The sequence below is a fragment of the Marmota marmota genome, unplaced genomic scaffold, assembly GCF_001458135.2.
Source record: "Marmota marmota marmota unplaced genomic scaffold, marMar, whole genome shotgun sequence".
Lineage (NCBI taxonomy): Eukaryota > Metazoa > Chordata > Mammalia > Rodentia > Sciuridae > Marmota > Marmota marmota.
In genome coordinates, this window is record NW_026000005.1 from 50,264,597 (window position 1) to 50,334,810 (window position 70,214).

Consider the following 70,214-nt stretch of genomic DNA (forward strand, 5'->3'; position numbering starts at 1 on the left):
ACCTTGCTTTTGCTGAGGCTGGCTTTGAACTTGCGATCCTCCTGCCTCAGCCTCCCAAGCCACTGGGGTTACAGGTGTGTGCCACCGCATCCAGCTCCCCTCAAGGCTTGCTTGACCAGGTCCTGGGGTCCCTTGCTGTCATTCTGTCTGGAACCCTGTTAACACAGTCAGCGTCCTTCAGACAGAACCCAAGGTAGCGTGGGCTCTTCATCCTGCAGCAAGAGGGGCCTTCCAGGGGTCCGCCGCCTGGCATCTGTTCTGAGGGGCCACGTTGCGCTGGCGACTCGTGGTGTTCACGGCTGCTGCAGCCTCTCGGGGCGTTCAACCTGGCGTCACCCATCCGCGTCCCTGGCGCACCTGCAGTCTGATCCGTGTCACGGTGAAGTGTGGCTTCTCTGAGGAGCCCTGGGGCCCTGCAGCTCGTCAAGGGCGCATTGTCCTTGTCTAGGCAGTCGATGGCGACAGACACTGAGAACCAGGCTCTCTGGCTTGTTTCTGGAGAACCCAGGATGACAACACTTGCCGTCTTTGCTTCCTTTTCTAAAAACTCACCAGCTGCTTTAATGGTCTGGAATACTTCCTGGGATCACGTGGAGTTCCCAGAGAAAGACGTCTGTCTTTCGTGGGTCCTTGTCATTCAAACAAGGACTCTCTGCTGTGAAAGCGTTCATCACCCTGTAATGACTCTGCCGCCCAGGGGAATAGCTCCTCACCCGCACTGGAGGCTCCCCGCAGGCCTGGACTGGGGTTGGCAGACCAGGGAGCAGCTCTTCTGTCTAGACTCAGGCTGCCACAAGGTGGCGCAGAAACCACTACCCAGTGAGATTGGGGCCCCTCCCAGGGCTTCCCTGGGCTCCTGGGCCTCCTCCTCCCCAGTGAGCTCCCTCCCATTTTCTAAGAAACAACAAGAACACAACATAGCAAGAGTGGTACCACCAGAAGACTACACTTAGGCACCCACATAACCAGATCAAGGTCCGGCCTGGGGAAGGCTCTGGGCAGCCCTGCAAGGGGACTGACCTAAGAAGGTGGCACCTCCCAGAGACACAGCTGTTCCTGTCTTCCAGGGAGGACCACGTTCTGCTGCGTCCTCCCTGAGCATGCTCTGTCCTGCTGAACCCCATCTCTGAGTCCGTCCTGCAGGCCACAGTGGTATTTTGTTTTTCTTACACAAAAATACTCTTTATTTTGTTACGCTCGGCTAGATACTGGGGGCCTGATTACTTCGGATTCCCCTTTTGGATAGTTTCCTCTCAACTGAGCAGTATCTTTTCCACAGTTACTACATTTTTTCCCAAATAATTGATGTTTTATTCCACATCAACCATAATAAGACTGCCAGGTTGCTGAAAGAATCCACCTTCCCAGTCCTTTTTTCTTTTGGTACTGGGGATTGAACTCAGGGCTCTCCACCACTGAGCCACATCCCAGCCCTATTTTGTATTTTATTCAGAGACAGGGTCTCATGAGTTGCTTAGTACCTTGGTTTTGCTGAGGCTGGCTTTGAACTCAGGATCCTCCTGCCTCAGCCTCCAGAGCCACTGGCTTTACAGGTGAGTGCACTGTGCCTGGCTTCCCAGTCCTTGAAGTTAACTGGCAAATATCTATTGAAACGCCTTCTCTGCAGACCACAGCCTTGCATACAGCAACAGAAAAAGATGGCTCTGGAGGCATTTAGCCTGCAGGGCGGGCATAGGAGAGGTGATTCAATGCCACACTGCAAAGTGCTTGGGAGCTGAGTTGTGAGAGTGGCTTTGCTCTTGGGAAGTGGGAGGTCCAACGCAGCAAGCAGGATCAGAGCCAGACCAATGGGCTTTGACCTGAGGAAGCAGGAGAACATTCCAGGTGAAGGGAACAGCATGAGCAAAGGTGTCGACGCAGGACACTCAGGTGTGTTCATTTACAGCCAGGGTTTCTGTCTGAGCTGGGAGCAGGTGTGACTCTGTGGACTGGGGCCAGATGGGAGGTGAGCTCCATGGCAGGCAGGTTTTGGACTGACTGTGTGGCTGCTGCAGAACTACTGAGGCTTATGTGAGCAGGAGAATTGACACGATGAAGGCAAGTGCAGAGTGGGTAGCCAAATGTGGTCTGCACACGCCGTGGAGCAACCCGTCCGTGGAGCAACCCGCAGGCCGACCGACACAGGGAAGCACCCCAGGCCTCTGTGCCACTGGAAGAAGCCAGACACCCAGGACTGACCTTGTGTGACTCCACTCAACATGCAGCGTCCAGAACAGGCCTTCTCAGGGGGCAGAAAGTAGATCTGAGCCCACCAGGGGCTGGGGGAGGGATTGGGAAGCTATGGCTTAGTGGGCACGCAGCTTCTGCTGGGGTGGCAGAGCACTTGGGACATAGAGTGAGGATGGCTTATGGCATTGTGAAGGCAGTTACTGCCACAGAACTGTGCCCTTCTAATGGTTAAATGGTTGAAATTGGGGGAGGAGAGGGAGAAGGGGGATCAGGACAGGGACTTTCCTGAACAAGAGCCTGAGGATAGAGCAGAGGGTATCAGACCTGGGGAAAGTGTGGTTCATGGGCTGAGTGGTGTGGCTCAGGGAAAGGTCACGGGTGATGCTGGTTCCCACGTGGGGTGCCTGGAAGGAAGGGGCGGTGCTCACAGGACTGGAGGCGACGCTGGGGACTGGGCGTGGGAAGGTGCAGCAACCAGGTACAGGCTGCTCTGCGAAGCAGAGATTAGAGACGTGGCCACCAGGCCTGGCCCTTTCGTTTTCTTGAATCAACCCCAGCAGCATCTCTGAAGCCAGTTCTTTCTCTACAGTAGGAAGAGTCCCCGACTCCACCCGCCCCACCCGTCACTGGAAGTGTGTGAGGAATAGTTTCCACCCGGGCAGGGGAGGCTCCGGGGCCTTGCCCACTCATGTCAAGATGGCCACCAGACTCCCACAGTACGGCAGGGAATTCAGCCCCTGAATTGCTCCTCGGAAAACCTGGCGGCGTTGACAGGCTCCCTCTCCTCCCTCAGACCCGCGGTGAGGGAGTGAGTCTTCCCAGGACCAGCTCGCGAGCCTGCAGCGAGTCTGGGCTGCTGGAGTTGGAGGAGAGTGACTGCCGGGACCCAGCCGTCATTTGATGGTACTTCAAGGCACAGAGGAAAGGAAGGGGGAGCTTCCGGTTGACTTTGATTCAGTTCTAGCAGCTGCTCAGGTAGGCCCACAGGAAGAGAAGTGCAGTCGGCATAGATAAAAGTGGGAAGGTGGAAAGTTCATGTGGAATCTGAGGCCTCTCCTCTGCACCTGCACGTAGAAGCCCTTTCTGTGCCTCTTCGTGTAAGATGTCCTTCCACATGAGAGGAGCCTTTAGAACGTCAGCCATTAAACTGCCGTAGTAAGCCACTTTTTATGTCTGATGTTCTGTCTGCACAAAAAGAAATGGATGAGATGCTCAGCTTGCTACATTTGCATACTTAACTGGACCCGATCAGGAAGGAAAGCTTTGGCGGAACTTGACCAAGATCTCCAGATCTGGCATCTCAGTTTTGACTCTTTGTGAGTAACCCCAAGGACCATGGGTGTTATGAGTTGTAATAGGGACAGTTCTGCTTAGCTCAGAGGGTTGTTACAAGGATTAAATGAACAGCATCTGTGAAATACCGGGCACGGGTTTGAACCAACCTGGTATTGTACAGCAGGTAATCCCGTAAGCTACTGGGGGAGCCTGGGGCTCTCCTCAAAACCCTCCTCTGAGCAGTATTTCTCATTCTGGGGCTGCAGAAATCTTGAGACCTGTTCTGGTTGTCAAAGGTCGGCTCCACACAAGGTGTTCACGCAGGACTTACAAATGTGCTGAAGAAGAGTGACTGCAAGGGCTGGTCCCAGAGAGCAAGCGCTCCCGGCCGTGAACCCCGGCTTCTCTCCAGCTGTGACAATAACATCTCAAAGCATATTTTGGACTGGAAGTGATTCTGACTTAATTGTAAATTAGTAAGCTAATTTAAAAGGGATATGAGCAACGGGAACATTACATTCTGAATGGAGTTCCCAAAAGAATAGATCACACACACACCAAGCTGTTTTACGTCAAATAAACATCCAAACATCATTTCCCCTGGGAGAGGTGTGTGTGTGTGTGTGTGTGTGTGTGTGTGTGTGTGTGTGTGTTATGAGCTGCCTCTATTAACTATAAATAAAATTTCCCAGTGTGAGAAAAAAAAAAGAAGGAACTAGCGGGAGGCAGGATGTTGTCGTATTGTGACCCTGTGTTTTCACAAACAGCCGGGCAGCTCTGGCCCAGATGGAGAGGTCACCTCGCATTGTTTTAACACCTGCCATCTTTTGAAAGGAGCTCAGCTTCCAAAGGCCATTGAATGCAGCCCCAGCCCGCCCTGCCTGCCCGGCAGCCTCGGGTATTTTGATAATAGTTCTCAGTAAATAGTGGTGCCTGTCCCTCCCATTGGTTTTGTTTTCCCATGTGTCCCTTGTACCCCTCTCTGGCTCTTCCGTCCTCACAATGCTTATAAGGAAGCAATAGTTTCTGGTGCCAAGAGTAGAAAGCCAGGTACAGATAGCAGCTGCCCTGTTCGTGAAACAGAGGAGGACAAGTCATCAAGGAGACACATCGAGGGACATGAAGTGCCAGTGCCCCCAACAATTCAGCAAGACGCAGGTGAAGAGCAGAGGAGACCTCTCCTTATACTATTAACTCCTCGCAGAACACGGCCAGACCCAGGAGATCAGAGCCTTGGTCTAAAGACGCCCAGGCTGGAGGCTGGCCGAGTCTCCGTGGCTCACTCCGTCCTCCTCCCTCCAGGCCTCTGCATCCTTGTCCCTCTCTGTCCTGCAAATACAGAGCCTCCTTAGACAGGTGGGCCCTGCCCTGTGCCAGGACTGGAGGGCAGCATCTGGCACAGCCTCAGAGTCCCCAGCCTCGCCTGCTAGACCTCCCTGAGGCGCCTTAGTGGCTCTCGTAACGGGTGCAGTCATGGACGGTGTGGACCTCGTAAGTGGTGGACCCTGTGGGCCTGTGCCACCCAGGTCCCCTCAGGGAGGTGTCCGCAGAGCCTCTTCATGCTAGGAACAGCACTGCAGATCCTGAAACATGAAATGCTGACCAAAACGATCATAGCTACAACCTGTGCCCAACCTCCCCAAGCTGAGAGGAAGAAATGCTCATCTGGGGTGGGTTTGAGGGTCGTCCTGGCCGGACACTGCTAAGCCGTACAGGCCAAGAAATTGAGGGGCTCTGCATCTATGTTCAGGAAGGGTAATTAGTCTGTAACTTAATTCTTTTAATATTTATGTCATCTTTTGTCCTCAGGATTAAGTTGGCTTCATAAAGTAACTTGGGAAGTGTTCCTTTCCCTGTATCTTCTAAGAATTTGTGTAAGATTGGCATTTTGTCTTCTTAAATGTTTGATGGAAGCCATCTGAGCCTGAAATGTTCTCCAGATTAAAAAAATTATGGATTAGAAAACTCCGTGTGTTTTTTAGAGTAACATTACTCAGATTCCCCATTTCTGTTAGTTTGGGCAAGTTGTATATGTCATCAGATAATCTGTAATTCAGTACAAGGCATAGAAATTATTTTTTTAAGTCCATAGTATTCCACGTTATCTTTTCAACATCTGTAAGATCTGTGGTGATATCTCCTTCGAGATTCTGAAGTGTAATTCTGTCTCTTTTCCTCCTTGATTCATCTCCTGGGGGGTCATCATTTTTATTAATATTTTCAAAGATGCAGCCCTTGGTTTGATTGATGGTCCCCATTTTTGTCTCCTGTGTATCCAATGCTCCTAACAACTGAACCAACTCAGTGGCTTAGAACAACATACCCTATTGTCCCAGAGTGTCCCTGCTCAGGAAACCCAATGTGGTGCAGAGAGACACGCAGCCAAGGCTTCAGGATGCAGGTGAGGACTGGGGAGCTGCTGGCACCCCAGACGCAGGGAGGTGGCCAGGGGAGCCTGCTTCTCTCAGACCCGGGTGTTACCAGTGGGGTCATGTCCTGGGAGCCACTGGCTGGAGGACCCTGGTTCTTCGTTGGAGTTTGGAGGCCCCTCTTTGTTCTTTTCCCTTGAGCCTTTACACAGGGCAGCTCATGACCCAATGGTGCACTGCACAAGAGACCTGGGGGACAGGGAGCAGGGAACGCCAGGCTATCTGTTACCCTTGGAGAAAGTACCTATAAAACAGGTGATTCACAAATTAAAGCCAGTAGAAGACTGCTGATGGAGTGAGGGTGGTCCAGTGTCCGATCACCCACCAGGGCTGGCAGAATGAGTGTTGTTTGGGGAAGCGACTGCCTTCAGCTCTCAGGTGCTGGCTCCTTGCGGATCGCTTCCTTGTCCCCAGCCTTTCTTTGTGCTTTCTGTCTCACGACTGTCTTCTTCACATCTGTCCTTGGTAAGCCTTAGCGACCTCCAGACTGGGCTGTGGCCATGTCCCAGCAGCTGTTGAACATGGCTCCTTCCCTCCTCCTTCCCATGACTGTGACTTGATGGAATTTCAAAGCTGCTCACAAAAGCCCTGGCTCGTGGGATGCCGTGCTGTGGAGTCAGAACTTGATGACGTGCACTGTTAAGGGTTTTTACCCACCTCTTGCCGTCACTCCTCAGGAGCGCCCTTCCCGCTCTCCGTTGCAAAGTGCAAGTCCTGAAATGTGGGCCTCTGCTTCCCTTGTGTAGAGAGACTTGGCCTTGAATGTCCCCACAGCTTCCTTTTGGGTCTGGGGCCACCATCTGCAGTCTTTGACGAGGCCCTAAGACGAGGAAGAGGCGGAAGGGCCCTGAGGCCTGAGGACTGGACGAGGAGGACAGGAGTGCCATGCCGGTGGGGCTGCCACTGGCCACTTGTCCTGGAGGAGGATGGAAGCAGCGTCCACAGGTGGCAGTGCCCTCCCTGCGTTTGTGTCACCTGCATGTTACCTTGCTAGTGGTGCCTGCTTAGTGCTTCAGGCTCTGAGGGGGGCTCTGGGATCCTCACGGTCAGACCCTGGCAAGAAGGGACAATCATTTGCCAAACCAAGACTTTAAGTTCAATAGTTGAGAAGTACAGGGACCCGTGGCAGGGATAAAAATCCTGTTGTCCATAGAACTGAAGGCCAGGTTGAAAGAGCAGCCGACTGAGGACACAGGGGTCACCTTCCTTTTTGGTGTCTTGAAGACTCTGTTACCAGTGAAAAACTGGTGGATATAGAGCTCAGGCAGAGGCAGATGAGACCAAAAACAAACAAACAAACAAACAAACAAATAAAATAAAAAGCCAGCTTTGAAGCAAATGCCAGAGAAAACAAAGATGAAAGGTGTTAAAATCATAGAAGATGCCTTGGGTCGATTTTCTGCTGTTGCGTAACTGACAGATGAACATGGTGACTCCAGTTGGCACCTACGCGGCACCTCACAACTCGGTAGGCTGAGCGTCAAGGCACAGCTTAGCAGGGCACCCTGCTCACAGTCTCCTGGCTGAATGGTGCCTACAGGCTGCGGGCCTCCCAGAAGCCCTGGGCCTCTGGCAGGCTGTTCCAGAGGTTGGCAGTGTTCTGCTCCCTGCAGTGTGGGCTCCTCCAAGCTCCCCCTTCAGTCACGGCACCCAGAGCCTCTCTGCAGTCAGCTACAACAGACCCTTCTCAAGGGAGTGAGTTCCCACCCCTGTCCCCAGCCTGCCCACAGCTAGGGATCACACCTCTAACAGGAGAGAGGGCCATCATAGAACTCTGTGTCCATGCTATAAAATCAAGTGGTTTAAAATGCGCACTTTGACTAATAGAAGAACAATTACAGGCATTATTTGGGAATGGGAGTCCTCAGGGCCCGCCTCTGTCACATGGAGATGTCGCTTGACATCTGGCTGACCCATGGGCTGCGGCCAGCCTGACAGTTCACACATCGGAAATGCCTCTGTAAGACAGGCTCTGCTAGGGCATGCGTGCAGGTGTGTGTGTGCAGACCTGTGTGGGTGCATGTGCACAGGTGTGTGTCTGCTTGTGTGTGTGCACACGTGTGTGTGTGGCAAAATCTCCGCCTCAGACGCCCTGCTCTGCAGGCCTCACCTCCCCACCACCCCAGCTCCCCCAGGACGGCAAGGGAATTGATGTGGCACAGGGACCCGTGTGAATGCACAGCGAGTTGGGGACATGGGGTCCGCTCTTCTTGTGCCCCAGGCTCAGGCATAGCCTTCACTGAAAGGCACCACCCCAGCTTGGACTAGAAACGTGCCCAGGGGTCTCGATGCTGCACTGAGGGCTTGACTGGCCCCGGGCTCTGATGACCTGGGATTCTCAGACTCTCTGGCTGTCCATCCCGCTGGGTCTTATCTTCCCTGTGAAAGGTCAACCAAAACATGCCCAGAACTGCCGTGGGCACTCTCCTGTCATGGACGTCTTCCTGGAGGATGAAACTCCTGTCCATCTCTTCTTGGCTCAGCTGAGACCTTACACTCAATGACAGGTTTCTGGTGAGGGTCTCCAGCGAGCTGCGTCTGTTTCCCAGCTGAGAGCAGCTGCCCCGGTCTCCTGCCCGCCTGTCTTCACCCTCCTCACTCTTACATGACCTTCAAAGGCCACATGAATCCCACATTTGCCATGGGCTCCCCCGAGCCCTGCCCAAGGCCAGTTCTCCCTCATTCAAACTCCTGTGTGGTTGTTTATGTTTGGGGATGTGAATATCAGGGGAGAAGTAACCTCACCTTGTCTTGGCCCAGAGCTGGCCGGTTCACAAGCCCAAGGCCCGGGATGCCTCCTCCTGCAGAGCTGGGCCCAGGGCTGTTCTCTTTCTTGCCTCTGGTGGAATCTCATTCTCTGTGATAGGATTTGCAGCCCCTGCTGGGTGGCCCAGGTAGACTTTCTCTAACTGGTCTGCAGTGAGACATTTGCTGCCCGAATCTGATCACTCAGGGAGTTACAGGGTCACGCACTTATTAACCAGTTAATCTCTGTAGACGAGCAGATCTTGCCCTGCATGTGCTCAGGTCTGAGGACTGCGGCAGGTCTTGGTTCCTCGGGGCCCTGGGAGGTGTGCTGATGATGAACAGGACCACGAGGGAAGGCTGGACCTGCCGGTGGATGACCAGCACTTCCTTTTCTACTACTTACGACAGATCAAAGCGTGTGCTTCACAACGGTGGCGCCCCTTCCTTGTGGCCTCTGTCCTCTCCTCTGCAGGGCGAGTCAGCATGGCCCCTGCACTGCCTCCAGACATGTGCAGTGCTCTCAGCAAACCAGCGTGGTGACAGCAGGGCCACAGTCCAGGGAGGAACCTCCCCCCGCCCCCAGGCCCCAACACACAAACCCAGCCTGTGCCTGGGTCCGCTCAAAGCCTGCAGGGCGGATGTGTCCAGGCACTGCCGCTGGAGCCGCCCACATGTGCTGCCAATTGTCTGTCAGGAGGGAATAGTCCATTTTGCTGAATTTCTAGAAATATGTAGTTTGATGAAATGAGATCAAGACTCAAAGCACTTACCAAAACAAGATTTTCCCTGTGACCAGAAACAAGCCACAGCTATAACGGAAACTCATAAAAACGCTCTTTTTAGTAAGCAGAAAAAAATGCATCTTTAACTTTGCCAAATGAACTCAAAAGACGAACGGTTGCTGTTCTGTGTCTTCCCTGAGGCCTGGAGAGCAGGTGGAGCCCCGGCCATGGCGTCCCCCTGCGTGAGGCCTGGCCACCTTCATAGGCCCCATGCTGGAGCCCGTTCTGCTGCGCGTCTCCCCAACAAGGCGGAGGGAGCCCAGAGGGCGGAGGAAGCAGAAGCAAGGGCATGGGGACCGCTCCCTGGGAGGGAGGAGGGCCTGAGGTCCCATGAGCTCTCGGGGCTCCGCCTGGCCTGGTCTGGTGAGGGCACCCAGAGCCGGCCTGCAGTCCCTGCCTTGAGTTGTGTTTTCTCCAGAAAGAAAGAGCCCTGGAACACCTCAGGTGTAGCCACCACCCAGGTGACCCTTCTGTGGCCTGGACCAGACTCAGCGGGTTCCACCCTGAGTCTGCAGCCCAAGGAGGGCCAGCCCTCCAGGCCTGGACTCTGCTTCTCATGGCCCTGGGAAGCAGCTGCCTGCGTGGTATTTTCCTCACATGGCTCACAGCGTTGTTTGGGGAAAAAATAGTAACAAACTGGCATAGGCAGTGTTTTATCATTTATGAAGTGTTTTTGTAAGTATCTTGCTTAGTCCTCACACCAGCGAAGCGAGCAAACAAAAGTCATCTGATGTTTTCAAAATCACACCGCGAGCCGAGAGCAGAGCCAGGACTTACCCCAAGACTCTCCTGGTCTAGAATCCCTCATGACAAGAGACAGACTTGACAGATCTTGGAAAGTGCATTACCACGGAAACCACATGGTAAAGGAGAAGAAACTCAGGCATCACTAAGCCGCGCCCGCGCCCTCTTCCTAGAAGACCTCTTCCCTCCTTCCCTCTCCTGGGTCAGACCCCAAACCTCAAACCAGCCTCCTCTGCCCATCACGTCCCATAATAGAAAACACATTCCAGATGAAATCCAGCATGCGTCCTAACACCGTGGGACATGGAAGGAAAACTCAAGGCCGCAGGAAAGAGAGGCATCCTGTGTCAAGTTTACACCACTGATCATTTTTAAGCGAGATGAAATTATTTTTATTCATTACTTCATACCAAATTTCCTATGCACACTGCATCTGCTACTACTCAAAAAATTTCAGCTCATTCAATTTTTCTAATAGAATCTTCTCTATAGGAATCCTGTTATGTGGAATATCGAGATCAACCCACAAATGGGTGGATCATGTTTTTTATAAGAGAAAATGAAGTTAGTAAATGAAAACTAAGCTATAAAACAATAATGATAGTGTAGAAAGTTCCAAGGTGTTCCTCTGAGAAGATGGTGGGCCAGAGAGCAGTACCACCTCCACGTCTGAGATTTCTCTACTGCATTTGGAGGATTTGAACTCATTCATGGCACCACAAGACAGACTTGCCTGAAGCCCAGAAGATGTTCTTCTGCAATGTACCCATGGAGTAGGAGCCAAAAGCCCCCAAATCCAGCTTCTTCACTTAAACCAGGGGACAGACCACAGGAAGCACAGCACATGTTCACACTCCACACACACCCAGAGAGAGGAATAGGAAGCATTCCACAAGAAGAGCTACAATTAATAAATGCAGGGGAGATGTCCTCTCCCACAGGTAACCACAGGCCAAATTTCCTCCCCCTCCAGTGGAAGCGACTTAGAATATTATGACCTGTCTACTTACTCCTGGGATTTTCTCCTAAGGACAGTGAATCTATTTGTACAAATTTATTTTCAGTAAAGAAGCTGCATTCGGTATGAAGCGGGGAGCTGAATGGTCTGGGCGCAGCGACATCCCCAGCCTTCCACAGGCGTTAGGAAGAGCCGCGCATCAGATCGGGTTTGTCTGTCTCGGCTCTCCACGCAGACCCTGGAGGTGACATAGATCTGGCTTCTTTGCTGAGGGGGACGATGAAAAATGGATGAGAAGAGACATGACTCAGGAGACCCTGAGAGACTGTGGAGGGCTGGAGTCACCTGACGCACTCCCTTCTGCCGTCTTCCAACACACAGGTGTGGCGTAGATCCACAGCCCACGGGATGCGCTCCGCCCTGCGTGCGGGTCTGTGCCTGGCTCCAGCTGCCTAGTGCAGGGCGAGGGTAAGCAGCGCCCGCTGCTCCCCAGGCTGAGCTCATGACGTCCCCCAGCCCTCCAGTCACAGGTGGCTTCTTATTGTGGCTCCTCAGCATTGCTGTCCCCTTCTCTGAAGTTGGAGAGCTCTTTTCCCCACCACCCCACTCTCCTTTCCTGGCCCTCCCCAGCTGTGCGCTGCATCCACCTGCTCCTCCTCCCAAGCACAAATAGGAAAGAAGAGGAAATCTGCAGGTGGGCGCTACCTGGGTCTCTTGGAAGCTGATTTCCTAGGTCTGCTGATGGCCTTCCCTTTCACAGTCACTATGGTCACTGGTCAACACCTTCATTGGCCAAGTGCCCAGAAGCATTGTGTCTGAGACCAACAGATAGATGTCTGCAGCTGGGCCTTTTGATACACTCCAAAAGCAAGGTCATGCGCTGACGGCCCCAATCCAGGTGCTAAGAGTCCCCAGATTCTGTTGGCTGGTTCACAAGCCTACCTTGGCTTCCTGTGGTGTATTAATCCATGAGCTCTTCTTCTATCACCAGCTCAAGGGAGGCACTGGACAGGCAAGGGTGAACCCAGGGTTAACCTGCACCAAAGGGCAAGTCATAAAATAAATAAAAATGAAAGCAATTTTTATTGTTTTCGGTAGTAATTTCAAGTGTCAAGTGTTAATGATTGAGAAGAATGACAGCACCCAGGAAATGGTAAGGATTCTAAGAATCACTCAGATACGCCCTGGTCAGATCATAAACCAAAGTGAATTCGAAAGCTTTTTGGCAATATGTATTTCTGAGTGGTTCTCATTCACAAAGGGAATCTGGCTATATCAGTTCTTGTCAACCTTAAGTTTCCAGTACAAAATAGAAAAATATTGAGGACTACTGGTTTGCTCTGTACGTAGGGGAGTAGAGTCACTTAAAAAAGCAGAGACTGACAACCCCCTATTTAATAATTCCACTGCCCATTAACCTTCCCTAATATCTTTCTTATAACAATTATCACCACCAAAATTATGTCATCTCTGTTTTTTGAAATAGTAAGGTCTGCTTCCTTGTGATGCTGTAATTCCAAGATGGTAGGGATTTGCCTTCCTTATAGTTGCCTGGACTTGTGCCTGCATCATACTCAATCCATACCTGGTAAGTGAACAAATGTTGAGTTTGTAGATGGAGGTGGATGGATGGTGGAGCATGGAGGATGGATGGATGGATAGATAGGTGGTTGGATGGCTGATCGATAGATGGATAGATAGGTAGTTGGATGGAGGTGGATGGATGGTGGAGGATGGAGGATGGATGGAGGTGGATGGATGGTGGAGGTGGATGATGGATGGAGGATAGATGGATGCTCACAGTTTTTCTGGTTCTTATCTAAAGAAGAAGAGGAAGGTGAAGGTAGGCTGGGCTCTGAATTTGGTAAAGCAGAGCTGAGTCATCTGTTGGCCATCTCAGCCAGTCTCATTTTCCCCAACAAACCTTCCACTCATCCTCCTCCCAGGATGACTTGACCGAGAACCCACCTGACACCTGACATTTACCTGGTCACACAGCCTGTTTCGAGAGATCCAAACCTTGTCCACAAAAAATACCACCACATACCCCATGTCCTCATGTAGGAATGTCATTTCCTCAGCTGTGTCAGTAAACATGGCACATGCCCTGGCAGACAGCCTAGAGGAGGCAGCCAAAGGCTCTGTCCATCCTGGAGCATTTGCTGGTCATGTGGCATCTCCTTCTACCCCTGGGCAAGCAGAGACAAGGGCAGTGGATACAGCACTGGCTCTGGGGACACTTGACCATAGGAACAACTGCCCCTGCCCCTGCCCTGCTGCTTCCTGACATCATGTGCTGCCAGCCGGGATGTTCTCCTGGCGTGTCGTCCATGGGCACCCAATGTAAGGACACTGAGCTTGGGACAGCTGGGTAGTGGCTGTTCACACTGTCTGCCTGAGTTGCTCTGACTTTAGGAAAAGCATTCTCTGCTGTTCATTCCTCAAAGCCCTTTGCTTTCCCGGACATGTGATAAAGTAAACTTGGTGGAAGTGGCTATGGTGACCCTGGCTAAAACAGTATCAGAGAATCTATTCTGTGTAGAGCATTTGCTAAGAGTCTTATCAAAATAAACTTGTCTATAAATGTGGCATTAACCAAGCAGACCTTGCAGTCTGCATTTCTTGGTGTGAGCCTGTCAGGGTCCACTGTGCTGCTCCATCGAGGTCTGGCCTCATTCACAGGCTGCGGAGGTGAACAGCAGGAGTCGCCAGGCAGTGAGTGGGTGGCCTAGGGTCACTGCTGCTGCCAGGCTCTTCCTCCTCTGCACTGTCCTCAGCTCCTACAGTGCCCTGGCTCTGTGATGCCTTGGGACAGAAGTCCTATTGGCAGTGTGGACTTTGCTCTGGTTTCAGGCATTTAGGGCCTCTGAGTGCAGACTCTGCAAGCTCCTGTACCTCCTGTATGGTTTTAATCTGCTCAGTCCCCCAGCCTTGGGGTCTCACTCGGGACCACGTGGGACCCCTTGGAGGTGGGTTGTTTGAACTGCATCCCCATCACTGAGCACAGTGGCTGGCGGAGAGGAGATTCTTAGTCAGTGTTTGATGAGTGGCGTTCCTGCAAGGGCTGGGCCTTTGGGTCTCCGGTTCTCTCTCTGGATGTGGATGATGAGCTTCATTTCCCAGGAGTCACCTCGCAAGGGCCCAGCGAGTCAGGCAGCCTTGGACCTGTTTGGATGGCATATCTGCTGCAACCCTCCCGGTTTTCTCTTCCACTGGTTAGAACGGGGAGAGAACACGAGGCGTGTTCTTGAATTTCAGCCTCGTTTTCACCTCTACTGGGGCTTGAGGCTCAGAGAAAGCAGCAGCCAGGGCTGCAGAGGGGTTTCCGGCGAGGATAAGGCCGTCCCAGAGCCTTCTTCTGTGACTCTCCTGGAGCTCTCTCCACCTTCCAGGCCGGGCTCAGGAGTCTCCTGCTCAGACACAGGACAGAGCTGAGCTTCGGCAGTGGGCCTCCCCCTCATAGAGCATGGCAGCCCTCACCTGGGCGAAGAACCTGGCTGGGGTTGGACAGGGGACGGTTGGGTTGGGAAGTGTCACCCAGGTGGCTCCTTCCTCAGGGACCCGCCAAGGCATCTTTCAAGGGGTTCCCTGTCACTATTACTCAGGGAATTTCATCCCCTCGGGGGAGAATTGTCCATTTCTGGTTATTCTGAATTTTCTGAGATTCTAAGCACTTCTGGATCTAGAGGAGTCTTTCCAGGGAACACAGGTGCGTGTTCAAGTCCTGTGGTTCCCTGGTGACATTGGAGGGGTCAGGGTCCAGGATGAGACATCGTTTTCCGAGCTGTGCCAGCAGAACCTCAGTTGTCATTCTCTGCATCGATGAGGGTTCAAAGACAGAGCCTGGAGCGGGCAGTGACATAGTCCACTGGTCGGGTGACATCGGCCTTGGTGGGGGAACCTGTGGGGCTTGTGTGTGGAGCCACCGAATGCTGGGGCTCTCTCTGTCTCCAAGGCTCCAGCCATCTCTGGTCTGATTCCGGGTGAGAGTTGGTACTGGGGTGTCCTGTCTGGGGTGTCAGGACACCCCATGAATGGTCAGGTCCAGGAGGGCATCCAGTAGGCGCTCACAAAGGCTGCTGGCTTCTCTGGTGTCTCTTTTGGTGGAAAGACTGAAGACCCTGGGGTGGAGGTTCAAGGCAGGGCAGAGCTGGCCTGGCCATGAACAAGGAGGACCCAGGTCTCATTCTGGGGCCTCATGGGGAGGGGTGGGCCGACAGCTCCGCTCAGCCAGCCAGGCATGGGACCTGGGTATGGAGGCCCAGGCCCTTCAGAGGACGACCCTCGGAGTCCCGAGGCATTGCAGGTCTTATAGAAGCAGGTTTGCTCCGTGGCCAGGAGGCTCCGTGGCTGGGGTGGATGCAGAGGAAGTGGGGAGGGCAGTAGCAGGAGTGGAGCTGCCAAGGGCAGGGGTCCTGTGGTAGCCCTGGTTTCTGGACAGCCGGCTGAAACAGGGCTAGAATGACCTGGTTTACCTAGGTGGCTCATCTGAGGCCACGGGGCGTCCTGTGGTGGGTGGAAGGGGAGGGGACAAAGACCCTTAAGCTGCTCCCTTGTGCTGTGGGCCGTGGGTCCCAGTCACTGGGGCCTGGGAGCAGCCTGTGGGGCCTGCCTCTCAGGATGGCCTGCTGGGGACAGGAGGAGCAGGCATCCAGGGCCCTCCCCTCTGGTCAGGGCTGCGTCTGCCTCATAGTGTCATCCCCTTGCCCTTCACACCACGTGTGTGTGTGCGTGTGTGAGTGTGTGTGTGTGTGTGTGTGTGTGTGTGTGTGAGTACACATGCAAGGCACATATCATAGGAAAGGGCCCCCAGATGCCCCAGCAGGAGGCTGAGTGTGAAGAGATGTGGACGGGAGGTGGAGCTCAGGAGGACCTTTGACCTGCCTGGGTCTGGCCCCCACCTGACACCTCTGGTGTGTCCTGGGTGTCCAGGTGAGGAGCCTCCTTGGATGCTCATGGACTTGTGGGAGGGACACTGGGGCCTGCACTTCCTGGCTTCTGCCAGGGGACCCCGCTCTGGAAGCAGGCTCCAGGTTTGGGAATAAGAAGAGCAGCTCAGCGGGCACATTTGAGACCCAGTCGTCTCTCCAGCCCCTGCTGCAGGGGTGACGGATCGCCAGGAGTGGTCCCCAGTGGGAATGCCTCGTGATCTGTGGACCCTGTGGAGTGTGACGTATGCTCCCGGTGAAGGCAGCCCATGCATCGGGATTATTTGGATGGTCACCTCACTTCTGCCCCTAAGGTGGTCACTATGGTTACACTCCCTTTCAGATGAGGATGTGGACTCAGAGGACAAGGGCGCCCCTGGGCCACTCCACTGGTAGCACAGCTGGGCTCCACTCTGCCTCTGCGTCCCAGGGGCTCAGCCTGTCTCTGGCCACAAACCTCTCACCAAGGTGGGGGTCCAGCGTGGTGCTACCTGGCCATGCAACACCAAGGCCAGTTCAGATTCTAGGAACACCAGAAACAGGGCACCCAAAGTGCTACCTGCTGACGACAAAGCCCAGCCTGCCTCACTCGCTGCCAAGCGCCAGAGGCCCTGAGAGAGTGGCTGGAGGAGATCAGCTCTAGGAGCAGGAACTGTCACAGGTGTTGGATTTCTCCAGCACAGGTGGTTGGGCTGAATGGAGAGATGCAGGCAGCGTCTGGACCTCCATGGAGGGTCCGTGGCCGTCCATGCTCACTCCCGGGTCGCAGGTCCAGAATTTTCATCTTAATTGTGCGTGACCCAGGGCCTCAGCATCACCTCTCCAGCTGGGCTGTCCTGACGCCAGTGCAGCAGGCGCAGCACATCCCTGGGCGCGGCGAGACCTGCACAGCCTGTCCTCCCGATGACTCACTTTTGATGTGGCCTGATTTCAATCTTACGTTCTCATCTTTGTGCTACTATGACTTATGATTTTTTCTGCAGCGAACTGAAGGAGGGAAGCACATCATGATCCATGACCTCAGGGCTCCCCACCTTTCCTGTTTCTGCACCTTCCCCAAAAGGTCTGATTTCCTCATCAGGTTTCATTTCTTTTCTAATTCATATTCATGCCCTTTCAAGCAAGTGAATGTGCTTCTCTGAAGCGATCGGCTCTTACAGATAGTAACTTTTTAAGTTGCCAGGCTAGGAAAATAAAAATAACCTATTAAGAAAGTGTTTACATTGGAAGCAGGTGCTCTGAAAATGATCGTTTTAAAAATGATTCCCAAAATAACTCCCAGCAGGTTTTGATCCAAGGGCTCTTTTTCTCTTCTTTCGTTTCCTCCTGTGAAACGTAGTGTGCCCCTCTCCTTGTGCAGGGTGGTTTACATCAGCCCCTCCATACCCCATATCTTTCTAAGTAGCTGCAGTCCCCGCCTTGATTAACCAGGACAGGCATGTTCTGCAAACAGGAGCTTTAGATGTCTCCCAAAAAGAGAATCAGAGTAGGCACACGTTACCAAAATGAAAAGCAGCACGGTGTTGACATATTTTCATAATTTAAAATAGCAAACAAACGCTTGGACACAGGTCCTTCTCAAACGCTTTCTCCTGGTCTCCGTTGGCCCTTCCATTTTATGGGAATCTTTTGAAAATGAGCAGGTTTTACTTTTGGTAAACAGCAGTTTATCCATTTTTCAGTTAATGGTCAGTGTTTTCAATGCTCTAAGAGATCTCCGCCTACCTCAAGGGGACAAAACGTTTTCTTCCTTAGAAATTGTATAGTTCAATCACAAGCTTCTGGGGCCAGGCTCACCCTTCCCATGACATTCTGCTCTCATGAGGCCAACTGGGTCCCTTGAGCACAACATTGCTTCCTTCTGAGGTCAGTGTCACTAGGGACACTAACACCTCCCATTGGGCCCGACCTCTTAGCCATTCCCCTACCTCCTCACTGCCACACTGGGGACCACGCCTCCCACCTGTGCACTGTGGGGTGGAGGGAGTGTCGCACTCAAACCACACCAAGCCATAGTGAGTTTCCTTCTCTCCAACACCATTCTCCAAAGTTTTCCGGTTCTGCTTGCTGAAGAGGCCGCCCTTTCCCCACGGACAGCGCTGGGGCCACAGCTAACCGTCCTGTGGGCGCGCCTGCTTCCTGAGCCCACCCTGTGCTTGAAGTCAGCCTTTGCCTGGCGCCACGCTGTCGGGATGGCTGCAGTTTTACAGTAAGTGGTTAGATCAGTGGTGGCACCGTGCCACTGCAGATGCCAGCCTTCTGGTAGAGTCCAGGCTAGACAACTGGGTGCACCAGTGCACATTTCTTCACCGGCTTCTCTCTGTGGACGCACATCTGTCTTCCCTGGGCACCTCTCTGTACGTCAGTGTCTTTATTGACCTGGGTCTTTTATCGCACAGGTCTCTGTGACGACATGTAGAAAGCATTGGCCGTCATCATGTGGCCACACTGGAAAACATATATTTCCCCCTTTCCCTCTGCAATAATTTTTTTCTCTTTATGGGGCATGATGTTTGTTGAAATGCAAAGTTTACTTTGCATTTTTTAACTTTTAGCTTTCAGTCTTTTTTCTACTTTTGCTGCAAAAAGTGTTCCTCTGACAGACGAATGCCAGTCTCGTGTTAATCCCAGCAGTTTTCGGCCATTTTTCTTCCCACAAAGCACGTGGGGAGTGAGGTGTCACTTGTGTGGCAGGCCTAGTGGCCCCTCTGGGGCTCTGAAGGGCTCAGCTCAACAGCTGGATTCCACCCTTCCCTGCTCGGGAACATGCATCTAAACCAGAACCGCAGAGTCACCTGATTATAGGGAAAACCTGTGTCTACTTCCAATAGTCAGAACTCTCATGCTGGGTACTCTGCCGTGAGGAACAGGTCGCGTGTCCCAGCACCCAGGAGAGAGCGCTGCTCGGTGCTTTGTGTGACTCAGGGGCACCACGTACGCAACAGGGCTTCACTGCTCATAGGATGGATGTAAAAATAAGCCATAAGATAATCTTGGTGCCACTTAGTGAAGAAAACTTAGGGCCCAACAGTGGCATGCCAGAGCCAGGGGGAGTGGAAGACAGTGTCCACTTGCCACTACAGGCTGCACTGTCACTCTGGGGCTGGTGGTCAGCGTGAGGCCGTGTTTACACGGGGGGGGGCAGTTGGCCAGAGCTGTGAAGGAGGCCTCCCCCAGGAGGAGCAGTTACTGGACACTCAGAAGGGTGCCCTGGGCACATGGCTGGCACAGTCTTCCTGCTGGTGGGGAGAGAGGGTGGCCACTGAGTTTGGATCCGGTGCTGCGTGGTGGAAAGCACACGTGCCACGGGGGGCAGTTAGGCGGGGACTGACATCTTACGCCATAGCCAGACTTGCCTGAGCACGATGTGTTGGGATCCAAAGAACAACCTTGTGGCCAGTCTGCAGAGAGGACCCCTGTGGTGGTGCCTAATGGGCAGGAGGCCGCTCTGGGACTGTGCCCCCCTAGCCACAGCTCCCTGTGTGCCACCAACTTCTACCGCAATTGCAGGACAAGGATGCCCTGTTTTTAAACTGCCACGCATCTTTATGGAGAGGCACATCAGCTGAAAAGAAGGTTGGACAATTTCCCAACTAGCCTTAGGTTGAGAATTACCCTAGAGCGTTTGGGTCACCTCGGGTCTCCTACACCATCAGACCAAACTGGCAACGAGAAACTCACAATCCTGGTTCCATGTGTTTGGGGTTAGAGAGGAGCAGTGCAGGTTTTGTTGTGAATGGCGTGATGGAATTTCTGGAGAAGATGAACTTCAGTTTGAATTAAGTTTACACGTGACTGAAGAAGTAGACGGCATTTCTTTTTTTTTTTTTAATATTTATTTTTTAGTTCTCGGCGGACACAACATCTTTCTTTGTATGTGGTGCTGAGGATCGAACCCGGGCCGCACGCATGCCAGGCGAGCCCGCTACCGCTTGAGCCACATCCCCAGCCCCAGGCATTTCTTATAAACAGGGTGAACCTTAAAGGAAGGCAGCATCTTCCCCCTTCCCTTTGGGAGTGGCTTGCCGAGCCTCAGAGCCCGAGTCCATTGTTTCCCTCCCTTGGGGCCATTCACTACTGCAGAGTAACTCCCCACTGTGCGCTGGCCCTAGGGTAAGCACCGGATGTCCCTGGGTGGGCTCTCGCCCTCCAGTAGTACAGAGAAATGACAGATCCCTGGTCGTGCAATAAATGCCCTCCTCAACCTGAGAGGAACCAGGAACCCTCCAGGACAAGGTGCATGGGAGCGCGAATGCCCAGTGAGAGGGCACCAGCTGCTGCCCACCAAGGAAGGAGACCACACGGGGCACTCTCGGGCCTCAGGGACTTGCTGGAGAAAGGAGTGGCTCTTGGCACAGAGGGCCCAGGATCCAGGGCGGTCTTGCCCCTGCTGCGGAAAGGGGAGGACACTCAACAGGATACGGATCGTCGCACCACTGGCTTTGCAGGGTCCATGGCTTCCTTGGGGGGGCGGGTGGCTCATCTGGGGGAATGGTCATTGTCTGGAGGTGGGGAGGCCCATAAGGAGGCTGCCCACTACTCTGTAACAGTGAGTCTCGTGACTGTACATATAGACCTGAGAGCAGATTTGAGAGGTGCTTCAAAGACCAAATGAGTGGGAATAGGGATGAGCAGAAGTCAAACACGAAGCAGGAGGAGTGTGAAGATTCCCAGAGTCCTGGACTAAAACCAGGGCGGATCTTAACCGAGCTGTGGAAATACAGGAGGAGCCGAGTCCACAGGGAAGATGACAGCCCGGTCCTGCGCACATTGAGGAAGGAGCCAATATAGGTTAGATCCTTGGGGCTTGATTTGGGAGAAAGTAGGGACTTGGAGAGTACACAATTACTTTAAGAAGCTGAAATATAGAAGATGACATAATATGGAATTTGTTTATAATTGGAGACACTTGGACATATTCATAGGGGACTTGGGCCACTAGTGTTTACCTCAAAGAAGAGAAATCTGGCTCCCAGATGGTGGCAGACAGGCAGAGCAGAGCACGGCAGAGGCAGACCATGGCCTCCAGGAGCCAGCTCCACACAGACTGGCATCCCTGCTCCCTGTGTCCCTCAGGACGGCCACCTGTGCTTCCTTGGTCTTCTTGGACAGTCTGGGCCCTTTCTGTACATCTTGGTGTTTAGCAGCTTCCATGTGGTTGAGAGGCTTCCGTTTCTAGCAACTGAGGGACGTGAGACCAACACCATGACTTCTGGGGCTCTGTCACTGGCAGACCTAAAAATGCATGGCCCATGGTGTCACCCACTTTCTGACAGCCCCACTCTACAGGAGCCCAGCTCCTCCTCGGTCACCGTGCCTAAGAACATGAGGCCCACGCTTGCGCTGAATTCAGTCTCAAGTCACAGCAGCACCCATGTCCCTGTCTGGTGTTCACAGAGCATCTGGGCAGAGGTCTGTGGTCCTTGGTCCCCTCTACCAGCACAGCACTGAGGAGGGAAGAAGGTTGCCACGTGTCACACCCTGTGGTCAGGTAAGAGACACCCTTCACAGAGGCCAGTTTTGTGCCCAGGCTGCCTGCCCAGGTGTCTGTGTCCTTACACAAACACGGGGCCAGCTGTCTGGGTCTCCTTCGTTGTCTTCTTTGTGGCAGATCACGATTGTTCCTAGTGTCAGGTAGTCAGCGTGGGGTCAGCACATAATGAACGCTGAGATGCTGCTGCTCAAGGTCCAGCAGGAAGAGTGGACACAGCATTAGGCCTCTGGGAGGAAGGAGGTGGTGTGGGCACCTGTCGATGAAACCGCGACAGACAGGCTCCACCTCTTGAGAGTCGCTCACCTCGCTGACGGCCAGGAGGCTCGCTGGGTGGCCTCATGCTCTACTTCCTCTTCCCCGTGATGCTTTCCTGCTTCACAGTGAGGGGGCAGGACTGGGGAGTCCCTGCACCTGCTAATCGCTGTGCGAACTTGAAGGCTGCACTTGACAGTGTGGTGAAGAAACCAGGACTTCATGGCATGGAACCTGGGCTCGCGTCGCTATGGAGACGCCAAATGAAACCCCTGGGAATGTGCTTTACAGGTATATGGAAGAGTTCCTTGTATTGCACAAGTAGGAAGAGAAGCCGGGTTTGTTGATTAAGTTATTTGCATGGCTTGGTCTGTCGTTGAATTTCACATGCCTAAAATACACGGCAGCGTGGTGAGAACTGAAGACACCCAGGTTTCTAGGCTGTGAGAAAGGAAGCGAGGCTCTGGAGCAGCTGTTCTCTGGTTATTTTGCAGCCTGACTGAGGAGAGGGGTGTGCTCTGACCACAGTGAGTTCTGCTTCCTTTTCAGAGATTCAGGTCGTGTCTTATTGGAGAAAACAGAGGGCTGTGTTTTGTGGATTGTGAAGTACGTTGTATCATTATAAGAGAATTCTGCTTCTGGCTATTCTTGGTCTCATGAGTAACAGTTAGCTGTTGAGTTTGTGATATAAATATTGTTCTTTTACTTACTTGTAGGCAAAGTGGGTACTTTGATGACTGGCATGCCCTCGAGGAATCAGCCTCTTTCAGGGCTCCTGGACGGGTGACTTCTCAGGACTGGCCGCTGAGGCGTCTCCATGTCATTGGTCAATGGGGCTCCCTTGCTGGTGCTCTCTGTCCATCTCTCTATGAGCAAGCCCATAATTATCTTACCGCATAGACATTTCTCCACTTAGAATTAAGTACAACATGTCAGTTTGGGGTGGTTATAGTGACAAACTAGATTCAAGGACATCAGAGTGTCCTCTGAGAGTCGAATGATAAAATCAGTGGGCCAGCAGAAGTCCAGCCACTGTGGCCAGGGCCTCAGGCCTGCCAGAAGACCCTCCTGCCTGAAGTTTTACTCACCAGATGACAGGGTTGGGTGCCTGGGTGGTGGGGCCTCACAGAGCTGCAGGGCCAGGGTTGGTGCCTGAGCCAGGAGATCGGGGACCCGGCCCAGGGCCAGAAGGACCGGCAGGCTGTGCCTTCCTGGGGAGCTGGCTTAAGTCCACTCCCTTGCTCTGAACCCAGGCAGTGAGGCCACCTTCTCACCTGGCTCCTCCCAGGGACCTCTACAGTGGGAGGAGGGGGATGGCCCTGGAGGCTATTGTCCTACAGTCTCTGTCCACTGGCCTCCTCCATAGGGGTCTGTCCCTAAAAGGGTTCCCTCTTGGTGGTCCAGAGTCTCTGGCTCTTGGTTCAGAGAACTAGAGGTTGGGGGAGAGTCTTGTTCTGCATTACCAGATGGCACCCCTCACCCTGGCCACACCCGCCCACTGTCACGACGGACCGTGGCAAAGCTGAGTCTAGAAAATGCAGAAAACCTATGAAACTGTACAGAGGAAATATAGATTGCCCTGAGCCTTGCTATGCAGAGATCAAGACCATGTGAAAACACTACTCTTTTTTTCTTTTTAATATATTTCAAATTGTACCGGGTAAAAGCGTAAGCACAGTTATTGAAGTCCAGGTCCTAAGTAAGAGACACCCTTTACAGAGGCCAGTTTTGTGCCCAGGCTGCCTGCACAGGTGTCTGTGTCCTTACACAAACACGGGGCCAGCTGTCTGGGTCTCCTTTTCTTGTCTTCTTTGTGGCAGATCAAGATTGTTCCTAGTGTCATTTTATTTCTTCCGAAGCCAAAGCTTCCAAGAAGTCCCCTTTAGGGAGGCTGGTGCTGATACCTGAAAAGGCCTTCACTGTGCACTCCGTCTTCACAGATAGCCGCGCCGGATTTGCGGTTCCAGGTGGACAGCATGGGACAGGCACTGCTGCCCACGTCGAGCGGGGGCCAGGTCTCCTTGCCAGTCCTCGTAGTGTCTACCTTCTCTCCAGGGCTGCTTCCCGGCTCTCGTCTCTGCCCTCGGGGCTCTGGAGTGTCTCCATGGTGCGTCCAGTGTTGTGCTTCTTGAGTGTTTGTGCTTTTTATTGGTTCTGGAAAACTCTGAGCCATTTCCCCCCAGCCTCTCAGGCCCTCTCTCTTCAGTCTTCCCATCTGGAATTGCACCTGGACACGGGCTAGGTGGTCCCACGGGCCTTTCCACTTTCCACCCTGTGTGGCGTTCTGGTCCTAATGCCTGTGTCTCCAGGTGTGGCTTGTAGTTTCCGCCCAGTCCTCTTGGCGCTGGGTTTCTCCCTGTGTTGTGGGTTTTAAGAACTTTCCATTGTGACTCCAAACCTGTCAGCAGAGTCCAGGGAGCCCCCTGCTGTGGGCCAGGCTCTTCTCCCTGCAGAGCAATGTTTGCCCCCATGGGGAGCCCGCAGGAAGGTCTGCCCCAATCAGGTTCTCAGCCAAGATTCCCCGGGACCTCAGTGGTGTTTGAAATCAGGCCTTAAACCCACACGAGGGCTGGTCTGTTATTCTGAATTCTCAGGGATGATTTTTCCAGCCAGAAACAAAGTAGAGATGGTAAGATGTGCACTCTCCTTAGCTCATCTTCCCTGGAGAGTGTGGCCCTGGACATGGTGGACTCCCGGCAGAGCCCTGGCCTTGTTCCGTCTTTCCTGGACAAATCCATCCAGGGAGAGCACGGCAGAGAGAGCACACCAAGCTGCAGGAGCTGGAGAGATTATTCAGCCTGGAAAGAGCGAAGAGAGCTCCGTGCTACTCGTCAGTGGTGGGGACCGTGCAGGACTGTTGGAGGACAGTCAGGTGGAGATGGGGCGCTGCCTGCTTCCCGGGATCCCCAGTTGGTGTTTTCTGACGTAACAGCCAATGAAGGTCCACGCCGACCCACTTGGTGCTTATTTAATTGTGAGTGATTCTCAGCGGATGAGTTTCTTGCCAACTTGCTTGCTAAAAGCTCATTCACATCAATCCAAAAAGGCCATCTTACCATTTGGAATATAATTTATGGTGACAAGAAGGGCGTACATAATTAATGCTGTTCTTAAAACTTTAATTTGAGCATCTTTGGGTAAAAAATTGGAGCAGTCTAATTAAAATCTTAATCACCTTCGTTCAACTTTGGAAGAAACCTGAGGGCTTTATTGTGCTGCTGAAAACCTGTGATTGACTTTCTTTCTCTGAAGGTGATGAGCAGCTCCTCTTTTCCCCAGTAAAATGGAGCTGAGGTGCTCTCCAGGGCCATCCACTCGTCAGATGGAGATGGGGCGCTGCCTGCTTCCCGGGATCCCCAGCTCCCGATCAAGAACCCTGCCCCCAGCTCCAGCCGAGCAGGCTCCATGCAGTCAGCCTGTCCTTCCAGCTGGGAGCAGAGTGGGGTTAGGAAGGGGATGCCCACCCCAGACCCATGTGGCCTAAGCCTGCCCATGGCCCTTGCCTGGGAGCCCTTGGTCACCCTTTCTGGGTGCTCCACCTGTTGCTGCCCAGCTAGCGGGGTGACCCCAGATGTCCTGGGTTCCTTAGTGCGCCGAGCTCGCGTCCTCTGGGCCCTGCATTCTGTGCTTCCAAAGAGCTCCTTCCATGAGGTGTCTTGACCAAGGGTGGGCTGGGCCACTGGGAGGGAGGTTGCCAGTACATCTCAAACCAGTAACTTCTTGCTAAGTTCCAGCACAGTGAGGTGTTCATCGTGGCTGCACCCTCCTCCCTTGGCTGCCCTTCTGGGTGTGACAACAGGAGAAGGGTCATGGCTCGTGGGAGGTTTGTCCTGCCCCACAGGCCACCAACCCCTCCACAGCTGGAAGGGGGCTGTGCTAGTAGGCTTTCCACTGCTGTGACCAAAACACCTAGAAGGAGCACTGTTTATTTTGGACTCACAGTTTCAGAGGTTCAGTCCGAGGTGGCCAACTCCATAGCTCTGGGCCCAAAGTGAGGCAGAGCATCTTGGAGGAAGGGCCCAGCAGGGGAAAGTGTCTGCTCATGGCAGCCAAAGCCGAGAGCAAGATGACAGGGACAAAATCAGAACTCCAAAGGCATGCTCCAGTGACTGACCACCTCTGCCACACCTACCCACCTGCAGATATCACCTGTACCGTAACGATAGTCCTTTCAGATTCCCAACCCATCAAGTGGATTAATCCACTGGGTAGGCTTCAGCTTTTATAATATAATCATTTCAAGATGACACCTCACATCCAAACCATAAGGAGCAGTGACCACCAGTGGTGTCCCTTCCATGGCTGTGGCAGGTACAGGTGATCACAGTGCCTGGCATCCCCTGGGCAGTGCATTTGTGATGTGTGCACCGTCTAATTGGCTGTGGACTGTGTCTCAATCCACTTACTTCTACAGGACTAGTGGGTGAGCTGGGTTTTCAAATCATTGAATGCTCTAAATGACAAGGAAGTGTCCACCTCTCTAGTTTTCCTAATATCACTCATATAGTGACTGCTGGCTAAGGCTGGCTGCTGTGGACGGGGCACCTTCTGCCCAGGGTGCCCACTGGCCTTTGGACAGGAGCTCCTTAGATGCGGGTTAACAGAGGGCTCCAGCTCTGCTGTCTGTGGCCAAATGATAGCACCCCACACCTTTTGTCCCTGCGGTCTTGAGAGAGGCTGGCTGTCCCAGGCCAATCTGCGCAGTAAAGGTGGAAAGTGAGAAGAGGATGGCAAGCCCTTTCCTTCCTGTATCTGGGGTGGGGTGGGCCTCTAATGCTGGAACATAATGAAGATGCCCAGGGTCAGGTGGGGTCCCCTGCTGCCCACACACCAGCCAGGCCAGGGTGCTGTCTGTGAAGCTGGGCTGAGGAAAGTCCTTCAGCCTTCAGGGGTGCACTTAGGACTGGTGCGTGAATATTCTTAATGCCACAGGGCAGTGAAACGTGCTCACCGATGGCACCACCTTCCTGGAAGCCAGTGCTTGGGACACTGATCCACTTCACACCTGCTGAGTGCTCCATGCCACCAGAGAGGCTGAGGGGAACAGGTAGCCTGAGCCCCGGCTGCTGGCCGTGTGGGTTTCCTGGGAGCAGGGAGCAGGTGCATCTGGGGCCTGAAGCTGACTTTGCACTGAAGAGCGAGTGACTCCCGGGCCTGGCCTCCTACCTGTGGCACAGCTGCAGTAATCCTCGGAGCTGTTACTGGGAGCTCTGGGGTGAGAGTGGATAAGCGATGCATCTGTATTATCGCTCTCCTCGCTTTATTGTTAAGGAACCCATTCCCTGTTGCCCACACACCTTGCAGCGAACTCTGGAAGCATGGCTCGTCCTTTCACTGACCACAGCCGGGAAGCCGGGCCTCTTCCTGGTTGCTTATTTCAAAGCGTCTACTTGAGTGCACATCCTTGATCCTGGGACAGTTCTCTTCCTAGGGGAGGATCTGCCTGTTTTTCTGCCTCAGTTGCCCCCTCCCTCAGCACTGCAGGGCCTCTGACGTCCCCATCCACATGTGGGCAGGGCCAACACAGCAGGGCAGTGGCCTCTCAGCACTCAGGTGCTACACAGAGGCCTCAGCCAAGAAGTTGACTTCCTGTGCCTTGAGTCTTAGACCCGCCTGGCCACCTCAAGTCCCTTGCTTGGGCCTTAGGGAATCACAGGGAGACTCTGAGCTGCAGGTGGCCGTCCCAGACCAGCCTTTCACTACAGGAAGGATAGTGTTCCTGATGCACCAGGAAGAACTTGGAAAGCATTTCCCAGTGACACTTGAGGCACGCGGTGCTGCGATGCATGCAGAGTACTGAGGGTAACCTGGCGCCATGGAGCCATGCTGAGAGCCCAACCCCAAATGTGCACGGTCTCTGTGGGAAATGGGACCCAGGGAACAGCTGCTCGGACACTAGCTGACTCCATTGTACAAAAGGGCTGGTCTGGGCTCCTCACCTGCCTCCACCCCCTGCAGCAGAATGTAAGTTTCAGAGAGAGGTGGAGTGCAAGAGGCGCCCACAGCGAATGAGCTTGCTCTGCTGAGAATAATGTCAACCAGCATTGATTTATATTTGAGCCAAGACCTCCAAGACCTTGATCTCCTTGGTTTTCTGTTTCCTTAGTTCTCTGATCTTGCAGCTGGGACCCCTTACAAAGGACCTGGAGGGGCTGAGCCCCATCCTGCTCTGAGACAGCCCCGCCCTGGTCCAGGCAGATCAAGGGGCCCAGGGCCTCGGCTCACAGGCTCAGTCTGGTCCGGCTGCTGGTCCCACCCTGCCTCCTGACACGGAACCTTGTCCCTGCTCTGGCCTTGATGCCTCCCATTTTCACATCTGCATGTTAGTGAAGAAATGTGGCCTCTCCTTCAGAGCAGCCTTCTGCCTGGCTTTCCTGACTAATACCCGGATTCAGAGTTTTGACACTTTTGAAAGGAAGACTGGGCACTTCCCAGGGCAGACCAGGGCCGATCTTTTCGGATGCAAATGTGTATTGTGAGATCCTGAAAAGAGATGTGAAAAGGGAGGAGACCTCCCTGCAAGGTCACTGGCCTGGGACTTGCCAGTGTGTCCTTAGCATCATGTGTGAGGGTGACTGGAGGGGACAAATCCTGGAAACAGAGAATGATCTGTCATCGGTCTAAAGCTCATCTCCTTAGTTTTGCATGTAAGAAATTTTGAAAAAATTAGTAAAATAACAGCTAAGGAAAACCATCAGCATAGTCCCCACCCCCAAGGAAAATCACCTTTGAGAGTTTGGCGGATGGTTTCCTCCTACTCTTTCCTCACTGTTTTAGTTTTTACAAGTTTTTATTAGATGCTGCAGTAAACAAGACAATTTCCCTTTTTCTTTTGTGGGGAGAATAATATTATTTGGAAAAGACAGTGAAAACTTGCAATTGTTAACATTTAGAAAATATTGATGGACCTCAACAACCCAATCAGAATCATGTGAGGAGTGTCTGCGAACAGAGGGTGTGTTCACAGAGACGTGTGTGAAGGAAACCAGGCAGAGGAGGAGCAGCACGTGGCCACAGAAGGGACCCAGGAAGGGTGGCAACCGGAGCCCAGAAGCAGCAGAGTTCGCAGTGGCCACATCTAAAGCAAGCCACCGCGACGTGTGGCTCGCCTGTGCTCACAGTCCTTCACGAGACTCCTCCACTTTGCTTGAGGCAGAAAAGAACGAGACACGGAGCTGCCAACAAAGAGCCAGAGAGAGAAAACGGTGCCGAGCTCAGCGCCCTCGGCCACAGCTGAGTTGGAAAAGGACCTGGCCTGGCCGCTGCTGGAAACAGACCCACACGTTCGCTGCCCGAGTCGCCGGCAGAGAAGCACAAAAGGAAACTCGCGTCCTCTGGAGGTTTGGGGCAGTTGCCTGGACCATGCGCAGCACCACTGAGGGTCAGAGGATGCAGGGCAGGGCCGAGTGGGCCCACAGGGCCTGTGGCCTGGAGTAGCTTGGTTTGCGAGTGTTGGAAGCAGTAAGGGAGGGGAGGTAAAGAGGGCAGAAAGCCATCCCATCACTGCCTGTGGGTCGTCTGGGGAACATTCCCTCCTCAGGGGCCTTGCTCAGAAAGGCTTTCCCACCTGCTGTCTGCACTGCGGTGGGCTCGGTGCAGGACACGGCTCACAAGCACGCGGCACCGTGGGGACCATGGTGGCCCTGGCTCAGCACCTTGCCTGGAACTGCACCTTCCTCTGTCCTGGGAAAGCAAGAGCAAGACTCAGTCCCTCAGCGGGGAGGGGTACCAACCCTCTGGACAGTTCACACGAATCACTGTCATGAAGCATGACTGAGCCAGCGCATCTAGACACTGGTCTCCAGATCAGGGGGGCGCGGGTAGGCCTGAGGAGGGAGGACCATCCGAGAAGGCACCAGGAGACTGTGCCATTGAGACTGAGCTCGAGCACATCAGGTAGGAGAGACAGGCAGACAGCCACGTGAACAGGGGTGTTCGATCCCAGGAATTAGAGGGTTGGGCCTCTTTCCCCATGTGGTGGCTAAGTCCCCTCAGGAACAGGCTCCAAATGTGGTCTGGAGTGTGAATGGAGCAGGACCATTTTCAACATATTTTGCCTCAATAAAAAAAAAAAGCGAGTTGTAGAATACTCACAGCAAGTGACACTGTTTACGTAAACCTTTGAGTGTTCAAAGCCTAGCATATGCAGTTTGTAGATCTCTGTAAAAGAGTCTCCCCAGCATCCAGAGGACAGTGGCTACCTCTGCAGGGGAGAGATGGGCAGGGTGAGGTGCTCTGACGGGTGCTCACCTCCTCTCTCAGAGTTTTTATTTCTGTAAGCAAAATATTCACGTGTTAAACTTTCTCGGTGGACACTCGGGGATACTTTATACGATTTGCTGTTCCTTGGGTTCAACATTTTTCATTCTTAGCTTTTAGTTTTTTAAGAAAAGGGGGAACGATCTTGAATAGGAAGTTCTGAGTGAAGCCTGGCTTTCTCTACTTTCCCTTCATTGTGAAGTCTGACAGAAAAGAATATTTTCTGATCTCTGACGGAGGCCGGGAAACTTCTGCCGGGAGAATGTACCAAAGCACACGGACCTAAAGAGACATCAGGGGTCAGAGCCAAGTCTCATTTCTCTGAAACTTTACCAACAGTCCTAAACTTCAATATAGAGGTTTCAGCTTCAAAACCAAAAAAAAAAAAAAAAAAGATTCAGCTCAAAAATACCTAGATCCCGAAGACAAAGAATCAATGTCCGAGGATCTCTAATAAAGTCACTTCTGCTGATAGGGGCTGGGGATTTCAGGTTTACGGATCTGGTGGAGGCAGACATTCTATTTTCACTTGTGTGTGAAAGACCTCTAAAGAGCCTGAGTCGACAACGTGTGAGGTGAACTTAATGCGGGGCCCTCCTCCACTCCTTCTCCCTGTCCTTCCTGCTTTCTTACCTCCCTTTTTGTTTTGAAATAACCATAAACATATACAATTTCAAGTGAAGAAAAGAGACTTTTCCCTGAACCAGGGGACAGTGGTGGCCCACCTGATGCCCTCCCCAGCCCACGTCCTGGGCAGCTCTCACAAACACGCAGCCACCCAGACTGGGAAGGTTCCCAGCCCCACCCCAGCTTTGCCGCCTGTCTCTGTGCTGCCGTCTGCGGAGAAGGGCCCTGGGAGTCACAGGCTGCATCCAGGGGCCCTGTCTCCTCAGTGCCTTTCTGCCTGGCGCAGGCTCTCGGCCATCCCTTGACTTTCACGACCTGGACACATCTGAGCGTGACAGTCGGTGTGAGTGTGTCTGATGGTTCTCGTGATGAGATTTGAACCTCACACCTGTGGCATGTGTTACAGAGGTGAGGGTGTGGACAGCGACCGTGCATACATCCCTCCTGGTGGTCATGCAATCCCTTGATGAAAGGACTCTCAGATTCCTCCACTCTCTTCTCCTACACGGTCAACTGTTATTTTGAGGGGAGATATTTTGAATCTTCAGAAATATTTCATTCTTACTCAAAATTTAGTTTACTCTTATTCATGTGTTCTTGTGGCTTCCTGATTTGTTCAGTAAATTTTAATACAGTTCTCTCATTATTGGTTTTTGCAGCTCATATTGCTCTTGATTTCACCAGGGGAGCTGGCTTGTTGGGATTGAGATATGAGGTGTCCCCCAAAACTTAAGTGTGAGACAATGAAAGACTGTCAGGGTAAAATGGTTAGATTTCAAGTGGATTAATCTACAGATGAGGATTAACTGGATGGTGACTGCAGGCAGGTGGGGTGTGGCTGGAAGAAGTGGGTCACTGACTGTGCCTTTGGGTATACATTCTGTTCCTGCTCCCTGGTTGCCATGTTCTGAGCTGCCCCCCTCCTCCAGGCCCTTCTGCCATGATGCTCTGCCTCACTGTGGGCACTTGGCTGACCGTGGACTGAACCTCTGAAATCATGAGGCCCAAATAAACTTTTCCTCCTCTCAGTTGTTCTTCTCAGGTCTTTTGATCACGGTGAGTAAAGCAAAACCATAGCTTCTGGGTCCTTCCGATCCATCCCCATCATTCTTGGAACACTTCCTTGTTTTCTGGTTCAGGAAGTTGGTCCAGGCTCAGTTTTCTCTTTCCCTAACCCATCTTAGAATCTGCCTCTCTGAGGAGCACGGTGGAAAAACGGTATGTGGATGCCGCGAGGTAGGTGCAAATTGTGCCCAATGCTATTGAGGTCCTGCGATTCCCAGGTTGTCCATTAGTCAGCTCCAGGACATGCGTATGAATGAATATACACACATGGACATTAAGATATCTGTTCATAGGTCTGCATGAAGTACAGGGGGTTGGCACTAATCCCTTGAACTCCAATCCCATGGATGGGGACGCGTTTCCTCCCTTTCCGTGTTGGTGGCTCTGTTCTCCACAGTGAGAGCCCTGGCCTCCGTTGACTTTATTGTAGCTGTGTTTTTAGTTCGCTGTTGCCATGGTATCACTGGGGACAAAGAGGCAGGCCTTCTCTCTCCCTGCTCAGAGGAAGCCACTGTCCTGGGGCTGCTTGGAGACTTGCTTCACCGGGGGTATTGCATAGTTCTACAAACCACAGATACTTGTTTTTGAGTACTTTCAAGTTTCACCTAAACGGTATTACTTTAGATGAACATTCTGCAACCAGCTTTTTAAAAATCAAGGCAAAAGTTTATTGAAAAGCTGTGTCTTAAGCCTACATTTCAACAGGCTCGCCCATGTCACCACCACCCTAGGGGACATGACATGTTCCCAACACTCCCAGAAATTCCTCTTCCACTCAGTCCCCATCCCCACAGATGACTGATTTCTCTTTTTTAAAATTATGTTATTTTTAAATGGTACATAAAATTAAAAACTACACACATCAATGAGGTACGACGTGATGGTTACAGTAGTGTTTAAATCAGGGTCAACTTATCTCTCTCCTCAAACATTTGTCATTTATTTGAGGTGAAAACATTCAAAATCCTTTCTTCAGACTTTTCCAAACCTACAGGACATAACTTCTATCTCCTCTCTAACTGGGACTTGTTGCCCATCCATCAAACTTTACCGCCCTCCTCCAGGGCCCCAGCCTCTGGGACCACCCTTCTGCTCTCAACTTCCATGTGACCAGCTTTTAATATTCCACATAAAATAAAGTAAAATATAGAGGTTAAATATAGAAAAACACAACCCCACAGACTGATAATAGTACTGAGTGCCTTGAGCCACAAGCACGATTGATACCTCTCCATTTATCCTGGGCTGTCGTAGTCTCTGTTTTCAGTGTCTTTGGTGAAATTTATTTCCGTGTGTTTTCTGTTTTGTAGCCTATTGTAAAGGAGTTTTAAACTCATTTTCTGATCATTTGCTGCTGACACAGAAACACAAGGGCCTTTTCACATACTGACTCTGCATTCCGTTGCCTTTCCAAATCCACTCATTAGCTCTTGAAGGAGTTTTGTAGATCCATCAGGATTTTCTGCATAAATCACCAGTCAGCCGCTAACAGCAGTGGTTTTGCCTCTTTCTCTCCGGTTTATGCACATCTCCTTGTGCGAGCGGGAGTCTCCGGCACCATGAGAGGAGTGGTGAGAACAGGGGGTCTCGCTGCTCTCCAGGGTACAAGTCCAGCCTTCCCTTTCTACCATCAGGCATGCCATCAGCCATGAGAGTCCTGATCTGGCTTGAGTCAAATTCACACATCCCATATCAAATCCGGGAAAATTAATCAAATAGAAATGATTGTATTCTTAGTGCACAGGGATTTCTCATTAGTTAACTTTGTATTTTTATCAAGTGCTTTATTAATTTTAGCAACATTGATTTTCAGATGTTGAAGCAAACTTGCATTTCCTTTAGTGTGTTGTGTAGATTGTTGCATTTGTTTTACTTTTTTTTTTAAGAGGACTCTTATGTCTATGTTCATGAAGAATACTGTCTGTAACGTTCTTTCCTAGTGATGTTGGTTTATTTTCAGTTGGCGCTCCTGCAGTCCTGCTGTAAAGGAGCTTGAGTGTTTCGATGCAGCGTGTACACTTTCTGGTTGAGTGTGTGTATTGCAGTGACGTTGGGTTGCAGGGTGTGTGTGTGCTGGACTTGAGTACATCCTGACAAAGTGGTCCTGCCAATGTGTACACACCACCTGGTGAAGCGGTGCTGTTCCAAGTGTGGTCCATGAGCTATAGGTTCATATGCAAGGAGGCAGGTCCGGAAGTTGTGTGTGCACATTTAGAGCCCTTTATAGAAATGTGAACTTGCTGTGACACAGAGCAGTGGTCAGGCGGCCGGCTGGGCCTCCAGTGTGCAGGCTGGTTCAGAAGCTGTCACACTTGCACAAGGAGGCACACGTGGAATGTGCATCATGCTGGGCGAGCTCAGTGAATGGACATTTAAAAAGAAAAGGAGAAAGCTGGCCTCTGACCACATGGAGTTTGAGAAGCACTAGTGTGTGAAAATTCTGGTCGTTCACGTCCCTGTGGACAGTTTTCACTTCAGCTTTGCTGTTGGTACTGAGTCCCCAGGGACTAAGGAAGTTGTGGTCTCTGCCGCCTGAGTAGACTGTCTGAATATCCCTTTGTGTGAAGCACTTATCCAATCTTTACCCATTTCCAAAGTGTGTGTTTTAAGTTGTCCTGAGATATTTTGCTGCCAGCTCAATTCTAGGAGGAAGACAGTGGGTGAAATATGTAGAGCGGGGACAAACCCTGATTCCACGGTGAGATTCTGAGTCTGTTCACTGAGATGGCATTCACAAGCATCCAGCATATGCCAAGAACAGTGTGGTGGGGACATGGCATTAAGTAGACAGCAGTGTTCCTGCCTGAAGGGATTTATGCTCTAGCAGTGGTAAACTGGTAACCTGGGGTGGTGATAAGTGCTGAGAAGAAATCAGACTAGTAAGACAGGACAGGCCGGCAGGGCACTGCAGCCAGTGTTAAAGGTTTTCCTAAAGCAATTACATTCAGGCCTGCATCAGAAGAATGAGAAGAACGCTGCCTGCAGCCGTCCCTGGGAGGAGCCTCCCAGGAGCCGAGGGTCTGGGTGTTGAAGAGCTCACCCTCACTTTGGCCATAACTGAGGCCTTAGGGGCGCAGAGGCTCCGAGACGCTGGCAGGCTGCTGCGAGCGCCCTCCACCCTGCTGTTTCTGTCCACCCCTCCTGCACTTTTCATGTGGGTGGGCGGCCTGCGCTTGGGTCAGTCACTAACTGTTGGGAGCCTGACCTCAGGTCACGGGAGCTGCCTGGCCCACATGGGTAGAGAGCGGAAAGTATCTAAGAGCCCAATTTCTCCAGTTTCTACCAGCAGCCCTCATGCAGTGGATGAAGGACCTAGGAGAAGGTACCCTCATCTCCCCGGCCTGGGCTGCAGAGAGCCATGGCATCACAGGCCGTGGAGACACTGAGCCAGAACGCGAGCCCTGAGAGTCTTTCTCTCCCTTTCTTGCTAACTTCTAAGGGATTTCCTTCATAAATTAGACGGAACCCAGCCTTGGGCATGCTCAGTGCAGGCCTCCACTGAGCAACACCCTCAGCCCCTGATACATGCTGAACGATTTTTATCTTTGTTCCCCGGTGGTATCAGCAGCATGTGCGATGACCAGCCAACTCAGGTGTGCACGGCCACTCTCTGAGTCACCCTCGGGCAGCTCACTGCTCTCTTTGGGCCTTCATTTCCTTGTCACAAAAGTGCCACTATTTTTGTGAGGAGTAAATGAAAGACTGTGGGCTACACCCTTGGCAGAGACACGGCTTAGCTGTGCTTTGAAGCCTCTCGAAGTCACCAGAGGCCATGAGCCTTGGGTCACGTTCTATTGCATTCCTTAAAAGTGTTCGGTGCCACTAGAGTCTGGGGATGACAGAGGTGGGAGGAGGGGAAAACCAGCCCTTCTGGTACCTTGGAGTTGCCGACCCTTGTTTAATCTTGACAAGCTCCTGCAAGAACAGAATTCATCATTATTTAACTGTTAAAGAAGGGACCTAACCCTCTATGAGGCTGAGCAGCCTGAGGGGACATGCCGGTCAGCCAGGAGTCAGATCTGTCTGGACTGGGAACATGGGCCCCTGGAGGCTAGGGCTCTGACCTTACTTCTAAGTCCTCCTGCAGAAGGAGCTTGGTGTCACGGCTTCAGGGGCTGGGGCGGGGGGAGATGTCCAGTCTGGCTGGAAGGACCACCATGCTTCATGTCTGGACAGTGAAGCTTCTTCCCAGGGTCAGCATTTCAGGCCTGGTTGATGCTGGTCCCTAGGTCAGGGCACAGTTGAGCATCTATCTCTGGGGCCACATGTGCTGCCCATCATAACTGGGTGCGTCCAGCCTGTACCTTGCATGTCACAGCCCTGGGGCTCCAGGATACAGTCCTTTTAAGTGATCCAGATTCAGGCAGAAGGCTGGTGGTATCTCAGCTGCAGACCAAAGGACCCCTGATAGCAGCAAACCCAGGTGCACTTAATAGGCAGGGAAGGAGGCGGAGCTTAGCTGGGAACTCTGTCCCAGCAGGCACTCAGGAGAAGTGAGCACTGAGTGTTAGGTGCACTAGGACAACTCTGGGGACAATGTCTTCTTCCTGCCTTCTCAGTTTCCTGTGGTTGGTGACCAGACACATTCCTACCAAAACCAGGCATTAAATAGGACCTTACACTTGAGGTTACCAAAAGGCCCAGTAGCCATAAAACCAGAGTAAATACACCCAGTCCTGCCAAGGCTGGGACAGGATTTGGAAATCCAAAAACACACTTGAGGTCCCAGGGCAGGGAGGTCTTGGCTTTTCCCCAAGCATCATGGCTTGCTCACCTCTGATCTTCCCCCAGGACTTGTTCTGGGAAAGAGGCAGGCTCAGGGTGCCAGCTTCCAGCCCAGTGCCTAGCCCCTCCTCACAGGGAGGGAGCCGGGTGCAGGACCAGCCTACCGGGCTTTCTGAAAGACTCCTGGGTCCTGGCCCGGACTTGGGGCGGGTGGAGCAGCTGGGTGGTGACTTGGAGGGCCTAATGCTCTCCAGTACTGCGACTAAGTGAGGGCCAGGGCTGGAGCTGGGTGAGGGACGAGACTGGAGCGGAGCGAGGCTGTGGCTGGAGCTGGTGCGGGGCGGGGCGGGGCTGCCGCTGGCTGTTGGGCGCTGGGTGCTGCGCGGTGCTGTGCGGTGCGGAAGCCTGCATTCTCATCCTGCGCGAGGGTGGGCCCAGACACCGGCATAAGTGAAGTGGGTTCACCATTTTTTAAGAACTATTTGCATTTTCCTTCCTCCTTGTTAGCAATGGCATGCATCCTGTCCTAGGTTTGTCGTCAGTGCAGCTGTTCTTTTGGCGAGAGCGCCTGGGTTCAGCGGATTCAAACCCTATCCTAGCGGTGCGCGCAGGCTGTCCAACCCCAAACGCTTTCCCTGAAGGACAGTCCGCAGTTAGAGCCAAGCCGCGCAGTCCCGGGAGGTCTGTGCGTTCCCACCAGGCTCAGAGCAGAATGTTAGGAGCATTTCCCGGGGCGGGCCCAGGTCTAGCCTAAGCCCTGGATGTGAGTGGGCAGCTTTGCTACATCTCGGGAGCTGGGAGCAGCTGCGCTGGTCACGGCCCGCGTGGACGCGGCAGGGCGGGATTCCGTGGCCTCAGCCTGGCGCTGGCCTCCCGAAAGCAGGTGTGCGCTCCGCCCCCGCTGAGCCGGTCTGCCGCAGGTCAGGGGAAAAATGCAAAGCTTTTATCTAAACAAAATATTGCTTTTGTTAAGAGCTTTCTGCACACAGAAGCTTTCCAGCCACGTGACACTGACCTTCCACTCCCCCAGATTCAGCACTTTGCAGTCTGTTGTTATTTTTAGTAGATACATAAAAGAATCTCGAAAACTTTTAGCTCCGAAGAAAGCGTGCTTACAGATGGTGCCTCCACATACCGGTCCTCAACTGTTCTTAAAGGACTCCCGGAGAATCAGACAGCAGAGCGAAGGCCAGTACTGCACAGAACTGGCAGGAACAAGGGCCGTGAAGAGCGAGGTCTTGGAAAGTCCAGCAGTGGGGGCGGGGAGGGCGGTGGCCCAAGCCTGTAATTCCAGAGATTTGGGAGGTTGAGGCAGGAAGATCATAAGTTCAAAGCCAGTCTCAGCAACTTAGGGAGGCCCCGTAGCAAAAATTAAGAGAAAAAAAAAAAGCCGACTGGAGAGGCAGTTCAATGGTGAAGTACCCCTGGGTTCAGTCCCTAGGACCCGAAGAAAAAGTAGAAGTTTGGGTCATAGACTTACAGGATCATGGATGGTTTTACTAAGTGGGGGTGTTAGAATTATGACATTGGAACACATTTTTAGGTTCCTCCGTGGACAGGACTTTAGCAATCTGTTTCTAGATAAGAATGTAGATTTTAATGATGATGATGATGATGATAATGAAGTGTTTGCTGGACTCACCAGAGAGAAGAAATTATCAAAGCCATGGATTAGTCCTTAATGTGTGTCTGGCACGGGGCAGACTGTGCAGAGCACTCTGGGAGAGTCTCAAGGATTTTACACCTAAAGAGCTTTACAAGTAAATGTATAAAATATATTAAGATCTGTTATAAAAGTGCTTTCTTTCCCCCACTTTGAGTCATATGGTGCAGTACCAATTAGTTGCTCACATCAAAACTGAGACTTCTGTTTTGGAGGAATTAACAAAAGACAACACAGCCTTAATAAATCAACACCAAAGTTCATAAGTTCAGGGTGATTTGTCTTGGGAACAAAGTCTTCCCTAGAGCTAGAGGCATTCAAAGGAACTCTTGGCGTTAATGGGATTATTAAATATCTACCTGAGACCAGATAAATATTTGATGATTTTGCAAAGCCCTAGGATTCCTTTCAGTTTTTCTTCTGCTGACACTTCCCCCCATGGGGTCTAGACCTTGTGGTTCATTAGATTTTGCAAATGAAGGAAGGCTGGGGTTTCCCAAGAGTGTGCATGTGCAGGAAACGACACGGCAGAGGTTCACCAGAGGGGTGTGTGTGCTGTGTGTGTGTGTGCCTGCTTGCATGCCTGTGCGAGGGGGGCAGGGAGACGCAGGGGAAGCCGATGAGGGCTACAAAGCTGCCACCTAGAGGCGCCTTTCTGCAGCTTATATAACACAAGTCTGCAGCTCCTGAGCTCACAGTTCCTCAAAACTGCTCAACGCTGAGAGCAAGCTCACAGCCAGGAAGGCAACCCGGAGCCCAACCAGCCCCGAGGTAAGGAAGCCTGCTGAGAAAGGAAGAGGGACAGGCAGAGCTCTCGCCCTTAAGCTAAGAGGGCTTGTTGGGAGGACCCTTTCTGATTGCTGAGATGGGTGCCTGGGAGCCTGGTTTCTGGAAGTGCAGGCTGCACGTTGTTAACTGTGTGTTCAAAGTGCCTCTGCTGATTCGGGCTTCACCTCTAGCTATAAAAAGCGCAGGGCACTGGCGCCTGGCGATTTCTATGTGTATTTGTTGAATTGAGGAATCTGGTGTTTATTTGGTGCTGTGGGTACTTAAGCTCCAGTAGGAAGGGACCTTTGGGAGAAGGCATACCGTCCGTTCTGCTTGCCCAGAGTTGGCATAGGGTTTACTTTGCACCACCGTTACCTGCTTTGCTTCTGATATATTGAGTGGGAACTAGAATTGGCTGTAATTTCGTAATTCCGGCAAGACAAACACTTTAAGGGGCAGCCTTAAGTGAACCAGAGGGCTGGGTTGAGAATCTCTGTGAATCCAGAATGTATTTGAACTCAACTCTTTGGGGGATTACCAGATCCTGAAGTCCGGAAGCTATAAATGGGAATGTTAAATACAACCCTGGTCTTCTTGTCTCTCAATTATATCCTTGCTAATCTAATTTAAGTATTTATTGTTCTCTTAGAAAGTGTTAAGTCCGACTTTGATGGGAAAAGAAAGCATCACACAAAAGTGTAGTGTTCGATAATTTACAGATATTCTTAAGGCAGAAGTGAATTTTGTTCCATTTTGTTAAGATGCATGTGAATTCCAGGGGTGGCTGAGGTCAGGAATGGGTGGTTAGCCAAGACTTGTAACTTCCAGGGAGAAGGAGAAGTTGTAAAAGTCAGACTGGCTGTCTCTCCCTGTCTCTCTCTCTCTCTCTCTCTCTCTTTCTTGCCATTCATTTGCTTACAACAGGATTAATTAGTTTCTCCAAAGTGGGAGTGGGCCTCCGTAAATGGTTTACAGCCCTTTGAAGGTATCTGGGGCAGTGACATCCCCTAAAACTTCAGCCTGCAGTCTGGCTGTGGCAACTTTCTTCTTTTCTTCTAAAACGCTGATGCCGCCTTTGTGTCCCTTTATTTATTCCAGGAAAATGTGGAGATCAAATAGGCATGCCCAGCCCGGGCAGGGAGGCTGTGGTTTCTGATTTCGGTGCTTGCACTTTCTGTGGATTTTCAGGGATGAGCTGCTGGTCTTCCTCCCTTCAGAACAGGAGCTTAGCCCAGATGCATGGGCTCTCTCTAGGGCGGAGCTGCACATGGGAGCTCTAGCTTGGAAACAATTTGCTCTTTTTTCCCTGTCTCTGCCATAAACACTTGAATCTGCGTACAACTGCTGAGCTTCAGCATAGCCTCCAGGAGCCCTGGTGGGGGAGGGGATGCAAAAGCCAGGGAAATTGAGGAACGGCCATGTGTTGCTGCTAGTCTTTTTTTTTTTTTTTAAGAGCATGCATTGCGGTTGTAATTTTTAAAAAGCTCCAGAAAATTCCAAGGCAGCAGCTTCTGCTTAACTAGGTGAGGACTTTGGAGGTGAGTTTGCCCCATTTAACAGCAAGCATTTAACAGCAAGTCCTTGGAGAGTCGAGAAAGTATTATGATTTCTAATGAGGCCCAGAACAGGCCAAGTATAGGCTTTCTGGATGAAAGAAAGAAAGGGGAAAAAAAAAAAAAACCACCCTGCCCAGAACACCCTACTTCATCAGAACAGTGGCTTTTTGTGTGATGGTTTTGGGCAGAGCGCTCCTGTTTTCACGTCAACAGGAGGGAAGTGGTTGAAGTCACTCCGACCGGGGGCTAGAGGGCAGTCACTTTATAAACCGTAAGAGGAGAGAGCAGAGGGCTTCAAAGATTGCAGATCTTTAGGTTTTTTCTCAGTGATTTTGTGGAACATGAATGGAATTTGGGGCCTGAAGGCATTTGCACTTTTAAACCAGGCAACTAGGGGGCTTAGCTTACTCCTAGCAACCAGAATAGTATTAAAATGCTGTGCGGCTGGATCACGTGCATGCAGGTATAATAGAATGAAACCAAAACTCTGTCAGGTCTAGTGTTTTTTAATGTCCACTCACACACACACACACACACACACACACACACGGCGAGCTCCAGGACATATATTCTCTATTATAAGGAAAGCAAAGAAAAGAGCAAGAGAGAGACCAGGATGTGCCTTAGAGGGTGTCCCTGATTTTAGTACTCGAGGGCTTTCTGCTGGGCATGCTCCATCTGATGAAGGTCCTTACAGAGAATCTACTAGTTTGGAATTACAAACCCTCCACCCCAACCCCCACCCAAAGACAAGAACAAAACAACCATTATTGCTTTGTTATAAAGTGACGGGGATGGCATAACTTCACGGTGACAGTTTTGTGGAACTTCAAGTGGGTTTGGAAGCAGATCTTATTTTGTCCCAGGATCTTAGAGGGTGGAGGGGCTGTGGCTATCACGGGTGGCCTTGAGCCACTGCTGGCGGGGGAACAGATAAGGCATGGGCAGGGTGGACTGCGTTTCCAGGGCTGTGTCAGGCAGATGGCTTCCTGTGTCACGGAGGCCTTTGAGGACGTCTTCCTTCGGTGTTACAGGAAGAGCCTGAGATTTCCCAGCGTCGCCCAGGGAAGCTCCTTGTGTCTCCTGAGAGCCCTCCTAGCCTTGCTGACCTCCCACTTGGTCCTAAGCTGGGTGGGAAGGAGATCTCTGATCACACTCGGCCAGCCCAGACGGCTGCCTTTGTCACCGGAGCCTCGGATCTGCTCTGCTGGGCACAGCTTTGCTCCCTGGGCAGCTGAGCACAATAGAGCAGATCGGGTTTCTGGATGTGGCATTCATTTTATCTCCCAGTTACTTACAGTGGGTCGGGTGTCCCACATGTTGATGTGAGTTTGCCGAGCACCCGGTGAACAGGCGGCCTGTGTCAGGATGGGCGTGGAGTCTTCCCTCTGCATTCAGTGTTCTTCCTTTCCTCATATTTACTATGTTTTGAGTTCACAAATAAATCAAAGCAGTTCCCTACTTGCATAAAATAAGGTCACTCGGGGTCGTGATGAAGGTGTCATAGGACCACACTGTCTTCCATGGAGTGGCCCTGGTGCAGACCGCTTCCCCTGCTGCCTGCCCTCAGGCCCAGCCACAGAGGCTGCAGGGCAGAGGCCTGCGGGTAGGAGGCCTGCAGGTTGGCGGTCAGTGTCCAGTGTCCCCTAGATTTAACCGGTTAAACAGTTAAACACAACAGCGCCAGTCGGCCGTGCAGAGAGATCTGATCCCAGTCCCTGGGTGTCTGTGACCGCCTTGCCCTCAGTTTCCAGGTGCACACATGGCGGTGACAGGGACTGAAGGCCATGGTCAGCTCTTATGTTAGTACAACAATGAATTCCTCCAGGAAGTGCCCTTGCAGGGCACAGGTCATGAGTCACAGACAGATGCTACCGAGGCGACCTGGAGGCTCAGGTCCAGACAGGCTCCACCTTATATGATCTCCCTCCTGCAGAGCTGCAGGGCCCTCCTCCCAGGTGCGTGCAGTGGCTGCTCTGCACCCAGCCACCAGGGTGCCCCTGCCAGGCCTGGGTATGAGTGTCACCTTCATCCTCTAAGCTTCTTCTGCCCCAAGCTGTGGCCTTGCTCAAGACCTTCTTGTGGCTGCTGAAGAGTCAGGCCAGCCTGACCTCCTGCCCACCCTCAAAGACCACTCTCACCTCCTTCTCTCCTTTATGGGGAGTCTGCCTCAGCCAGGCTGGGCGACTCCCCTGAAGTTCAGAACCCGCCTGGGGCCCCCTGGGCGGCCACTCTGGAAGCCCCCCATGGGTCACTAGAGTGGGAGCACCTCCCCTGCTGCAGGAGGTACCTGCCACCTTGCTTGGGCCTGGGGGTACAGTGCTGGTTTTGCACCTTCCTGACCTCCTCAGCTCTTGGCGGAGCGTGGCGGGGACGGGGGGGATGATCCCAGTTCCTCACCTTCACCTGCCCCAGAGCAGTGCCCTGCAGAGGCCTGCAGACCTCAGCGAGGCGAGGATTCAGAAGAGGCCTTCGGGAAACCTAGTCCCAGTGCCGGCTGAGGTCACCAGCCTCGGGGGCATGATGACCACTGATCCACTTTGCTTGTGTGGCCATAGGATGACAAAGGAGGCACAGTGGGAGGCACCAGGCTTGAGCAGGAACGCGGTGGGGTGGGGCATGGACTCCTGCGGGGTCCAGTGGGGAGAAGGTGGAGGAGCAGCGGCCAGGGCGTGGCCTCGGGGGATCCCCCCAGGCTGCGAGGGCCAGGGTGAGCTGTTGAAGGCATCCTGGGGAACATTAGCCAGACACCTGAACACTTGGCAGGCTCTTGAAGGAGCTAACCAGGGTGAGGACACGCGGGCCTCAGAGCAAACCGCCACCCCGCGGGACTCTAAACTTGGAGACTTCTAATTCTGGCCTTGCCCAGAGTGCTGGGGTGAGCTCAGGCGAACCCTGTGGATGCAGCTAAATCCCTCAGGCTGCCCGCCGTGGCTGGGGCGGTGCCAGGGATGTGCGGTCATGATAACAAACCTCGGAAACCAGAGGCGAGTCTCCCAGGAGCGTCCTCCTCCCAACACGGAGGACCTCGCGCACCACTTGGGACTGGGAGTGGTGGGTGGATAGTCCCTTTCCAGGCCCAGGGCCAGTGAGGAGGGGCAGGGGATGCCATGTCCAGCGCTGGCCCCCTCCTGTCATGGTGGACGTTAGGGTTAGGGTTAGGGTTAGGGTTCCACGGGTCATTCCTCCCTCTGTTTAAATTTCAAATAACACAGATGTTTATAGAGTAAAAACTACAGTCTTCCTTTGTCCCCTTTTTCTACCCTTCCTGCCAGGGTCACACTTAGTGAAGACTCCTGTGCCCTTGATGACATTTGCATTTGAAAATACACTTGAGTTTTGCTTTTTCTCCTACATCAAAGGGATAATGTTCACACTTTGCCTTTCACTAACAGCATGTTGTAACTCTCCCTGCTCATGAAAAACACTGTCCCTCCCTTTTTATAGCTGTCTTATATTCCAGAGACTATGCCATAGTTTATTGAACGGTTCCTCTGTTGATAGAGATTTATGTGGTCTGCAATTTTTGCTAGTAAAAAAATTACTGCTTCAATAAACATTTTGTATGCACATTTGGGGAAATGTATTTCAAGATAAGAAATATGGTTCACATATAAAATTATAAAATCCTAGAATGGGAAACATCCTTTACTCTGAGCCCTTCGTCTCTTCTGGAACCTCTGTGCAGATGCTGTACAGCCGAAGCCCGTGAGGTGGGTCTCGCGCCTCCTTCACAGGCGCGGGCACGGAGCCCAGACAGAGGCAACACACAGATTTGTATCCAAAATTTCTCTTGCTCTCTGGCCTTGAGCTGGCAGGAATGAGCTGTGGTTGGTCAGCAGCAGGCCAGTGCCTCGTCTGAGTGGGGTGGGGTCTCCTTCGGGCCTCCTGGTTGTCAGCGGACCCTGCTGCCAGCATAAATGGACCCATGGCTCCGTGAGGTCTGCGTGCGAGGAGCGCAGTGGCCCGTGGATCCGGGTGGCCTGCAGTGGCTCTTTCCCTAGGACCAGGCAGACCCTTGGCTTTGTGCAGGGCACTCCAGGAGTCGCAGCCCCTCTCCCTCCTGCCTCCGTGCTCTGGTCCCCTGGAGCTTTGTCCCAGGCTGTGGGAAAGCAGGGCCTGGCTGAGGCTCCTTTGCCTTCCATCTTCTGTTCCTGGCGAGGACTGACAGTGGCCCTGCTGAGGCCGCCCTAGGCAGGCAACTCTCTGCTCCAGGGGTGGACAGACTGACCGGGAGCGGCACTGGACAGAGTGTCCCCCCACCCCAGGCGCCCACAGTGGTCCCCATGATGCAGCAGGTCCTGTTCTGGACAAGGGACTGTCGTGAGGTTTGGTTTTTGACTCTTTGTTGTCGTTAGTTCCCACCTGAACCTGTGGAGGGTCTGATCCTGCCACGCTACTTGGTCGCCTTCTCCTGGGCTGGAGCCTTCTGCGGTGGGGAGGAGGGGTCCTCTCGGGCCCCAGGAGAAGGGGGTGGCCAGGGTGTGGGCCTCCGGCTCCTATGGCAGTTGGGTGCGTGTTGCTGCTCCTCAGGCCAGTTGGTGCCCAGTGACTGGTGGCTGGTCACCTGTGCTCAGGGCCAGTGGGAGCCTCCCTGTCTGCTCCTTGCCCCACCTTGGACGGCAGCCGTCTCTCGTGCCACCCCACTTCTCCCACGTGGTGCCGCCCCACCCCTGAGGGGGGAGAGGGTGTGGCTGGAGGGCGGCATGCCTGTCCCAGGAAACTCCAGGCCGGAGGGCAGAGGCAGGAGCCAAAGGCTGGATCAGAGCCCCGAGCCTTCCCAGTGCCCGCCTCTGCTCTGGCCTGGAGGATACGGGGTTGGCAGCTGCCAGGTGCAGGGGGTGAGTTGGAGATGATTTGGGGGAGACTGGAGGGGCCTAGACGGACACTGCTCAGCCCCAGGAGGAGGCTCCTCTCGTCTGGGCCCCTGCCTGGGGCCGTTCTCCCTGGACTGTACCAGGGCCCAGTGTGGGTGCTCTGGAGGGCAAGGGAGGCCAGGCCAGAGAAGCATCCAGGTGTGAGAGTGGGGTCAGACCCAAGGGCAGGCTGTGAAGGGCTCAGGGCCCTTCCTTTCTTTGGGCTCTAGGATTTAAGGCTGTCCCTGCCAAGGCCCTGGGCTGTGCCAGTGGGGACAGAGAACGGGCTGAAGCCACTCCAGCAGAGCGCTCTCAGGTCCGGATGGCGGTGGGGCTCTTCTGCTTCCAGTGCGATGAGGACAGATGAGATTCGGGGGAGAAAATGCCTTAAACTCAGCTGCGCTGCAGATGCTCCGTTGTACGGACATGGGAATGAGGGGCAGGGCGCTGCCCAGGGTGGGCGCTCTGCCTGGAGCCACGAGGAAGAGCAGAGGTAGCGTCCATCTGGAGTCACAGGTGCAGGCTGGCAGGGTGAGGGCAGCCCAGGACACTTGGTGGCCAATGGAAGGTGGCAGGAGTAGCTTCGAGGAGTCTGGGGCTGGCTGGATGCTCTGAGGCCAGTCTGGGAGGCCAGGGCCCAACTTCTGGCAGCACCTCTGCAGCCCCATTGGGTCAGCGTCCTTTTGGAGTCCTTGAAGCTGTGTCTTAGGACAAGACAACGTCTCCTTGTTTGGGTTTGTGTGTCCTGACTCCATCTTGCCCTCTGTGGGTGCCCTCCTGTGCCTGGGGGTCACTGGGCTGTGGGGTCCTTCCTGGCTGCAGGGCCAGTGACCCACTCCATGGTGGAGCAGAGGGGAAGTGGCTGCCACAGAATGCCCAGACCTAACAACAGCACAGAGGACACAGAGGCTGGGTTGGGAGGCCAGGTGGGGAGCGCACAACCACCTACGTCCCCTGCACCCACACGGGAGCCGCGGGGCCTGCCAGTCTCCCTGGGTGGCATTCAGGAGTGGGCTGCCTGCTGAGTTTGGAGGCTGTGGAGGGGCTTCTGGCAGGCAGCAGGTGTCCTCCATCCTTCAGGAACTGTCCACGCTTTCCTGAGGAGCGCCTAATCTAGGTGCGTGTTCTCTGCCGGCTCCTGGACCCTCTGGGGGGGGGGGTTGTTAGGCAGCCAGTGAGAACCAGTTTCCCAGGTGGAGAAGAGCCGGGCGAGGTTTCGCCTTTCTGCTAAAGGGCAGAAGCTGATGGCTTCCCCTGGGCCAGTGGCAGGTGGCGGGTCATTGAGCATCTGCTACCTAGAGATTCCGGGTTAGGCCCTTTGTCCCTAAGGAAACGCTGAGGTGGGTGCTGCTGTCCTAGGGCAGCAGACACAGGCAGGGTAACCACGAGTTTTAAGTTGGACACTGCTGGGTGGAGGAGCCAGAATTCCCACCTGGAATGTCCCTGCCCTGGTTCTCAGACAGTTGGCAAGGCCACCCGACACGCACTGACCCTCTTCTAGGAGTTGCTATGGGTAACCCAGAGTCACTTTGTGAGCCTGACTCTTGGCCAGACAGCCCCTGTGGCAGGTGACAGAACTGCCACCCACCTAGAAGGGACGAGTCAGGGCTGGTGTCCCTGGCTTATACTCCCCACCCACCTAGGACCACAGCCTTGACTTCAGGGCTGTCAAGGGACAGAAGGTCACTCAAAGACAGCTCCTGGCCACTCTCACGGTATCTGTGGAGTGTCACCCCGGAACCGGGGCTACCTGTGGCCGAGCCCTCGCTGGCTGAGAAGTGCTGACCGTGGCGCTTGCTGGCCTCAGGTCGGGTTATAGCAGGAGAAGCTGGCAGATCGTCGGCTCTGCAGAAAGGCAGCAGGTGGTGGCCTCTGTGCCTCGAGTCTTGGCACACATTGCTCCTGAAGCAGTTGAACAAATAAAGGGAAACTACGCCAAGGCCAGGGCCTGAGGCAGCTGGTTGGTTGCCCTCAGCTGACATGGCATGGCCAGCCCCGAGCCTGTGGTTTTGGGGTGCATTTGGGCTGTGGGCATTGCACACATGCTGGCCAAGCTCCAAGTGGCCTCATGGCTGAAGCAAAGGGCCCAAGATCTAGGTTTGCATATGAATTTTGCAAAAAGGTAATAAGCGCTAAGTCATGTTTTAAATGCAAATTGGGTTGAGGATTTGAAATGCTTTCACCCAGACACCAAAGCGGGACGCTTGCAATTCAACATGGCAGGGGCAGACCCACCCTGCCATTCTTGGGGGACCTAGATAAAATAGCTCCACCGTCCCCCGCTGAGAAGGAGCAGGCCTCCAGCACTGCAGTGGCCAGGCTCAGCAGCCTGACGTTTCTTTGGCCCTGAACCGTGTTGATTTCACACCCTGGGCACAGCCAGGCTGATGGTGTCTTGAGAACACAGCTGTGAAAAGATAGAAAACAAACACTGTGTCCGTCTTTGGGCACCGTGTGGACGAGACTCTGGGTGTTTGTTTATGTGACACAGTTCTCGTGCGGTTGTTTTCTTTTCTCCTTTCTTTGTGGGATACCTCAGAACTTGAGCAGAACTGCTGGGCCTTATCAGGACCCTGGAGCAGTGTTGGGACTGGAAGTGAGATTCTCTGATGAGTGATTTCTCCCTCCCATCTCTCCGGCTTGCTGTAGGTCCCTCTCACTCCCCCCACCATGGATCTGCATCTCTTTGACTACACGGAGCCAGGGAACTTCTCTGACATCAGCTGGCCATGCAACAGCAGCGACTGCATCCTGGTCGATACGGTGCAGTGCCCCGCCATGTCCCACAAAAGCATCCTGCTCTACACGCTCTCCTTCATTTACATTTTCATCTTCGTGACAGGCATGATTGCCAACTCTGTGGTGGTCTGGGTGAACATCCAGGCCAAGACCACAGGCTACGACACCCACTGCTACATCTTGAACCTGGCCATCGCGGACCTGTGGGTGGTCATCACCATCCCCGTCTGGGTGGTCAGCCTGGTGCAGCACAACCAGTGGCCCATGGGCGAGCTCACCTGCAAGGTCACGCACCTCATCTTCTCTATCAACCTGTTTGGCAGCATCTTCTTCCTCACGTGCATGAGCGTCGACCGCTACCTCTCCATCACCTACTTCACCAGCACCTCCAGCCGCAGGAAGAAGATGGTGCGCCGCATCGTGTGCGTCCTGGTGTGGCTGCTGGCCTTCTGCGTGTCTCTGCCCGACACCTACTACCTGAAGACCGTCACTTCTGCCTCCAACAACGAGACCTACTGCCGGTCCTTCTACCCCGAGCACAGCATCAAGGAGTGGCTGATCGGCATGGAGCTGGTCTCTGTGGTCTTGGGCTTTGCCGTCCCCTTCTCCATCATCGCTGTCTTCTACTTCCTGCTTGCCAGGGCCATCTCGGCGTCCGGTGACCAGGAGAAGCACAGTAGCCGGAAGATCATCTTCTCCTACGTGGTGGTCTTCCTCGTGTGCTGGCTCCCCTACCACGTGGTGGTGCTGCTGGACATCTTCTCCATCCTGCACTACCTCCCCTTCACCTGCCAGCTGGAGAACGCGCTCTTCACGGCGCTGCACGTCACGCAGTGCCTGTCCCTGGTGCACTGCTGCGTCAACCCCGTGCTCTACAGCTTCGTCAACCGCAACTACAGGTACGAGCTCATGAAGGCCTTCATTTTCAAGTACTCCGCCAAGACAGGCCTCACCAAGCTCATCGACGCCTCCAGAGCGTCAGACACAGAGTACTCTGCGCTGGAGCAAAGCACCAAATGACCCACCATGCAGAGCCTGGGACAGGGAGCTTGTGAACATGGCCTTGGGCCGCATGGTTTCCATAGGAGAGCAAGGGAGCTTTGGGTCTGGATGCCCAAGTGACATGAAGAGGAGAAGGCGCGACATTGTGCATCTTCCTCTGTCCACGCCAGTGCAGTTGTCGCCTGGCTGTGCACTCTGATGCTTTGGCAAAGGCAGAACTGAGCCGTGTAGCCAGCGCTGTGTGCCAGCCAGCTTCAGGACAGGCTTGCCTGGACGTCTGTACATAGAACCTCCTGGGCTTCCTGAAATTTTTATATGGTGATTTGTATTTAAGTTTTGAGACTTTATTTTCTCACTATTGGCGTACTTTATAAATGTATTTGAAAGTTAAAATATATTTTAAATATTGTATGGGAGGTATAATGTTGACATACTCAGATTGACGTAGTATTAAGATTTAGTTTGACTTCAGTTGTGACTAAGGATGACATTAATTGTTAGCTGATTTAAAATTTTATATATATATATAAATATATATGAATATATAAAAATATATGCCAGTCTTGGCCAAAATGTTTTATTTACAATAGTTTTATTTCTGTGTGGTGTGTTGTACCAGCACAGGATATGGAACAGAAACTGCTCCGTAAGGCAGTTTGGACGTTAATACTATTGCAGAGTTACATTTAAAACAAAAGAAGACCGTTCCAGGCTGCAAAACCTGTGCACAAAATGAACAGAGTTCTCTTAATTTGTAAGTTATTTTTTTTAATAAAGAATTTTGTTTCCTAAAAGTGCCTCTGAACCTCATTTGTGAAAGCGTGCTTGCATTAGGTAGCATTCATGGTGATGCTCTGTGGACGCACGTGGCACATGCAGGCCCGCCGAGTAAGTATAAAGAGAACTGCCACTGAGCCAACCCGAGGGTTAGTGGGTGCATGACATGAAAGGCACAGATTCAAGGTGCTGAGTATTTTAGAAGCTCTTCAGCGGATGGTGTGTTGGGGAGGGAGGTGGCAGGCTGTGCAGCGAGAGGTCTGCGGAGGCAGAAGGGGTGCAGCCAACGTGCGGCCTGCATCAGCCAGGACTCCTGTGCCACCAGGGCCACCCGTCACAGTCCTCATGCCATCTCTGCTGAGGGTTGAAGGCACAAGGGCTGCTTTCCCTCTCCTTCTTAGGAGACCTCTGACTGACACTTCCTGTGCAGATTCTCTCTACCATAGACCAGCTAATTATAGTGGTCCCCTGTCGTCTGCACCAGATGCATCCCAAGATCCCCTGACACCTGGAAGGTCCCCAACCCTTATGTATACTACGTATATTTACTATGTCTTCTCCTAGACATACACACCTATGGCAAAGTTTAATTTATAAATTAGCACAGAGATCAACAACAATTACTGAAAATAAAATAGAATAATTATGGCAACATTCTGTAATAAAAGTCATAAAACTTGGGAATCGTGTATTTCTAGAATTTCCCATGGAGCATTTTTTGGGCTGTGAATAACTGAAACTGCAGAAGTGAGACTGAGGCTAAGGGAAGGCTTTTGACTGCTCTTGAGACAAGGAGCAAGCTCCCGGCTCGTGCATTTCCACAGGAACCTGCGCTGGGAGAAGCCCTTGGAGGAGCACTCTTGGAACGGCCCACCTCCACACACAGCCACAGAAGCCGCAGACTTCTGCAGGCCTGGCTTCTGGGTGGGAGCTCAGAGAAGGGCCCTTCCCACCCCAGTGCCATCCACGGAGGTGGATTCTTTTGAGAGCTGGGGCTGGTGCCCTATTGGATAGACTCTGCTCATATGGGCTCACCCATACTCACAGTCCAGGGTCCCTGGGGGCCACAGATGGCACCATCTGCAGGTGGGCACCTATTTCCTGCGAAGGTCGCACAGCCTGAGTTTCGAGGCCAGGAAGTGGCTTGCTAACTCCAATATGCTTGACACACCATGTCGCAGGTGCACACCCACTGTCATGAGTGCTCCCCGCTCCTTCTAGAAATCCCCTTTGCAGTCCTGCCTGGGACTCCAAGACTTCCTAATGGATCCCAGGTTATTGGGACCCTGAAGCTTTACTTCGATTGAATTGGGCTTCAACACTCTTCCCTGGAGCGATGTCAAGACTGGACACACAGGTCAGCGGGTGCAGAAGGTACCACAGGGAGAGTGCTCATCCTCTAAGATGGAAAGGGACCTCTGTCCCACCCTACAGATGTGGACATGGAGGAGGTAGAAGGAATCGTGTCTTGGGTGGACCTTGGGCAGAAGGCTTCTGGCCTCCTGGGGATCCAGAGACCAGAGGGTCTGAAATTCTTTGGTTTCAGGGTCATCCTTCTTGGTGGCCAGTGTTTAAAAACACCTGTCTCCTGAGGTGGCAAGAAAGCTATTACCCCTTAGCAACTGATGACCTCTGGAGCCCTGCCATTGTTGCCTGGGCGCTGCTGGCCGGGACTCTCACCCGCCCCGAGAGAGGGGACACGCTCCATGCCCACCATTCCCTCCTTGGCCGTGAGATGCCAGAGGTCCCCAGTGCGGCCTGTTCTTGTGAATCAGCGTCAGATGCTCCATCTGGTTCCACGAGGAAGCAACGTGCTTTGATCACACCTAGGTTTCCTGCAAGTGAAGAAGGAAAGCTAGGCCACTGAGAATGCTGGATGTGGAATTCCTTGGGCACCAAGGAGCAAATGCTTGTCTGTTCTAGGACTACTGGTCCCTCGAGGTCTCCTATGAGTGCTCATCCCAGCAACCAGGGACGAGAGCCCTTGGACATTTGTGTTCAGCTCTGGCAGAGCATCGAGACATATGGTCACTACACCTGGAGGCTTCTTGGGTCTCTGGAGGGCAGCAGTTCAGGGGCATGGTATGTCTACTAGACACAGGGCTTCTGCCCTGAGGACACTGACTGTAATTAATGGGTGCAGGTGGGATTTGCCAAGGCTTATTTGCTTTTGTGATGGGTGAAGAGGGCTGGCTCCTGGGTCAACCCTTCTAGTAGAGGTTGCTTACCTCAGGCCAGTTTTTATGCACACACACGAGCACATGCAGACACGGCACCTGCTACAGCCCACATAGCTAACACACACACACACACACAAAACGATCCCCATGGTCATGTCTGGGACAGTCTGACCAGGGCCTGGGCTCTACGGTTGGGGTCCACCTTCTGTAAGGCCTGGGACTCTGTCATAGGCAGCCAGAGGTGCAGCCCACAGTCATCACCGCCTACTGTCCTGGGGGACGCGGAAGGATTTACTTTGCTAGACCTGAGTTTCCTTGCTTCTAGAGTCAGGTGAAGATGGTCTTGTTCATAGGGTTGTTGTACTGACCAAGTGACAGTTGCTGCAAAGGGTTTGTCACAGTGCCCGGGGCATACACCATCCTTGCTCAGGGGCCGCATGGTCCATCTGCATTCTCTGGGCACAGTCTGCATTTTTCCTCAGAACAGTGCATTCCAGAGCCACAGGGAGGGGTAGTGTCCGCCTGTGGGCAGTGACCAAAAAGGTGAGGCCCGTCTACCTCAAACTGTGACTTTGCCCTCCAGGAGGCACGTGGCAATGTCTGCAGATATTTTGACTGTCACAACTTGGGCAGGGCATGCGACTGGCCCTCAGGGGTTGAGGCCAGGGGTGCTGTTTCAAACTCAGGTGCTCAGGAGCACCCCCATGACGCAGAATACCAGACCTCAGACATCCATAGAACTGGGGTGGAGAGCCTGGCCCAAGACTCCAGCTACAGGCAAGGGAGACACGTGTGTGGGACTCAGGCCAGGGTTCTCATTGTGGCCAAGTGGACTTTGATGAAATGAATTCAGTGCATTAGGGTTTATATAAAAGATGTGCTCATGGGAAACATACACACACATTAAGCATTAGTCAATCTTTTAAGTGCATTTGGGAGGTTTCAAATTTCATTTTAATATTGAAAATATTTAGTTTAAGAGGCCCCAGAAAGAACAGGGATAGTGGACAGAGTGGCCGACGGGACGGCACCAGGCCAGGGAGGAAGCTTCTTGCTAGCACGGTGGTGTTGGCAACATTCCCCTGAACCTTGCCCACAGAATCACTTCTTCACCTTCATCAGAGGTGATTGCAGAGATCGAGACCACACGCCTGCCAATCGATGTAGTTGAATGAACAGGTAAAGCAATGAATGTTGTGCTCCAAACCGGCACAGGGCCACCCAGGTGTTCTTAGAAACCGGTCAAGCCGTGTTGGGACGTTCCCTTCTCTGCTCCTAGGGTGCTTCCCTCGCATGCTCTTTGGCTGGGTCGCCTGTCAGCGTTGAGATGGCGCGTTCCTCTGTGCACCTCATGCCCTGGCTTGGCCCCTGCTCGGAGCGGGTCTTGCCCACCTGGCTACGGCTGCAGCACCAGCACATGACGCTGCTGTGTTCCCAGGGCCATGCTTCTCGGGCCCTGAGAGTCGTGGCCGCAGGACAGGACACTGAATGAAGGAGGATATGGCTATCTGTGTGGAATATGAGGAGCGAGGCCCGATTTTGGGGCTTTTTCTCATTTTCACAAGCTTCATTTCTGCGAGCTTTTCATATGCTTATGCACTCTGGCCCTGCCATGTGGGATTTGGAACGGCTGCCAATCACAGCGTCTCACCCGCGGGCTGGGGGGAAAGCAGAAGCTTCATTAGCCATTTGTTGCCATCTCCAGAAGCAGCAGAATGGAAACATCTGAATTCCCATAGTTATTTCCGGAACGAAACTGATTAAAATAATTTCCTAGGTAGGTCAGAATCTTCCTTTTAACAATCTCACAAGAAAAGGCAAAGAGAAAGTCTTCGTGGCGATGACATTAAATCTGCTTGGGTGACTCAGAATGTATGTTGGCACGGCAACACGCCATGTGGTGGGCAGCAGACATGTCTTGGTGGTGGCGGTGGCGTGACTGAAAGGGCCGGCTTCAGCAGGCCGCGCAGGGCTGCCTTCCTCTTCGCCTTTCACAGTCAAAGCGTTTGAAGCCCATCTTTTCATTCCCTTTTGCAGGGTCCTAATCAATAGGAAGGACGTGATCACGTTTCCCCACCGTCCCATTCTGTGGGTCGTCGTTCAAAGTGCCGCTTGTGTTCTGTGCCGCGCTGTAATGAGAATTTGAATTTCGAGCGGATCCTGAAGCATAAATGAAAAATCGCCCGTCGCCCAGCTGTGCGCCCGATGAAGGCCTTCCCCCCCAGTTGATTCCGCACTTGTTCCCATTAACTTATTCATCCATCCGCGCATTCGCCACTCGGTCACTGGACGGGCAAGCTGTATTGAGCGCCCACTGTGTGCTGTGCTCCCTGCTTGTCTTTAAATGGCAGCGATGCCTGGGCCTTCGTGTATGCCTCTGACATGCTTGAACAGGGACAGGCAATGAGACGGGGAGAGACCGCCACGGGCAGCCTGGAGAGATGGTCCTGGAAATCAGAGCCAGAGGAAATGGTCCTTCAGATGGGAAAAGGCAGAAGGCTCCCAGGAGACCAAGCATAGCACACAGGCCTTATCTCCTAGGATGACGCCACCTTTAGAAGGGATGCTTTAGGCATAGAGGGCATCCAGAGGTTAGAACACTGATGCCGTTAATTATTACACAGGGAAGTAAGTCTCTGGGTGGGACTCACAGGTTATGGTGACCACCCTGCTCTGAGGATGGATAGTGAGACTCAGGACGAGGAAGTCAGGGAGTGGTCAGAGCCGTCTTGGGCTTTCTGGGTTGATGGTGGCAGCCTCCTTTGGCTTCCCTGTTCCTTGTCCCCCCTCCGTACAATGAATGCAGCCACCTGGAGTCTGGGACTGCCTGGGCAGCCTGCTCATGCACAGGTGACATGTGCAGTTGGTCTTCCTTTCTCCCTAGGGTTTGAGGAAGAGCTGGTTGTTCATGAGGACCACTTGACACTAGCCAGACCCTGGGCCACAGCCCTGCTGCAGGCAGCGGCCATGCAGGACTTCTATAGGGAGGTCCTCGGGCTGGGACCAGGGGCCAGGCAGTCTCCACCCAGCACCACAGGCAGGGACACGATGGTGATATCGGTAGATTAATGTGAATGGGTCTCACAGGAGTGGAAAACTTTAACTACACACGTTCTCCGCTCTCACTGGCTGCGAATGTACTGGTCCCACTAAACACAGGTTTCTAAAAGGCACAGGTGGTCTTTGTGAGGCTGACCTCTCCTGGCTCTGCTCATGGGCACATGCTGCAGGCTGACCCGGCCTGCCAGACTCTGCAGTTGAGAGAGGCGGAGGCCACACGCTCCAGGCTGGGCTCTCGTGGCCACACCTGGCCATCCCACACCCAGTATCTCCTTATATCCTCCTCTTCTCCTCAACCCAGCTTTTACGGGAGTTTTGAATCACCTACCACATACCAAACGCGGCTCCCGGCTGCCCCTGCCCAGCCTGCTTCTCCCCACCTGGCTGTACACTTGCTACTACAGCCTTGACTCACACCCTCCAGCTGCTGCCCTGGAGCACTGGGTTCCTTGCCTAGGAAGACTCTAGAAATGCCCTCGGCCCCTGTGGTCAGACCTGGAGGTTCAGTGGTGGACGAGCCCTGTTCCCGTGCCTCACAGCAGGGCCGACTCGAGGGCATGAGACCCGCTCTTCCCCTGGTTGGACCTCACCCTCCCTCACTCCCCCTCCCTCTCCGGCCTCCCACACTCTCTGATGGAGGTGAGAGAACTGACCTGTGCCAGCCTAGCAGTCCGTCTGGGCTGCCGTGACTACATGACACAGGCTGGGTGGCATGACCATCAGAAATGCTTTCCCACAGTCCTTGAGGCTGAGAAGTCCATGGTCTCCTGGCAAGGCCAGCCTGACCCCAGGCCTCCTGTGCTGGCCTGCAGGTGGCCACCAGCTCTGTGCGTGCTCTCGTGGCCCCTGTGTTGGCTGAGAGCGAGCGAGCTCTGTGAGCCTCTTCTTCAACGACACTGATCCTGCTGGATCCGGGCCCTGTCCGTGACTGCACTTGACCTTACTCACTCCCTTAGTCCTTGAGTCTCTACTTCTAGGTCCGCCATGCTGCTGGGATCCTGGAGGTGAGCCATTTATCCCCCTATGGTTCATGACCTTTAACTGGGCTTCCTGCTTTGTTTCCGTCTCCTGTGGGGACCCTCTTGACACAGTGGGGGTGGGGGACAGGGACAAGCCAGTGAGTCCATCAGTGTCTACCGGGAGGCTTCCCTGCTTGGTCCAGCACGGTCCCCATGGCCTACCCCCGGGCTCTCCCACATCTCCTCCTGAGCCTCCTGAACGTCTCTGTCCCTGACTCACCCGTCCCTCAGTGTCAGGTGCTCTCCCAGGACACGGCCCTCTCACTGGGCCAGTGCTGCCCAGTGCTTGGTGTACAGAGTCAGACCCGGACAGCCTGCAGGTCTCACGGCCACGGCTCTAGCATGGAGCTCATCTCCTGGCCACGGAGGAAGACACAGGAAAAAGTACAGAGGGAGCTGCCCAGGGATGATGAAAACCCACGCCTGCATGTGTGTGCATGTGTGCTGAGTGTGTGCAGTGAGCACACGCCTGTGTCGCGTGAATGATGTGTGTGGTGTGTGTGTGGCGTGGCACATGTAGTGTGTGCTCACATGTACATGGGTGTGATACACACAGTACATGCTCTGGGTGGTGTGTGGCATGTGTGTGGTGACTTGTGTGTAGTGTATATGGCACATGTGTTTGCGTCATATATGGTATGCATTATGCACATGTGGTGTTATATGTGTAGTAAGTACGTGGTGTACTGTTCACATGTAGTGTGTATGGTGTGCAATGTGTGTGTGGTATGTGTGTAGTGTGTATGGCATGTGTTGTGTTTTTTATGTCAAATCTGATGTGTGTGGCAAGTGATTTGTATAGCCTGTGTTCTATGTATTTTGTGTGTAGCATGTTGTGTGTAGTGTGAATGGTGTGAGTTGTGCATTGTTTGTCGTATGTGATATGCATATGTGTTTGTGGTGTGATATGTGTGTTGCGTGTGTGCTGTGTGTGAGATGTGTTACCTGGTGGGTGTGTTTGTATTATTTGTGTTGTATGTGGTGTGTTACATGTGCACTGTGTGTGTATACGGTGTGTGGTATATTGTATATGTGTAGTACTATGATGTGTGTTCTTTGTGTTATAGGTGGTATGTATAGTGTGTTTGTGGTGTGTTGTGTGTGTGTCATGCATGTGGCATATTGTATACATGTGGTGTGAATGGTGTGAGTTGTGTGTTGTCCGTGTGGTGTGTGTTGTGTTGTGTGTTGTGTCTGACGGGTGCTGCTCTGTGCACTTGTCCTGGCTTGGAGGCCGGGGCCTCTTGGTAGCCCCTCAGCTCACACCACTTCCTCTGACACCAGAGCTGGGTGCCTCCTGGCAGGTCCGGCAGGGTTGGGGTCAGGCTGTCGTCCGCCTCCTTCCCTTCCGCAGCTTGTGATAACAGGATGTGCAACCCCTAGAAATGTGCTCCTGAACCACCTTTCCCTGGCCCGATGAAACATGCTGTGTCCAGATTCAACTGTGTGACAGTGGCCCTGCAGCCTGCTGACAGGGTGGGGACGAGGCCCCCTCTCCCCACTGTGGGAGGTGCCGTTCTCCCAGGAGGGCTGCGCCTCAGGGGTGCTCCAGAGTGCAGACCTCCAGGTCCCCACCCTGTGACAGTTCAGAGCCCTGGTTCTCAACTTGACCGTGCCCTCTGGAGCACATGGCAGTGTCCCCGAGACACTGGGTGTTGCTCCGGCACCTGGTGGGCGGAGGCTGGGATGCTCTGGACACCCTGCGTGCTCTGGACAGTCTCCTCTGTAGGCTTTGTCAGGCACAAACGCAGGACCGCTGAGGCTGCGAAGCCCCTACCAGGTGTACCAGGGTACAGGTGTGGCTGTCTGTGGGCGTCCACAGGCCTGTATAGGGCTGGCCTCCTGCTGCCACTGGGCACAGTGTCCTGGAGGAAGGCTGGTCTCACTTCTTGCCGTCTGTCTCTGTTGGGCGAGAGTAGCTCCTGCCACCCTCCCTGTCACCATGGACACTTTCCGGCCCACTTCTGGCCTTGCCCTGACGGGAAGAGGTGACTTTGCCAGTGTACTTCCTGGGCTCCCCGTCGCTGCCTTCTGCCTCCGAGGGTCTTCCTTTCTGCCTCCTTGCTGGGGCCAGTGTCTGCACAGGGGTCACCAGCTCCTGGGGCCCAGTGCCCGTGGCAGTGCCTGGCGGGGTTCGTCTCAGCCTCTCGGCCTTGCTGGGGGCTAGGCTAACTCCTTCCCCCAGTCCTGCCAGCCTTGGAGGACGCTTCCTTCCCCTGAAGCTGTGGCCTCCTTGTCCTCCAGTGGCTCCTCGGGACTCCCAGCACCCTCGCCAAGGTCGCCATGCTGCATCACTCTTCTTAACGTCTGGCCTGGGCTCTCTGCTGCTGACTGGACCCTGACTTGATGGACGAACTGCACGGACACCGCCTCCAGCAGGCTCATTCCCGCCTGTCCCTCCCACGCTCCAGCAGTTGCTGATTTGTCTTTGTCCCTCTCTCCACTGCATTTGTAGCGCTGCCCAAGTACGGTCCTGCACCCCGTGTGTCTCCTCCTGGCACCCAGAGGAGGAGACACACCCAAGCAGCTGGCAGGGGGAGTGACTCACAGATGTGCAATCTCGGTCAGGCCTCAAGTGGTCAATGAGTAATTAGGTGTGGCCGCTGGTCGCCTGCCTCGGCCTGGCTCCATGGATGCCTCATTTCTGCCTCATGTGAGCCCCACTTACTGTGTGGACCCTGCACCCTCACCTTCCTGCTCAGAGCCTGTGTGGGGAAGTCACCATCCCCGGCCCAGCCAGGTCCTTCCCTTCCTTCATGACAACCCTGAAAGCCCAGATCATCTCTCCCGGGTTCCTGTGACAGACGCTCCCTTCCCAGGTGTCAGACGGACGGTACAGGCCTGTGCTCATTTTTCAGGGCCAGTGAGAGGGTTGGTTGGTTCTTAGGCTTAGGGGCTTCAGCAGGAGTTGGCTCCAGCGGTGCTCCTTGGAAAAGTGTGCTCGTAGTCAGAGGGTTTAATCAGTGCTCATTGCATTGTGGGAAATTCCCAGTGCATCCCGGGCACATTCCAGGCTGTGGGAAGTCCTAGAGGACCCTTTCCCTGCAGCCAGGCATTCCCAGCGGGTGGAGCCAGTTCAACCTGCAGGGCTAACGCTGAACGCTCAGAGCTTCCCCGCAAGGAGACTCAACAAAAGTGATCCTGGGGCACCCACGGGCATCGCGGCTCAGCAGCACAGGGCGGGCCCCACAATCCATGCTTCTTGACATTCTCCAGGCGACTCTGATTGTCACTCAGGTTGGAATGTGTGCTCACCGGCCAAGAGCCCAAGAGTCAGCTGCTTCTTCCTTTGTTCAGCGAGAGCTCAGTGGTGGGGCAAATCCACCTCAGACCCACCCTGTGGGTGAGCATCTTGGGAACAGACCTCCTACGGTGATGGTCCCTTCCAGGGCTGGGAAAGAAGGCCAGAGGGGAGGGCCTTCACAAAGGGGTCCTGCGTGGAGACAGAGAGAGTCCTTCCTGTGTTGCTCACCAGCAGCCCTGCCCTGGGGGAAAAGAGGAGAAAGTTTCCTCTGTGGATTTTATTTATCCCCAGTTTGGGCAGGATCCAGGCAAGTGCTTTTAGTGCAATTTCCACTGATCCCTAGAAATGTGTTCAAGCTAACATGGATCAACCAAGTCATCAAAGAAGACTGGGGTGTGTGTGGACCCCTACCATCACCTATGGAGGAGCCCAAGTCAGGGGCTAGCACTGAGCCCCAGGTGCCTGTTAGGGACAGCAGGCCATCAGCCTTGTGCACACGGCTCCATGAAAGTATGCTGGGCAGGAGGGCATGCAGCGCCCAGCACTTGGCCCAGTAGGACAGAGGGACCCTCAAAAAGTAAGGGCATCGACCTTTATGGAAGCTGGTCACGAGTGGCCATCATTAGCAGTTTGCAGGGTCCTGCAGACATGATCTGCAAGCCAGGATGCCCCATGCCAAGCCCTCATCACACAGTGTGGACTGAGCCAGAGGGCAGGCAGTGGTGGGTCAGCCTGGACTCTCGGCACTCTATCTGCTGCCTTTAGGGTCATTGCCGTGACGGCCAACACTGTGGCACCCGACGGGACGACGTCTCACGGCCAGCAGATGCATTCAGGCACCCCGCGGCAGTGAGAACTGCCCGCCCCGTCTTATCAGGACACGTCTTTGGCCTCTTCTTCCTACCGTATCGATGGTTTCCTGAGTGGAGTCTGGAAGCTGCAACTGAATAGTCTGTGCGTTTTCTTTCCTTTGTGTGGAAGAAAGAGAAGCATCTCTATGGGATTTGACTTATAAAGTAGAGTCAGGTCCGCAGAGTGGCAAGAGGAAACAAAAAGCTACTGTGCTCTTGGTGCACAAAGGCAGGCGCTCCTGGCGCTTTGGCTCGAACTCTGGGGTTCTGGCAGCTCCAGCGACACCATGAGAGTGGCCCATGGAAACGGTTGACCGGGAGGCCCCAATCTGAACTCAGGCCTGGCTGGTTCTCCTGCCCAGAGGCCCTCTCAGGAGAAGAAAGCGGTCCAGCAGACGCCATGTGGGGAATCCAGTGGACCCTCTGAGGCAGTCGGTGCCCTGCCCAGAGCAAACTGTCCTGTCAGAGACCCAGGGCCATCCCACACGGGACTTTCCTTTCTTTGCCCTCTTTTCCGGGTTCCAAGTTTAGGCAGAAGTCTTTGAGCTGCCAGTTCAAGGGCAGCTACTCCTGTGGGTCCAGGTTTATTTTGCAGGGTTCTCTAAGGCCAGAAGTCATCCAAGGCCAAACCAGATGGCATGTCAGCAGGGTATCTGCTTAGCATGGCATCTGCGTATCGTGGAGGGAAGATGAGAAGGTAGGCCTGAGGTGGAGCCAAACGTCACCAGGAGGTCCATTTCCCTTCCTTTCTGATTGCTAGGTTTGTTCATATAGGATTACCCTGAGGTTGCAAAAGTGACAACTCTTTCTTCTTCGTGACAGCATATGGAACAATATGGATTGCCTTGCAGGTAGAAAGCTGTTCTTAGAACGGTCAGTTGTCTGATGGCTGCAAACCCCAAACCGTGTGGCTGCTTTTGGTGCTAAATCCCCCAATATCTGAAACTGGCTGTTCTTTTCAGGGGAGGGGACAGTGGCTGTAAGCAGAGGTTGTTGGTTTGCAAAGCTCCTTTGTGGAGGCCACTGTCTCTGCTGCACTTCTAATTTCAAAGTGCTGCTTGGCTTTAAGATATCGTTTCTGTACTGGGCTCTTCTCTATGTCCAGAGCCTACTGTCGGTTACCTGATATAAAAATGCCCAGAGACTTGAATATGCAGAGAACGTTTTGCATGTCGGCATTTCATTCATTCATATTTTGAGAGCGGCCCCTAGGAAAGAGCCTTCTGCACCCCTAAACTCCAGTGACAGCACGGGGTGCAGCAGTACAGCAGGCCTGACAGGGGCTCGTTAACTTGGCAAGCAGTGAAGGAGTGCAGGAGGTGCTGCCCTCTGGCACCCCTTCCCTCAGTTAGAAAACAATCAGACGGAGGGACCCATTTGAGTTTTAATTCAGCTCCAAAAATTGGCCATACTCGAGGAGCGGAGGCTCGCCAGGTCAGTTCCGGGCTCTGGATGAATTGTGATCCACCCCATCTCTGCATGTCCCTGGCCTCAGGGTGGACCAGATACCACCAATGGAGTGATCCTTGCTGCCAGCCCAGATCTGCGCGGCCAGGATCTCAGCAGCCCAGACTTCATTCCCCACTCCCCTGAGATGGACTTTGAAGCTGACAGCCTGGCGCTGGAAGCAAGTTCTTCGGGTCACAGAAAACTGGCTTCCTGGGCTGTCCCCCGGGGGCTGCTTTCTGTAGCCCATTCTGGTATACAGATGGTGATAAGGCTTGGAAATCAGGAGCACCTAGATTCCTTGCTCTGGACAAATGACAGCCTTCCCGAGCCTCAATCTCTCCTCCAGAATCCGGATCTTGTTCCAGGGCCCATCTCGGAAGGTGCTTTCAGGACCCATGGAGACAGATCCGTGGCACCGCCTGGAGGTGCACTTGTTCCCAGGCCTGGTTCCCTGCCTCCTCCCGTCTGCCTTCTTTTCCAGCCTTAGAAAGTGAGATAGTCTTTGCTACATATTCAAGGGAATATGGAATCTGGAAAAAGGGGGCACACAAAAGGAAAGTCCCGTGTGGGTTGGCCCTGGGTCTCTGACAGGACAGAGTTTGCTCTGGGCACGGTACTGACTGCCTCAGAGGGTCCACTGGAATCCCGACATGGCGTCTGCCAGGACCACGGTCTTCTCCTGAGATGGCCTCTGGGCAGGAGAACCAGGGATGGTCAAAAATGAACGGGTTAATGAGGTCAATGTCACCGTCAGCCAATTCTAGGAATTCAGCCTGTGTGGACACTCACTTCATCGCACTCTTCTCGGCGTCTCAGAGAACTCCTTCTGTCATGACTCTGTGCACAGGGATTTGTCAGAGATCTTGGTTTTTACATTTCCATGGTCAAGTCCCTTTCTATTTTAAGAAGTCTCTGAGATGAGTTTCTAAACCTCACCCTGCAATTACATGCACACTATTTGAAGAATTCACATATTTCTAAAAACTGGTAAGAAGACAGAAAATAGAAAACAAGCTCCCGCCCCACCTGCAGTGACTCACCTTGTGGAACCCTGTGTCTTTGCCAGGGCTTGAGTAAGCCGTGGTCAGGCAGCATGCCCTGAAGTCAAGTCATCAGCTTTGTTGGAACAGTGCAGGGGCAAAGAGAAGCTCCATGTGGCTTCCTGAACCCTGAGGGCTGCCTGGAGGGGGTGGAAGTCCTCCAGGACCAGGATCAGCCTCCTCCACTCGCTCTCCGGGGGTGGCCTTCTGAGCTGACTCTCCCCAGCCCCAGGACACGTGGATGCCGTGCTGCTGGTTCAGCAATCCCAGGTGAGGCTGAGCGGGGAGGGCAGCTTGAAGCACTTCAGTCTGTGAGCACCCGGACACTGAAGAGAATGGATCTGGGTTTTGCACTCAGTGTGTGCTCCAACCTCTGTTGTCCAGATGGTCCCTGGCTTAGGATGGTTGACTTATGATTTTCTAACTTTACAGTCAGCATCCAGTGGATTCTGTACTCTGAATTGTGAACATTGATCTTTCCTTGAATAATAATATAAGGTCTGACCTCTCCTCATCCCATGACCATGAGTGAGAGTAACAGACACTACACTGTGCTCTGCTGCTAAGATGCGATGCTTGGTAGGCTAGGTGTATTAAAGGCATTTTCTACTCAGGGTTTATTGGCTTCTGGGCTACCATGAGGTCAGCAGTGCCCACCTGATGCTTTTCTTCAACCATGGTGTTCTGCCTTAACCTCAGGCCCAAAGCCATGAAATTGGTTGATCATGGACTGAATTTCTGAAACTGTGAGCCCCCAAAATAACATTTTTCTCCTCTAAGTTGTTCTTGTCAGGTATTTCGGTCTCAGCAATAAAAAGATGACTAACAGAGAGATTCATATTGAAATGTAGGGTTGTTGCTGTGACTAACCTAATCATGTGGTTCAGAAGCCTTTGGAACTGGTTTGTGGGAGGAGTCTGGAAAAGTTTGGAGATGCAGTATGGAAAGGTCTGAGAATTTTGCAGTCAGAGCTTAATGGGTGATTTTAGTGGCCAAGCAAAAGACCAGAATAAGGACAGTACCGGATTCTACTGGAAATTGGACTAGGGGCCAGCTGTGTTGTATTCTGACAAAGACTTTGTGTACATTTTTTTTTCAAATCCTGAGACTTAATATGAGGCTGAAGTTTTAAAAGTGACGGGCTAATTAATCTGGAAGAGGAAATTTCAAGGCAGCACAGCACCCTGTCAGTCACTGGCATGGGTTTTGCCGGCAGCTTTTAAGCAGGTTTAGTGTAAGAACTGGGAACAGAAAGCAGAACTGAAGGATCTTAAAAACTTTCAGATTGGCCAGAAAGTACATGTAAAACTGGGGCCAGGGAAGCTATAGTAGTTAAAGAGATCACAGCCACTAAAGAGATGCTAAGTATTTTGCATGGAGCCACTAAGAAAGATGCTTGGAGGACATCTCAGGAATTTGAAGGGCCACACCCATTACAGGCTCAAGGGTATAAAAGTAGAAACTCCTTTAATAGACCATGGGGTGCCATGCATAGGGTGCATAGGGTGCCCGGGAAGTTGTTAACTCAGGATTTGTTTCACTCTGTTTACCTGCCCAAGCCCTCAGAGGCTGTCGCGGTCTTGGTTCAGTGTGGCCTGATTACTGTGGGAGCTGGTGGCAGATCTGACATCATCCATGTGATGTTGGTTCTACATGACTGCAGGATGCTGCAGTTAGCAGGCATGAAGGCTTCCACCAAGACTTCAGAGGAAGGCCAGGAAGGTGTGTCAGGGTCAGAATCCCTGTGGGCTGCCCTGAGAGGGAAATGGGTGATGCTGCGAAAGTGAAGCCAGAGCTGAATGGACTCTAGAGATGAAGGGAAGCCAGTCACGTGGACGGTCTGCCGAGGAAGGTTGCCCGGTGTGGAGAGAGCTGGTTTAAAAGAGAGATCACGTGTACCACAGGGTCAAAGAGACAGGAATGCCCAAACAGTTGGGAGAGAACCTGTCCCTGCCTGTGTCCTGGGTGCTGAACACGGAGGGGTGTGTTCTGTTGGCTCAGCTGGAGTCCTGTCTTGTTTTGGTCCCATTCCTTCTTTATATGCTCCGATTCCTCCCACTGGAACAGAAATGTTGACTCTGTGCCATTTTATTCTGCATCTACGTAACTTGCTTTTCATTTTTACAGGGGCTCAGAGCCAATAGTTTGCCTGGAGTCTCAGATGAGACCTTGGACTTGGATTTGGGGCAATGCTGGAACTGTTGAGACTGCGAATCTTGGAGATGGACTCCTCTATTTTTCATTATGAGATGGACATAGGTTTTTAGGGGCCAGGGGCAGAATATTATAGGTTGGACATGAAGTATCCCCACAAAAGATCCTGTGTTCATGCAAGAATACTCCAAGGTGAAAGGTTAGATTGTGAGAGCTATAACCTCATCAGTCCATCCTGGTTTGAATGATTAACTAGGTGGTCACTGTAAGCGCATGGGACGTGGCTGGAGGAGGTGGGTCCCTTGGGGCATGCCCTGCAGAGCTCCTCTTCCTGCAGCCCCTTCCTCCTTTCCTCTCTGTTCCCAGCCACTATGGACAGAGTAGCTGCCGTCCAGTGGTGGCCTCTGCCTTGAGGTTGAAAGCAATGGAGCCAGCCTACCCCGGACTAAACCACTGACACCCAGAGCCCACACAAACTTCTCTTCTACTAAGGTTTTCTTGTCAGGTATTTTGGTCACAGTAATGAACAGTTGACTAACGCATCCAGTAAGAGGAGACTTTGTCCCCCTCCTCTGTCTCTTGGGTTCTCATGGGGTGCTCAGAATACACTGGGACCAATACACCTTTGCTGAGCTGAGGAATGAACGAATGGGACCTTTGCCCTTTGTGGTGACAGAGATTTCTCTCATTCAGGCACATCTGCTCAATTTATGCGCTTTCGTGAAAATCCCTTAAACATGGCCAAGACTTACCACATCCATCCTCAGGGCAGGCTGGGCGTTTGAAAGAGCTATCTGCGGGTTCCTTTAATGAAAACCAAACAACATAAATTGTGCCAAGACACACAAGCAAGGCCCTGGGGAAGCGAGGCTCCTCTCTAATTACCTGCCGCGAGCAGGGGCTGGCCGTGGGGGCTGAGTGGGATAGATATGTACATAGCATCCGTCATCCCAGCGAAGCCTGTGCTGTCACAGTGCGCCTCCGCAACCTGGGAGCCCCGCAGGACCATGGGGAAGCTCAAAACCAGCCCAGCCTGGTCTCTCCCCTCCCCCAGCCACCCCAAGACCTGGCTTGTAACTTTCAGAAGAGATAACACAAAATACGACTTTCCTTCACTGAGAACACAACTCACAGCCCAATCCCTTTCAGCTGTTCACAGAGGACTTGGGGGCACTCCCAGCACCCTGTGCGGGACGACGCCACTCATCACTCAACCTGCTCTTCGTGCTGTCTTGTAATTGACTGGTACCAGCAGGAGCCGAAGGCAGGCTTTGGGGGATGTTCTTTAGTGGTGAAACCTCACACGATGCGGCCCGAGGGAAGGATTGCAGTTTTTGTCACCTGGGCGTGGGTGGACCAGCTCCCCCTCAGAAGACCCTGCCTGGACACGCGTGTTCCTGAGACACCTCTCAGACTTCAAGAGGTAAGGCCAACTTCATGGATGTTGAAAAAAAAAAAGTTGATTTACAAAATCCCTGAGTGGCATCCCAAGAAGGCTTCTCTGTGAGGCTTTGCCCATCAGCTTTGAATGACTGGGAGGAAAGTAGGAACTCCAACACAGAGGCACATGAATGAGGGCGGCACAGAGGGGCGGTTGTCCTCAAGGGCAGGGTGGCTTCCCTGGCCACAGCTGGCCCAGCTGGCACTGGCAAACGAGATGGGCACCAAAACAAAAGGGCAGCATGCACCCTGTCAGCAGTCCAGGGAAAACTGTGCCAGGTGGGTGTCGTTAATTCCATAGTATTGTTATTTGGAAACGTGTAACCACCTGACCTCCTTGCATTTGGAGGCCCGGGGTCCCCGCTTGTGGGGAGCAGAGCTCCCCTCTGCCTGCCCGAAAGCCACAGGCTCTAGGCCCTGAGGCTGGGAATCCATTACTTTCTTAAAGGGACCATGCACCTGTCTTTCTCTTAAATACGCGTGTGGGGATCTGTCTATTGCTGGCATGGCACGGGGGCTCTCCACTGATTTCCTCTATACTCAGAGTTCATTTGGGTCTCTGTTTATAATTATTTTCTTTTCTCTTAGCATCTTAATAAACACCTCTGGTGGAGAGTTCACAGAATGTTGGAAGAAGGGTTGATTTAAAATGTTTTAGGCTTGTTCTAGATCAAAGATATTGGAGAGACTGCGTTAGATACTGACAAGAGAATTGATTGGGGGTTGGGGTCTGGGTGGGGCCCCGGCGGCCTGGACCTGGGGTGTGACCACCTTCCGACATGCTTTTCTGGAATCTGTGTGGAAGCATGGCTCCCCCACCAAGGAACCCCAGAGTTGATGGGGGAGCATCCTGGGCCTGGAGGAAAACTAGGCTGTTTCCCAAAACACATTTGCCATCAGGACGTCTAGCAAGAGCTTCATGGTGACGCAAGGGCAGCTGGATGTCTTCTCCTGGCTTGTGCTCCATTAGGGCTCCTTTACGAAGGAACTCTCAACTGTCTTAGCTTAGAAGCCCCAGGGGAGGGCAAACGGCTGGTCACTGAGTTTAATTAATCAACAGGCATCTTATCCCCCCAGGGATTTCTTTAAAATGTTGGAAGGAGTGTTCAATGATAGGATAGAACTCCACGAAAACGCGAGACCTGCCACTTCTCCACGAACGGTATCTTCAGCACATCTGGGAAGCATCTAAAAATTCAGAAAGCTGCTGACTCGAAATCGGAGCCGGAGATCCTTGGAGGACACGGTGACCTTGCTGATTAGTACAGGAACCATGACGTTAGGAAGTGAGCACGGCCGCAGGATTTGAGCCACAGTGACCTGCACCCCTCCAATCCCTGGGGCACCACCCACCACCAGGCAGGTGGCCAGCCTCCCTCTGCAGCATTCAGCGTGGTTAAGAGATCTCGTTGTGAGGTCAGGCACCAGTTACCAAAAGGAGGCAGATTAAAAGGCCGCGGGATGAGGCTTTATTGAGATTTCGATCTCCCTGGGAGACCCTCCAGACCAACAGGGCGGGTCCAGGGAGAAGCTCAAGGTGCTGACCAGACTGGAATTTTTATTGGGTTTAGGGCAGGAAGGGAGGGCTTGGAACAGGAAAAGGAGGTTTTTAGAGTTTCTTGTCCTACTGGGGTTGGTCAGGGGAGCTTGCTGAGATCTAGGGTTGGTCAGGAGACCTGCTGATTGACAGGCCGTTCTGTTCTTTCGGCCCAGGTTGCTTGGTGCTTTGTTCCTCAGCCAACCTCAAAACCGACCTGACACTAAGGACTGTCATTGGGTCCTGGGCTCAGAGAAGCCTTGTGTCTTACTGGTCCCTACTGCCCAAGTGTGGGTCACGGCTCAAATGGGCCTTAATTTCACTCCATCTCTTTATTGTGTGCCATGTTCATTGCAGTCACCAAGAGCCACCGTGGTTATATAAATTTGAGTCAATTAGAAGCCAGTTCCACATGTCTTTGCATGACTGTCATCCCGTAAGGATAGCAGTCACATTGGATTGGGGGCTACCCTGCTTCAGCATGACCTAATCTTAGCAGATGACACTTGCTAAGCTTCTGTTTCTAAAAAGGTCACATTCTGAGATGCGGGGGACTCGGACTTCAAGGTATTTTATTTTTTGTGGGAAGACACAATTCAACCAGAAAGCCCCCAACTCCCCGGCTGCTCTGCTGGGTCCCCCACGCCTGGCCTGGCTCCTCTGCTGGGCTCCCTTCCTCCAGCCCTCAACTGGTTTGGCTGTGGAAGCTCCCAGGGGAAGACCAGGAGTTGCAAGGCCACCAGATTGGCCCCCCCTGCCCTCCCTGCACCATGCTGAGGTCCAGGCAGCCTGTCCCCATGCCTGGCTCTGCTGGGCCTTTTGCCTGTCTGGTTCCAGCTCTTGCCGGATGGTGGTCATCTCTGTTGCATCCCTCAGGTCTGGATGCGGATGACTTTGTCCCTGGGTTTCTCAGCAGCCTTTTGTCTTCCTGCATGCCCACGAGTCTCTCCACGTTCCCCTGTTAACTCTCCTGCTATCTCCTGAGTGTTTCCGATGGGGACCTGGTGCCTCTGGGGAGCTGTGCACCGCTCCCCACCTTCCCTGAGGGCGGCCTTGGGGTTCCCATATGACAAGTGCCTTTTCCCCCAATGGCTTCTGCCCCTCTCCCAGGCGTCGAAGGCCCCTCACTTGCTGAGTCCAGGGCCTGACCCCACTCACTCCTCCAGCCATTCAGCTGTGGCTTGGTCCCTGCCACTCACAGAAGCAGCCCTGCTTTCTGCTTGTGAAGGGCCAGACCCCATGCGCGTCCCTGAGTGTGTCCTTGTCCTGCTGCTCCATGGACGTTGCTTCTATCCCCCGTTCTCACCACCACCCCTCTCCATGGCCTTGACCTGCTTCCTGCTGCTTCCCTCGAGTCCTCTGTCTCCACAGAGTCCCTCTGGGCCTCAGGCCCAGGCTTCAGCCAGAGCAGCCAACCTCCTGCAGTTCTGTGGGTGGAAGTCTGGCATCAGGTGGTGGGGAGTGGCTTTGTCCTGAGCCTCACCTTTATGACCTCCTTGACCTTCATCACCTCCTACAGACCCGTCTCCAGTCCCCGCTGCATTCTGAGGGTTGGGGCTTCACCACATGGATTTGGGGACCCAGATCAGCCCCTAGCAGGGGACCTCATCCTGTGTGGCCCCCCGGCTGTTCCCAGGCAGATGGATTCTGGGTCTCCTGTTTGAGAGACGGCTGCTCCCTCCTGCTCTCCCAGCGGCTCTGTGGTGGCTGCTCAGGAGCTGGAGCAAGCCAGACTGCCCCTGACCTCTTCCCACCTGTCCCTGCTGTCCTGCAGTCCTCTGGCCACACCATCTGCTCCATCACCCTCTAGGGCCCCAGCCAGTGACTGGGGACTGGGGTGCTCCCCCTCACTCTGCATGTCGCCCAGCACAGGTGCCCACGGCCAGCCTCTGCTTCTTCGCCACCCCCCACTTCACGCTGAGCTCCTGGCCAGCCCCTGTCCCCCGTCCCCAGCCCACAGTCCTCAGCATCGGCTGTCCTCAGCACTGTTGGATGGACCTGTGGCCAGCTTTACCCTGACAGCTAGGACCCTCCCTCCTCACCCTGGACCCACAAGGCCCCAGCCTCATGCTGGCCCCGTGGGCATCCCGCCTGCCACCTGATGAGCTTCTCTGGGCTTTTCCTCCTGGCATCAACTGGATGAGGAAGATGGACAGCTCAGGTACCCAGGACACCTTTTCTGGAACTGGCTGCCAGGGAGGGTCTCCATTCTCGTGTCATGACCCTCTCACTAGGCTTTGAGGTGTTGTCTGGCCCAGTTCAGTGCTGTGCCCCTGGGCACCTCCCAGACCTCCAGCATCCCCTTCCTTGGTCAGGAAGGGCCATTTGCCTTTGTCCTTAACAGACGCAGAGCCCCTAGGGGACTCAGCCTCAGATTGAGAGTGCCTGGGGTGCAGTGTCCAT

At 53.2% G+C, this 70,214-nt stretch overlaps 1 protein-coding gene across 3 annotated transcripts; it reads left to right on the forward strand.

Annotated features, from left to right (window-relative positions):
• The first annotated feature begins 21,947 nt into the window (after positions 1 to 21,947).
• On the forward strand, positions 21,948 to 49,854 carry Ackr3 (atypical chemokine receptor 3). 3 transcript variants are annotated; one of them, XM_048808800.1, is made up of 2 exons: positions 21,948 to 22,091; positions 47,969 to 49,854. In XM_048808800.1, the coding sequence occupies exon 2, from the start codon at positions 47,990 to 47,992 to the stop codon at positions 49,076 to 49,078; it is 1,089 nt and encodes a 362-aa protein (XP_048664757.1). In that variant the 5' UTR covers positions 21,948 to 22,091; positions 47,969 to 47,989; the 3' UTR covers positions 49,079 to 49,854. The 3 variants fall into 3 exon arrangements, with proteins under 3 accessions (XP_048664757.1, XP_015337104.1, XP_048664756.1); XM_015481618.2 differs by lacking the exon at positions 21,948 to 22,091 and adding an exon at positions 38,761 to 38,910; XM_048808799.1 differs by lacking the exon at positions 21,948 to 22,091 and adding an exon at positions 44,972 to 45,304.
• Positions 49,855 to 70,214: the final 20,360 nt, after the last annotated feature.

Coding starts and splice junctions, on each gene's coding strand:
- Ackr3 (XM_048808799.1), top strand. CDS start 45,170: ATGCCTGTCCCAGGAAACTCCAGGCCGGAGGGCAGAGGCAGGAGCCAA. Junction 45,305..47,968: donor GCAGCTGCCAGGTGCAGGGG/GTGAGTTGGAGA, acceptor GGCTTGCTGTAG/GTCCCTCTCACTCCCCCCAC.